A 70,774-nucleotide genomic window follows, 5' to 3' on the forward strand; every position below is an offset into this window, starting at 1 on the left:
CTTGACATGTAAATAAGGACTTGGAGTTCCTTGATGATGTAACAGTACCGTATTGGTTAATAGTGCTGTACACATGAATAATAATTGTACTGGCAAATGTACTGTATGCATGAATAGACACATATTCATGACTATGAATAGTACCGTATACATGAATAGTGATGTGTACATAAATATTAACAATTTTGAATAAACCGTCACTATATACAAAATAGGACCTGCAATTCCTTAAACTCATGGATGAGCAATTAAATGAAATGCCAGAAGTTCCTCTAAACATGGACAATTATGTAAGGGCCTAAAGTTCCGAAATATATGCACGAAATTATAAAAGTGTCAACACCATGAGAATATGTGATTTTGGCCTGAAGTTCAAAATCTAAGAGTATTGAATGTCCATATGCGATTTTGGCCTGAAGTTCAAAATCCAACAATATTGAGAACCTGAAGTTCCAACAGTTAAATTGACAACCCTTGAGATATTATTACAAATTGTGGTACACCACATATTTCTTTGGCATAAGAAAATGATGAATTTAATAAAGTTCGACTCTGTTATAATCGACATCTCAAGGAAGAAATATATTTTGTGAATTTCGGTTGTTAAGAATACACCGTGAAATGGATAATATCAGGATAAACCTCAAAGGATGAATTGAGGCTCCCCATATATTTTGTTATATTATATGATCTGGGCTGGAAGCCCATGGATCCAAATCTATGAGAGATCCCAAACTTGAAGTTTTGGGTATATAGTAGTTAATGCTCTTCACTACTTTATTGTAATATTATCGTGACTTTTACTCAATTTATATTTCATGCCCATTTGAAAAGGGCAAATAAATTATGAGGTCGTGTTTAGCCCCAGCCAAAAGTTCCGGACTCACATGCATTAAAACATGCAATTTGAGAAATTTGATGTAGTTACTTGAACCTATAAGGCACAAGGTTCCAAACAGTTATTTTGAAAAGAGGTGAAAACCACAAGTGAAAGTTTAAGAATTTGTGCAATTATTATAACAAGAAAGAAGGCATACAACATATAGATTTTGCAGGCTTTGTAAAATCTATAAAATTCCACTATGTTCTGGAAACTTCCGAAGGAAGAGAACAGCGCCTCCTAAGCTTAGCCATGAGACTCTCGTGGTCTCCCAAAATCATTTCATTGGAAATTTGCAGCATGTCTTGTTTGCGTATCAAAAGAGTATGAATTCACCAATTTCGACAAGGAATTATTTTCTTCCTTAAGCTTTTCAACCTCTTGCTGAGACTGATGAAGCATTCTCTGAAGAGAAGAAAATGTGGCATCGGTTCCAGGATCCCAATATTTTATTGAATCCCCATGTTCTCTTTTTCTTTCCCACGTTCCAAACTTCACTCAGCCTCCATTAATGTCTGTCGGTACTTTCGGCGTTTTCAAGTATTATTTTCATCAAAGCCGATCTGGCTTTGCCGATTTCACGGAGCTAGTTTTTCAAAAGCACCTCGAGAACCTCGCGAATTTTTGTAGTTAATTTGAAATTCACCGGTTCTACCTACTCCTTTTATTTGTGTATAAATATGTTACTAACGAAATTTTCTTTGTAGAAGACATCTAGTTTTCTCCATACCTAGAAATGCGATATCCACTTATTTTTCTTATCAATAAGCACTCGATGTGCTTGAGAAGTGAGACTATCTGTGATCATCCATTCAAGAAGTGAGACTATCCCTGATCACGTTTCTACTACATCAGGGAACTGTAATGACGACCAAATGCTCTGATCTCCTGAAGTTCTTCTAGACTAGGAGAAATGAGAGTTTGTTGCCTGCTCTCATCAGCTTCCTCCCTTGATTGCTTTCCTTACCTTGCAATCAATATCACAATTTTTGTATCTTTTATTTCTTTTTATAACTCTCTGTTCATAAGGAATTTTCTTTCTTTAGAACGAACATCTGAAGAAAGAATCCATGTAGTGATCCTAACACTGAGGGTTATTTTTTGACAGAGAGAAGAATTGTGATTTTTGCTCTTGCATATTATAACTAAATCATCAAGCATTACATTGCATTTGCTGAGCCGATACGAGCTTGGAAGATATTTGAGCAAAGTTTCTCCCACCTAAGGATGTAAGCGATACTTATGTTATTTCATACTTGTACTCTTATTTTGATATTTTGTACAACATCCTTAAAGGTAACCAAATTGGGAGATAAGGCCGTTCCAGAAGAATGCCATGCAAATGACCATTCCAAAGGAATGACTTGCATTATAGATTATTCCAGAAGAACGACTTGTATTATGACCATTCCAGAAGAATGGCTTGTATCATTCTGATATGTATTCATGTAAAATTTCACAGATTGCAAGTTGAATACATTAACAATACACTGCATAGATTAAAGTCCCATAAGAACAGAATATGGGTATAGCAGTGATCAACATAATGCACACCTGTTACGTAGCAAATTATATGGATTGAAGTCCCGGAAGGACAATCCTTTAATATGTCAATATTAATACGGTGCAAGCCTAATGCGTAGCAAATTATATGGTTTAAAGTCCTAGAAGGACAATTAAATTGACATGTATGTATTAATATGTGGCATGCCTGCAGCATGACTAATATATGGATTCTAAATGTTCCAACTCCCCTAATGGAGATTATCCACGCCCTATTTTAAAATAACGCTCCATTGGATGTTATGATCCACATTCTCACATAATTCATCTTATGAGAGATGTCTGTATGGAAAGAGACAATAAAAGCCCCATGAAGTGGCTTGGGTACCCAAAAGCAAAGAAATGCTTATAATAATGCATGCGCATGCACATGAGAATGGTGGGATCATGAATTGATGAATGAAAATTTTTAGTTTTGGAGTAGCTACTCAAATCATCAATGAGATGTGTTGATTGGAACCACGTTCTATTATTAAATGTGGACAATATCATTGGCCAAAATGGAAAGAGGCAATTCCATTACAGATGAGAATGAACGTGAAAGAACAAACCCATAGTACGAACCCCAAAGGATGTTAATACTGAAAGTTGTACTTGGGTGTTCAGAATAAAAAGGGAATATACCCACTTTATATGACACAGTGTTTCTGGCAGAAATAAGGAAAGTTGAGTTTTCTCCATATTTATAGATTCAATTGTGCTACCTTATTGCACATTTACAGAGACTAACATGTTATCTTTAAGGGTTATTAAATGCACGGAGCATATCACCAGAAGTGATTCCCTAAAGATGTATAAATAGCTGAGTTAAAGCTATATAATGTGTCATAAAGTGTAATCGCTTAAACAAAATCCCTGAAAGGATTGCAATTATATGAAGCAAGTCCTTGAATGACATGTGCCTGAAACACAAAACCTGTACTCAATAATAAGAACTCATAAATTGCCTCAGTGAGTACATTGACTATAATATGTTTGCAACACATTGAAACTCCTGAAGAGTTCAAGAAATATTCGTCTCGACCTGAAGATTGAGTGTTATGGGAACGAGATTTTTGCTTATACTAAGAAAGTATTGAAGCATTTTTATGTGGGTTAACCGTTTGGCACTTAAATATTTTTTCGGAAGTATACTGGACTGGATATTATATTTTCTAGATAGAGCTCAGCTCCATCACCACCACTTTGGGATGATGTGAGGCATATTTGATGCTATCTCCGCATAACCCCATATACGGGCATATTCTTTTCAAGTAAACTTATAAATAGCCCAAATTTTGTTGGATACGCGGACTCTGAAAATTTCTATGGTGACTTACTGGAAAGAGTTAGTCGCGAAGATTTCAGGGGAGATATTCTTCAGGGGGAGCATCCAACAATATTACAAGATTGACTCATATAAGCAGTGTCAACTATGATATTCAGAAATTTGATCAACAATATGGCCTAAGGATATTTTGCCAAGCATCAGGGGGAGCATGCTATCAATAAAGACCTTCACACATTGTACTCTTTTCCTTTGTCCAGGTTTTTATCCCACTGGATTTTTCTTGGCAAGGTTTTAACGAGGCAGTGTCGCACGCGTGTCAATATACACAAAATTTTATGTTACACATGGTTATGTACTCTTTTTCCCTTCGACCAGTTTTTGTCCCACTAGGTTTTACTGGCAAGGTTTTTAACGATGCATATTCCATATATGGTGGTCTCCAAGGGGGAGTGTTGTAAAGTCTTGAGTGGAGCCCACACATTTGGAAATAATGAAGAACATCATGATGAAACTTGTCTGCCATCATTCCTTGAGAGCGAACTATACATCCATGGGAGGCAATAATCTTTGCCTATAAGATAAGGCATCCTCTTCATTGTAATAGTCTCAATGAAAAATATTAGATTTCTATGCTTTCTCTATACCTCAATTCTCCCTACAATCGTTTAGTTTTTTAATAGTGCTATAATTATTAGGCTTTTTAAAGTCTTGTATGGTATATTTGGTTCATTTGAAAAGTCCAAATGGGTTTTTTCCTAAGGTTTGAGTATTGTAGGGCGTTTCTATATTTTGCGCCATACTTATGGGCTTATATGTGAAATCCCAATATATTATACTAAAAGTAATGTTAAAATGAAGGATATAATCATAAAATGAAGAATCTTATACATAAAGTAATACCAGAAAATACCATTGGTTAATGCAAACATTAAGAATTGAAATTATTAATTAAATGAGGATAATATGGTACACATTTATATTTAAAAAAATTAAAATAAAAAGAAAAATCAGATACTGGATCCTATTTTTATGGAACATAACTACCCACTATCTTTTTTAATTCTAAAATAAAATAATTTTATAAAAAAAAAGCCTCTCGCAAGCGCGAAAGCGCGTGCGGAGAGGTTAGTAAAATAGAATACAAGTTATCAACCCCTTTAATTTTGATTATATAAAAAAAATATGAAGTTGTTTCCCAAAATAAATTTATTGGGGGGCCGATTAACTCAAAACGAGTTTCTCCAAATAGTAGATAGAGATGGCATAATTAAACTCATCCCGAAGCAAGAAAATGTGTTTTGAGTGTCCTACTAGGCAACCTAGACCTAAAATTCGCAAATTACCCTCGACACTTTTGATTCTTACTTAACCCCAAACATGTACACTGAGAGTTTCCTAGACGTTCTAAAGAGGCTTGAGAACAAGTTTGAGACATCAAATACATTCAAGCATGTACCATGACGATCTATTATTGCATACAAGTATATTAACTTACACATCAATAGCCTAATTTTCATCCAAATTCGATATCGGCTTCACAAATCAATCAATAGCCTAAAATTTAAGTTACACATCGTGTCAAGGGCAACATACAATGACATGGGGCATTTCAACCAAAACTCAACTTTTTGTAAAGTTTGCTTAACATAGGTCAAAAAAGTCAGCTTCCTCATATCGTGGTTCTACGAGTCTCCTGTATATTATCAACAAGCTCTAGTAAGTCTTAAAACACTTTCACAAGGGTGCCTCTTTAAAAGGGCGACGATCTAAAGGTCGGAATTCCACGGATCGCAAATTTGGGTGGCAGGTAAGTCATGTTCAATGGTCAAACGACCAAAACTCGGAAAACTGATATAAAGTTGAGCTCATGAGGACAAAAGGAGTACCACCTAGGGGTGTGCCCCATGTAACACCTAGGGGTGGTTGGGTGTGTACATTAAATTCTAAAAACTCAAGAACAACATAATCAAAGGATATGAACTTGTAGAACACAAAAAGAGGAGCAAATTTAATATCCGGGTCGACCCTAAAAGTGACTGATATTGATCGGAATTGGTGAAAAACCCATAAGAAAACTTAACTTTTGGCATTGATCTTTGTGTACAGTGAGTTTCAAAGAGCGAATCTTGCACCAAAAGAAAGAGGACATTGAGACGAATTCATGAGAGCAAGAGATGGGAATGAAGTGGTGGTAGAGGTGGTAGAGGTGTCAAACGGATCGGGTCGGTTTGAGCACGGCACGAGAACGAACCATTTAAGTGAGGCCTGGCACGACACGGCCCGTATCTTTAGGTCGTGCTGAGACGAGATAATTAGGTTCAATGGGTCAGGTCGGTCCAAGATTCGTCAGGGGCCGTGCAGGCTCGAAATCCAACGGACCGGTCCTTTTAAAGCTCATTTATTAAATTATATTTGTTTTAGAGAAAAATAATACATAATATTATTACATTTATATCTTAAATTCAAGTCTATTTCTTTTCTCTAATAATATGTATTAAAAGTTAATGTTTTCCTTATATGTAAAATAATGATTTTCTATTTTTTTTTCAAGTTTCAATTTTTAAAATCCAAATAATAATCTAGTCATTTTTTATTTAAATGTACTTCAAATAAAGTTAGTGAACTTTTTTTTCAACAAATAATAAATATTGTTAAATGAAGTTGTAAAGAAAATTAGAAAAAAAAAAAGAAGAAGAAGAAGAAGCAATACATAGGTTTAATTTGGCGTGGGCGCATCTCGGCCTATTTAATGACCCAGCACGAGTTCCGCTCGGGTGGGAATTGATGATTTTCATAAATAGACAAGCCCGGGACGACCCTTTTGACATCTCATAGTTAGTGGTGGCAATTTCCGACACGACCCGATACATGACTTGAAACTCGCACGGAAAATTAGCTGGTCAACTAGCACGATTAAATTTTTAGGTCAACCTGCCACTGACCCGTTTATAAACATGTGGGTTTTGGGTCAACCCGTCAAGCCGCTAAAATATCTATATAATCCTTTTATTAAATGAGTCAACTTATACCTATGTAACTTGCCAACCCGCTAAAATATCTATGTAACCCGCCAACTCGCCAACCCATTTCTTTGTTTCTTCTTCATTTTCTTCATTTTTATTTTTATTTTTTTAGTTTCTTTTTCTCAATCTTCATATATAGAGAAAGGCAAAATGCAATCACTATTTTATGTATATAAAAATTGCAATTGCTTGATTAAATTATCTGAGTTCAGGATTTTTTTTTTTTTTTGTTTGTTTATTATTTATTTTTTTTGCTATCACTTAGCGGGTCAACTTGACACAACTCAAAATCTATACGGGAAATTAGTGAGTTAAACCCAACACGACACAGTCCATTGCCAGTGCTAGCCCTACTCAAATTAGAGGGGGGCTGATTTTTGTGGTGTGGGGGGTGGTGGTGTGGGGGTTAGTTGTCTGTAGGGTGGTTGGGGGAACAACTTTTCATCAACAAGAAGTTGAGCCATTTAAAGATAATAACTTTGTGATAATAACTTTTTCTTTGCCTTCTTATGGATGTTGCTAGTTGGGAATTCATCAGAACAAAGCACTTTTTTCATAATAAAAATTTAAGTGACAGCAAAATTGATAAAATTTCTCAAGTTTATATGATGTGGCACATTGCTTCAATTCTTGGTTTTTTTTTTTTTTTTTCAGGTGAAAATTAGAATACAAAGAGTGAGAGAACATGAGATAAAAAATGAAAATTAGAATACAACTGTTTTATCTTATGATCCTTGAATTTCAAATCTATTTATTAAAATTGTTCCAATTCTCAAGTATATTTAAAATTTTCTCATATAGTCGATGAAGTCCTAACAACTAATGAGATTAGGAGCAACACATCTGAACGCATGAATTAGCTAAGCAGTGAACCAAGAAAACATTCAATCCTTGTGAAAGGAAGTTAAGAAATTAGATTGTTTCTACACTGAACAAAAAATACTAATAGTATGACCAACAACGGCGCGGCATATGTCACCCTCTTTCACTTCCATTCCATGGAACTGTTTCCTGTGAACTTTCGGATGAGAAATCTACCTACGACCTGAGAGAAAAATGGATTCGGCGAACATGCAAATGCAAAGTTCATTGGTGTTTTGTGCTAAGATAGCCTATTCCTACAACATAAGGAACTACTAAGGTTTTTCCCATAAGATATCCCTGCAATATTTGGCAAAAGAAAGCATAGGTTCAGAATGGCACTCAAAATTTGATGATCCCTGCAATTATTGTTTGTAGCTTCATCTTAGTATGTGCTATCCATATGCCATGAGGAACTATATGCATGTCACAGAGCAAACATCTATATTAAGAAGACAACTCAAAAATTATCAATCTATTCTCATTATTTACACACTTTAAAAATATATATATTTCAATTTGAATCAGGGTAGGGTAATTACATTGCCCCACTTCAATCTATTTACTTTCATGCCACATACCACACATTTTTCTAACTTCCATAACCTCCATTGCATTCCTGGTCAGAGGAAGCTGCATCATATTTCACATGCATAGCATGTGGATGCTGTATAAATTTAAAGATAACATTATGCAAAAATCTGAGCATTGTGCATTCCTTGTTCACAGTTTTAGTTGTCAAAACCGAGAAATGCATACCTAATGAAACATGTGAGTTTACTCAGCTTCAAGGGCAGCAATTTCATATCTGACTTCTTCCAAATGCTCATTTATAGCGGTCACAGCATCCTGCACCCCTCTAATGGCTTCCTTGAGATCATTATCATACTGGGCATCTGCTTCTGCCTCTTCAGTTCCAGCAGCTTCTGTTATCTCATGGAGATGCACACACTCATGCTCCATTGGTTTCTTAAATCTGCAGTTTTCATGACTCACCAGACGCTCCGAGGGTCTACCAGCCTTCTTCAGCACCTGAATTGTAGCCGTCTTCAAATCAAACAAAGGTATACTTAATGTCAGCAGAAAATGGAATAAAATCTGGTAGCAAAAATAACTACACACATTTCTTAGAGTATGTGAATAAAGAAAAAATAGCATAACCCAATTATAATTTTTTTTTTTTAAGAAGACTTTAAATAAAATAAAAAAAAACCAAAGCTTCCAAGAGCATAGCATACCCCATTAATCAGAACCCATGATCCTTTACAAAAATATATGCATATTAATGTTTGTGTAGGTTGGTATGGGTTCTTTCTCTAGCTATTCTACAAGCATTATTTAGTACAACACAAAAAAAAAAACAAAAAAACAAAAAAACAAACAAAAACCCAAAAACAAAAACAAAAATCTTGGCAACGTATACATGAATTTGGTCCTCCGTTCCATGATCCATTCATAACCAGATTAAATAACCAAACTAAATTACATAAAAATGGAAAGTATATATGATGAAATAAATACCAAATTCAATTTTTGCTTCTCCTTGGTTTGGACAGCTCTGAGGAGATGGGCCAAATCAACTCGGCCATAATCGGGATCGTTGAGAAAGAGCGATTCAATACGAAGCACGTGCTTTGAGCACTCGTTGAATTCCAGCGTCACCTCACTGCAAACTTGTTGGTAGGCCAACTCCCCATGTGCCCCTGAACACGACACCATATACTCCCCAAACCCTCTTTTCAACTTCGCGTATGCTTCCGCCCTCCGCTGCTGAATTCCGAGGAACTCGCGCAGCAAATCGATGGTTTTCGACGAGCACTTTCCTGCCTTCTCCCTTTCTTGTTCTTCTTCTTCCATTGGGTCTCTTAGTGAGACCTTCTTCTCAAATTCTTCCATGCTCAGATTTTGCTTCTCGCCCTACCTTCTACTTCCTCCTCTTTTCTTCTTCAAGGGCCGAGCGGCGGAAATAAAATTTAGATTTTTAGGGAACTGATATCCGCCGTTGAGATTTAATAATATATTATTTACTGGCAGGAAAAAAAAAAGGAAAAAGAAAAAGGTTTAATAATATATTAAGAGTAAATTGTCGCACACCCCCTGAACTAGGATCCAATCGAACTTAACCTCTCGAACTAAAAAGTCAGCCAATTTAACACATAAATCAATTAAATCGGCCAATTTAACTCTTGCCGTTAAGTTTTTCGAAATTTCATCTATTTTTCCGTTAGTAATAAGGGTAAATTTATAATTTTGAATAAAATAATAGTCAAATACATATAATTTAAATAATATATATATAACGTTATTTATAATTGTAAAAATGAAAAATAATTTCTTAATAAAAAAAACACCCACCCTCTTCCCCATAAGCCCACCACCCCAACTGCCACAACCCACTTTTTCCTCTCCATCCACCCACCTATCCTAGGCCCATCCCTTCTGCCACAACCCATCTCAGCCACCCAATATCCCCCACCTCTGTTGTTGCCTTCGCTGACCACCTCAGCCCAACAACTCAACAACATAATCGACGCCTTCATCAGAGCCGGCGACTTCAGGAACTGGGTCCTCGCCTTTTTCCAATCTCCAGTTCTTCAATCCTTGCATGCCGACACCTCTACCGCACCCTAACCCAAAAACCCCACCCACCTCAACCGCTCCCTTCCGCGACACACCCTCTATTCTTCTCCCTTGTCAATCTACAATTTCAAGCTTGAGATGACGGACCTACCCAAACTCGATTCTAGTTGGGACAACGCTAGAATATTTGAGGGCTTGGACCTTGGTAACAGCATGGGATTCCAAGATTTATTTAATGGAGTCGCATCCTTGGACCTGGTCGGTGGTCCCATCATAGAGTCGCATATATTTGAGGGCTTGGACCTTGGTAACAGCATGGGATTCCAAGCTTTATTTGAAGGCTTGGACCTTGGTAACAGCACGGTGTTAGTGACCTAACTGGGCCAGAGCACGGTGTTAGTGGTCGAGCTAGGCCGGAGCGCGATCCCCATATATTTTTCCACCTTAACCCAATGAGGCTTATGGGCCCATTGGCCTATGAGCTTGGGCTTGGAGTGCATGAGGTTGATATTAGCGTAATTTACATGGTGTTCACTCAAAGGACTCCTGATCTTTGAGAAGTTAGGATGTTTTGATATCACCGAGATGCCTATCTAAATGGAGTCCTACTCCGAGAAGGACTAGCTTGTTCTAGAGTCCTAGTTCGAGAAGGCCTAGGTTGTTTTGGAGTTCCACTCCGAGAGGGACTAGGTCGTATGGGGTGATATAAAAGGCTGAGGCCACCCTACGTCAAATGTATGCAATTCTAAGTACTAGAACTCATTGTGCAATTTTGCTCTCAAACAGTTGACTGACTTAAGCATCGGAGGTTCCTTAGCCGACATCACACTGGTGTCACCCACAGAAGCTCTCTTGGTTTGCAGGTTCTGAAAGACAACTTGGTTAGTCACGCTGACCTAGTCCGGAAGAATTATCCGACCTCGATCTCGAAGAGGTCATCTTCTGTTGAACCCATTTTAGGTATCAATAGTTTGGCACCGTTCGTGGGAATCGACTTCCAGCCCTGACTAATTTGTCACCCCTGCTACGCCGAGGAAAGGAAGGAAGAAATCCAATCGCCTAACTAACATTGAAACCTACCTAAAAGAGATGAGGAAAGACATTAACGAACTCCACGATCAGAACAAGGAGGTCATGTAGGAAGCTGAGAAGACCCATACAAGAAGAGAATGAAGGCTAGAAGAGTCGTGTTAGGAATATGGAGATCGTCAACACAGTGGTCTAGTGGACCCCAATGCCGAGGCGAACTTCAACTTGAGGGACATGACGATGAAGAGGGTGAGAGCCATCCCTGATCTCCTAATGGAAAGAATAGTAGGAAGTTGCAAACTTTTAAGCCTAGCCTTCACGACTTATTCTTTGGTTTCTCTCGCATTCCAGCCGAAAGCTAGAATAAGTACAGTAGTGAAGCTTAAGATTAGATGACTAATTAGATTACTAGTTTGTTTAACTCATGCTCTACGACTAAATCTCATATATGAAAAAATATAATTCAACAGAAAGCTGCCTTTACTTGACTTCAAGTACCATAAGAGAAGGAAGAATATATGGAAGTTAGAGAGTAGCTGCCTAGATACAAACTAAAAAGTCTGGATTTGGCTAAAATATCTTGACCTTAGAGATTTTCTTGAGGAAAAGAAAGCTCAATATGTACGACCTCGTAATAGTGATCATGAGGTCAATCATGATCGAGAATTCGATCAGTCCAAAGTCTGCCCTAATGGAGACAAGCATACTGAAGAAAGTAGAATTTTGAAAGCCATGAAGCGGATGCAAGATGAGATGGATTAGAAGCTAGAAGTCCACCTAACAGCCCTCGAGCGTGAGCGAGGTCTAGGACCTCTCGACGTGGCCATGACAACTGGCACCCTACTATTCACTTTAGACATCCTTGAATTCAAGCTCCCAAAGGATTTCAAACAGCCAAGGATGCGACTCTATGATAGGACCACTGACCAGGTGGACTTTTTGAAAAACTTATGTTACTTGGTGTATGTGAAAAATGCCGGAGATGCCATGAAATGTTGACCTTTTCCTCTACTCTTAGAAGGATCAGCTAAGGATTGGTTCAAGTACTTAAAGCCTAACTCCATCAGCTCATTTGACCTGCTCAAACAGAGCTACGTGAACCAATTTCTATTTGCCTCAAAGAAGAGGCACCTACCTAAGTACCTCATCAGCATCATGTAAGGCCCTAAGAAGAAGTTGCGAGACTACATCAACTGTTTCAATCGAGAAGTAATTAGCATCCCTAATTGATCCAAAGATACGGCCTATACTGCCCTTCTAGCTGGGTTCCGAAGAGGACCTTTTCTGCTCCATGTCAACAAGTTTCCACCTAAGAGTTATGAGGACCTAGTGTCTAAGGCGTATCATCATGCCATCACTGAGAAGATGACATATGACACACCAGAAGGGAAAGATTCATCGCAGCCTAGTGTAGGAGATAAACGGAGAAAAGGTAGAAATGATGTATGTGATAAGCCACACGACAAGAAAAGAATATTTGAAAATTCTAGGCGAGGTGGGAGAGACCGAGATCAAACACAAAATCCATTTCGACCGCAGTTTAATAACTACACCTCGTTGAATAGTAATCGAGAGGAGGTCTTTTTCCACATCCAAACTGAGTTGCTAAACCTCGAACTTTGATGTTTTCCAAAGGGTGAAAGGATCTAAATCGATATTGTAGATATGACTGCGAGAACGGTCATACGACGGATCAATGTTACGAACTCCATTATGTGATTGAAGCACTAATTAGGCAAGATCGTTTAAACCGATTTGTAGGTGAAAAGAAGCAAGCAGGGCAACATGACAACACACCAGACAAGCAACCATATGCTTTGAAAGACATCAATGTTATCTCATGTGGAGCAACCTTAGCTGGGGACTCCAACAAAGCACGAAAAGAATATACACGATGTACCCAAGTTAGACTCAAGGTACTTTTGATTGGTCTAAGCTACCGTACTCCAAAGTCACCCAAGCTCAGGTACTCGGTGATCACCTTTAACGAAGAGGTGGAAAGAGGTGTAGTTCACCCACATGATAACCAGTTTATTATCCAACCTGAGATCGCAAATTGTTGCGTGAAACGGGTCTTCATTGACACAGGAAGTTCGGTCAGTATCATTTTTACATTGGCTTTCGGACAGATAGAGATATCACAAGAAGAAATCAAGCTAGTGGTTACTCCTTTGCTCAGATTCATTAAGGACAACATCAACTCCATTGGAAGCGTCACACTACTTCTGTCACTTGGAACGTCACCCTAACGAACAACGGTGTACACAACCTTTCTAATAGTTGAATGCCTTTTTGCTTATAATGTTATTTTAGGTCGACCAGCCCTATGCTTTCTCTGAGCCTCATTACCACCCACATGCTCTTGATGAAGTTCCCAACCAAAGTTGGTGTGGGATATGTGAAGGGTGATTTATAAAAAATAAAAAAAAACTACGGAGTGTTATGCTATGGCATCCAAGTAAAAAGGGAAGGAAAATATGGAGATGTACGCCATCAAATGAGATGGGATAGACCGTGCGGTCGAGCTCGACACACAAGAAAGTGCAAGTAAAAAACAAGCAATGCCAAGATGGGACTTAGAGAAAGTGCAAATCGATGATAATCACCCAGATCGGATCGTCAAGATTGGCGCCCAATTACCACCTCAGATTCGTGATGGCCTGACAAACTTCCTACGTGAGAATTGTGAGGTCTTTGCGTAGTCATATGAAGACATGCGGGGAATAGATCTTGAGATCATATCGCACCGTCTAAGTATAAATCCCGCCTTCAAGCCAGTATGCTAGAAACATCGAGCTTACAATGTTGAACGGTACGATGCCATGAAATAAGAAGTGGACAAGCTCACGAAGATTGGTTTCATTCGTGAGGTCAACTATCCAAGTTGGTTGGCCAACATGGTCATGGTAAGAAAGACACTTGTAAAATGGTGAATGTGCATTGACTTCACTAGCTTGAAGAAGACGTGTCCTAAAGATAGCTTCATGTTACCCCTATTGATCATCTCATCGATTCAACCACGGGCCACGAACTCTTCAATTTCATAGATGCATACTCAAGGTACAACAAGATTTTGAGGTACCTACCAGATCAAAAGCACACCTCGTTCATCACAAACTGAGGTCTTCATTGTTACAAGGTCATGCCATTAAGGCTCAAGAACGCAAGTGCGACATACCAGCGACTTGTCATTTTAGATGTTTGCCGACCATATTAAGAAGAATATGAAGGTCTATGTCGGTGACATGCTAGTCAAGAGTGTCATGGTTGATCATCACATTCAAGACCTAGTTGAAACTTTCAAGGTATTAAAGAGTTATAAGATGAGGCTTAATCCAGCCAAATACTCCTTCGGGGTCAGTTCGGGAAAATTCCTAGGGTTCATGGTCAACTAGCATGGCATCAAGGCGAAGCCAATAAAGATCCAAGCTCTACTTAACATGAAGTTGCCTAGGACCTTGAAAAAAGTGCAAAGCCTAACAGGCCGTATGGCAGCACTAAATCGATTCATATCCCAAGCTACAGACCATTGTCAACTATTCTTCCAAGCAATAAAGGGGAAGATGAAACTCATTGATTGGACCCCTGAGTGTGAGCGTGCTTTTCAAGAGTTGAAAGAGTACATGGGAAAACCCCCTCTTTTGTCCAAGCCTGAATATGGCGAAGATATGTTGTTGTACATATCTGTGTCTTCCACGATGTTAAGCTCGGTGCTCATCAGAGAGGTAAGCAAGGTTCAACACCTTATGTATTATGTAAGCTGAGCTCTCCAAGATGCCGAAATGAGATACCCTGATATCCAGAAGTTGTCCCTCGCCCTTGTTATTTCAGCTCAAAAGTTGAGACCTTACGTCCAGTCTTATACCATCATTGTGCTAAGCAACCACCCATTGAGGCAAGTTTTGCAAAAACCCAAGACCTCAAGTCGGCTCATCAAATGGTCAATTGAACTTGGTGAATTTTGATAGCATATACCGCTCATGAGAAGCAATCAAGGCTCAAGTTGCCTCTTATTTTCTTTCTGGGTTCACCGATGTAGAGCCACCACCATTGCCGATTGATTAGCCTAAGGCGAGCACGGAGAAGAAGATATGACCTTACCTTCCATTTTGGATTCTACATGTTGATGGTGCATCAAATCAACAAGGAAGTGGGGTGGGATTAGTATTAACCTCACTTGAAGACCATGACCCATTATGCCTTACGGTTTGGGTTCAAGGCCTCGAATAATGAAGCTAAGTATGAAGCACTCCTTGCAGGACTACGCCTAGCCTCCAAGCTCGGGGTTAAACAACTATGCATTTTCAGGGACTCCCAATTGGTGGTAAACCATGTCACTGAAGAATTCCAAGTTTGAGATGGAAGCATGAGTGCCTACCTAGCCAAGGTCATTAAGTTGTTGGATGATTTTATTGATTATGAAATCATTCAAATTCTCCGGATTAATAATATGAAGGCTGACGCCCTTGCTCAATTGGTGTATTCTTTTAATATTTGACCTTAGAAGATCTATCCTGGTGGAATTCTTAGAGAAACCTAGCATAGAGGAAGATTCCATGGAAGTTTTCCCTATTGGTTCCTAGCCAACTTGGATAGATCTAATACGTGATTATCTAACTTATGGAGTCCTACCTGAAGACAAAGTAGAAGCTCAGCATGTACGGTGTAGGTCAACCGGATATTTGATCATCAACAAGAAGTTGTATAAAATAGGTTTTTCTTGACCATACCGATGATGCCTGGCACCAAATGAAGCTAATTACATGCTTCGTAAATGTTGGAAAAAAAAAAATTCAAACGTGGGATTGGATAAGTCCCACAACTTCGAGTGGGTTTGATACTCACGTGCATTGAAACAACAAAAATTGGCTTTGTTTATGTGCCACGTCCAGCAAGCCTTAAATTGAAGGCAGAGATAAAGCACAACTTGGTAAACCATGTATAGGAAAAGGGTTCAAAAAAGAAGGGAGTTTGACCAACTAATGCCAACTTTCAAAAGAGGTTGGCGGCTTCTGTTTTTGTGGAGTTGATTATTCAATATTTGAATGAAGCATCCTACACTAAAGAGATCTCTCACATATGGCCCATAAAAAGCACAGTATCAAAGACGAAAAAGGAGAGGAGAAAGAAGAAAAAATTGAGTTGCTGCTGAAAAAATAGCTAGAGCATAGAGAGAAAAGAAATTGTCATCTCCGTTAATTTACGTGTGGTGGCAACCCTTGTGTCAGATTCTTGGATGATAAATCCATGTTGGGTGGCAACCCTTGAATCAATTTCTTGGATGATTAATCACATATATGGATAGCAAATCCGTGGGGTGATTCCAGTTCAATAAATCTTTGCCGAGCAAAAGGAAATCCATGGGAAAATAAAAAAAATTGATGTTTTGGGAGTTAATTCCAAAATGTGCAGAAAAACAGAAACGTGCTATATCCTTGGTTGATGAAATCACACCAATTCCTTCTCTGTAGCTGCAAATAAAAAATGGGAAGTCAGTTCTCTACCACAAGTTGCAGTAAAGGAGTTGATGACAAAAACGAAAACATAGGAGTTTAATCTCACGACAAATGCAAAATGTGTTTATACCTCTTGAAACTCGCTGACCAACTCTCTCCCTCTTTGTTAAAAAAATGCACCATTTCTTCCCTGTTTGTGCAAATTACACAGACCATTCTCTTCTCAATTTGAGTATGCTGCATCAAAAGCAAAGAAAAAAAAAAGAAATTAGTCATTGCAAATAACAAAGAAGAGAATATGGTGTTGGGAAGATTGATTTGGATTGTATTTGCATACAGACGGAACAAGAAGAATAGGATAAGTCAGCAAATAAAAAAAGAGAAAGAAAGTTTAAAGGAGGAGGTTACATTGCACAGTCACTCTTGCTTGAATTCCTCATATTGTGTTTGTGTGCATATAGATAAAGAAAGGAAAAGTAGCCTATATACAGCTCCGTTTGGAAGATGGCTTTGTGTTATGTTTGTTTGTATACAGACAACAACAAAAAAGAAAAAAAAAAGAAAAAAAAAAAAGGGAAGTCAACAAAAAGAAAGAAAAAGAATAGGCATGCGCCTCTTTGGGTCCCTGGACTTGTTTTCAATTAAAGTTGTTGTCTACTTTGACTGAAAGAAAAAAAAAAGATGCTATTCTATGAAACTATTGGTTGTATGGCCTGACAAAAAGAAAGGTCATGCATACCTTTTGTTGTGAAGACAAAGATTGAGCAAAGGAAAATTGGTATGGGGACTCGTTCTAAATAAAGGAGGGATTCTTGGCGGTGGAGTAATTCCTTAACGCATCCCTTAGAAAACCAAAACGTAGACAGTTTTGAGAGATAAGAAAGCCTCACTTGTGTGAGAGAGAAAATCCTCTTGAGATAGTTTAGTCACCGGTGTTTGGTGAGATGATTTTTGTATTCCCATTATTTTTTTTAGTGGAAGATAGAGTGTTAATTTTACCCATTTTATTTACACAAGCCTGGGACAAGTCAGATCCTGGGAGTGCCATATTTATTTATTGGCTCTTTGATTTTTCGACATCTTTCCCAACAAGTGGTGTTAGAGCTTTAGCTCAAAAAATTATATTCTTGTGTAATTTAAGATGGAGGAGTCATCGTCATCATCATCAGCAACAATGTTAAAATTGACCGCATCCAATTACTCCATTTGGAAGCCAAGAATGAAGGACATCCTTTACGACAAGGATTTGTATGAGCCCCTTCAATTGTTGGGACAAAAACCAGAAGGGAAGTCAGACGATTCGTGAAGCATTCTAAATAGAAAAGTTGTCGGACAAATCCGACAATGGGGATCAAAGTGTGTTCCACCATGTGGCACAAGAGATGGATGCATACAAATTGTGGACAAAATTGTCCTCCATGTATGAGCGAAAGACCGCTCAAAATAAAGCATCGGTTATCCGACGGTTGGTAAACCTTAAATACAGAGATGGTCGAAGTGTTACCGAGCATCTCAGTGACTTCCAAGGTTTGATCAACCTGTTAACGAAAATGAAGATGGTGCTTGATGATGAGTTACAAGCACTAGTGTTACTCAGCTCTTTGCCTGATAGCTAGGATACACTAGTAGTATCCTTAAGCAATTTAGTTCCTGAAGGTGTTCTTACATTGGACATAGTTAAAGATAGCATGTTCAATGAAGCAGCAAGGAGGAAAGAACAAGGTGTAATAGCCGAGTCAGAAGCCCTCGTCTCAGAGTATCGTGGAAGAACTAACAATAGAAAATTCCACAGGCGAGACAAGTCAAAGGGCAGGTCAAGAGATGGCTTGAGAGAAAGGTCCAAGACAATAAAAGACCTAGAATGTTACCATTGTGGCCGGATAAGCCACATGAAGAGAGAGTGCTGGTTGTTTAAACGAGAGCAAGATAGAGGTAACGAAAAGAGTGATACCAGGCACACGACTGCAACTACCTCTGGTGGAAATGAGGTAATTATTCTATGTGGTGACGGTTTCATTAATTTTTCCTCTCAAGATACATGCTGAATAGTAGATTCTGGTGCATCATTTCATGTCACCTCACGGAGGGACTTCTTTACATCTTATACCAATGGAGATTTTGGTAAAGTGCAGATGGGAAATGACAAATTTTCCAAGATCATGGGAAGAGGAGATATTTCCCTTGAAACCAACACAAGTTGTCACTTAGTCCTCAAGGATGCGACACATGTTCTAGAGAAAATCCTCTTGAGAGAAAAACCAAGAGAGAGTTTAGCCACCGATGTTTGGTGAGATTATTTTTGTATTCTCATTATTTTTCTTAGTGGAAGATAGAGTGTTAATTTTACTGCCCATTTTATTTTCACAAGGCTGGGAGAAGTCAGATCCTAGGAGTGCCATATTTATTTATTGGCTCTTTGATTTTTCGCCATCTTTCCCAACAAGTGGTATCAGAGCTTCGGCTCAAAAAATTATATTCTTGTGTGGCCCAGCCAACCCATCACAGAATAGGCAGCAATCCATGCAAAGGCCGAATACTTTAACCCCAAGCGTCACCTAGCCAACCCGTCAAGAGCACTTCTACCGATCCCCTACTTGCTTCAGCACCTACCCCAGTGAAACCTCACCATTATGCTCTAGCCCCCGATAATCAGGGTATCCATTACCCCAAGAGGAAGGATGGCTACCAGCATACCTTCAGCAATGGGAAGCGCAGCCGACATGGTAACCACCATAAGTCCGACGGCAACAAACCTTTAAGGATAAATGGTTGTGCCCCGCTCTCCTTCTAGCCTAAGCCCAGATTCAAAGCATTCACCACCCTCAACACCACTTACGAAAACATCCTGGTCAATGAGGCACCTATTATACCCAAACCTCCCCCTTGGAGACCGACCGGCAAGCCCATGTCGAACACAGGCGTCTTCTGCCTTTTTCACCAGTTTACTGGCCACGACACAAAATCCTGCATCGCCCTGCACAACATCACTGAAGGTTTCATCCGTGAGGGAAAACTGGACAAGAATTTTTACAACCTTCCGCCTCCCCCGAACCCTCACTAATGACAGATCAACATGATTTCCACCATCAGTGGCGGTCTTACATTGGCTAGGACCTCTAATAACTCCATCAAGCACTATGTCCGCTCTTCTTACGCACACCAGGTCTTCAGTACTGAGCAGGGATGCCTGCCAAAGACGCCCAAGTCAAGCTGGGTCCTCATTTACCTTCAACAATGAGGAGGATGAGCGTGGTGTCAGCCTCCCCCATGATGACCTACTAATCATTTGGGCTGACATCTCTAACTTTGACGTCGGGCGCTTCCTGGTTGACACTGGCAGTTCGGTCAATGTCATGTTCGCCAACGCTTTCAATGAACTCCAAGTCGCTATTCACTTGCTTGACCGAAGCATCACACCTCTCGTGAGCTTTTCTAGTGATGTCGTCCAGCCGATTAGAAGCATCCACCTCCCTTCTCTATCGGTTCAGCACCCCTACGAGCAACAGTCATTGTTGGATGCCCTGCCTTGGCACAAATGAGGATTTTCATCTCCACGCACATGCTATTACTGAAATTCCCTACCATTCATGGCACGGGCACGGTACGCGGCAACCAACTTGGGGCCCCAAGTTTCTACGCTTCGACAGTCAAATCTACCAATCCAAGCCAATGGCGTGAGGCCCTCTCAGTGACTAAAGCCTAACCCCCTCCTCAAGCCGGCACTAAAAGACCTGAGGACCATAGGGAGGAATTTGTCAACTAGTAGGCTAAACCTATGGAGGACCTTGAACTTGTTTGCCTTCATGATGACCTCCCAGATCGACAGGTCCAGATCGGCAATGCCCCTCTCACCCTACCTTTGTTCCACCCTCATAGCCTTCCTTCGTCTAAACTCCAAGGTCTTTGCCTGGTCCTACAATGATATGCCTTGCATATCACCCGATATCATTTCTCATCGGCTCAGCATTGACCCTACTGTTCGACTCGTTCCGCAGAAGCATCGTTCCTATGACCTAGAGATATATGAGGTCATCAAGGCGGAGGTGGACAAGCTGAACAGGGTGGACTATCCCACCTGGCTTGCCAATGTGGTGATGGTCCGCAAACCAAAGAAAGGCCAACGCATGTGTGTAGACTATACCAACCTTAATCGGGCTTTTGTGAACTATTGAACCGTCATTTTCAAGTGCCATCTTGTGGGACACTTGTAAGGCATTTTATGATTATGTATGATGAGATGAAACAAAAGTTGAAAGGAGAACTAGCATCACATAGAGTGTGCCTCACAACGACACTTGGACAATTGTTCAAAACATAAATTATATGTTGATCACGGCACACTTTATAGATGGTGAATGGAATTTGCACAAAAGAGTTTTGAACTTTTGTGTCATTGCTAGTCACAAGGGAAACTCAATTGGTAAACTCCTTGAGACTTGTTTGCGTCATTGGGATTTGAAGAAGATACTCGCAATCACAATTAATAATGCTTCTTTCCACACGAAGGCAATAGATTACTTGAAGTCGAAGATGGGTCATTGGAAGAATGGTAGTCCTGTGTTGGAAGGAAAGTATACGCATGTGAGGTGTTGTGCTCATATTGCCAATTTGATTGTTCAAGATGGCTTGAAAAAACTAGAGAAAAGCATATTGTCAATAAGGAATGCGGTTAGGTATGTAAGATCCTCTCCACAAAGATTAGAGGAATTTAAAACTTTTGTTTTGAAGGAGCGAATAGAATGCAAATGGCTTATGGTGTTGGATATTCCAACTAGGTGGAATTCAACATATATGATGTTGGATGCTGCTTTGAGGTTTGAAAAAGTCTTTGTGAGAATGGGAGAAGATGATAATGCCCCATCTTCATTTTGGTTTGGTGAAGATGAACTGGATAGGGAAGATGGGGTTGGTTGCATCTAGGCCTAAAAAAAGGGTAGGGCCACCAACTAAGGAAGATTAGAGCAATGCTCTTACTTTTGTCAATTTTTCAAAGGTCTTTTATAATATGACATTGAAGATGAGTATTTCTTTGTATCTCGCTTCCCATACCACATTTTATAATTTGATTACAATGGAGGGTGAAATTGGTGACTTGTTCTTTGGAGATCAATTACCAAGTCAAACTCACACCTCCACTATTTTGAAAGATATCGCATGTAGCATGAAGATGAAATTTGAGAAGTATTGGGGTGACCTTGATAAAGTAAACCAACTTTTGATAGTAGCACATGTTCTTGATCCTCGGTACAATTTCGGAAACTTGGAGTTTGTATTAAAAATGAGGTTTGAAAACCTGTAAGAAGCTAATATGAAGAAGAATGAAATGAAAGAGCTTTTAATGAAGCTTTATGAGGAGTATATTATCTCAACACCTCATACTACTCAAGGTACTAGTGCTAATGGTGAGACTAGTTCTACTACTAGTACCACTACGACAAGTTCTAACCAAAAAGGAGGAGAAAAGCACCTTTGGGAAATGGAGGAAAGTTAGATAAAAGAATCTCAAGCAAGTAACACCATGATATTGGAGTATGAAATTGATAGGTACTTAACCGACCCAATTGAAAAAGTGATTCCCAACTTCGATATTTTGAAGTGGTGGAATTTGAATGGAGTTAAATATCCGGGTTTGTCACTTATTGCAAAGGATGTGCTTGATATTCCCTCATCAACAGTGATTTCAGAATCATGCTTTAGCACAGGTGGTTAATTCATTTTGTGCTTCTTTAACTCCTAAGATTGTGGAGGCCTTATTTTGTTCTCAAAATTAGTTAAGATCCGATGACATCTCCTCTATACAATATGAGCCAACCATTCAAGAGATGGAGTTTTATGAATCCATTGAGTCAGTATTTGTTTCTAGTTTTATGTGATTTAATGATGTATACTATAGGGTAAATTACTCAGATGATCCCCAAACTTATACCTGATTTACATTTTGGTCCCTTAATTAAATTATTCATTCAAATGGTCCATCAACTCTATATTAATTGCTCCATTGGTCCTACCGTTATATTATGTTAATGTTGCCATCAAATGTAAGGGTATAACCGTCCATAACCGTCTTATGTTCTCCAAATAGGTGATAAAGTGGTGATACGTAGATGATAAAGTGGTGATACATAGGTGATAAAGGGGTGATACATAGGTCTTATTTACCCCCACAAATGTAACATGTGCTGCTCACATGACTAAATTTAACAGAAAATGTAACGGTAGGACCAAAGCGCCGATTAATAAAGAGTTGGTGGACCATTTGAATGAATAATTTAGTTTAGGGACCAAAATATAAATCGGATACAAATTTGAGGACCATTTGAGTAATTTACCCTACTATAAATATATTTTGCATTCTTGCCTAATGTTTCAATGTGTTTATGTTTCTATTTGTAGATCTTACAAGTTTACCCGCACCTACCAACTCAAGTCCTGCTACTTTCCAATGATCACTTAATATGTGAAGCTTCCATTGGTTGTGCCATGTTTTAATTTTTGGCTTATGTTTAGAATTTCTAATTTGGTTTGTAATTTAATTATCAATTTTTTACATTGGTATGTAATTCTTAATATTGTATGTTTTGGTTGTATGTTTGGATGGGATGGCACATGACAACATTCATGTTTTGTGTGTAGAAGTTAAAATGCATGTGCATATATCATGTATATGTTGTTTGCTTTGTTGGATTGTATTGAATGTGAAAGATATGATTTAATTAAAGTTTAGGCTCGATTGAAATGTGAAACTAGATTGAATTAGTTTGCATGGCATGTTGAAATTATTAAAGTTTAGGCCCAATTGTTATACAAATGTGAAACAATGCCTTATATTGGAAAGAAAAATAATAATAATAATTTAAAAAATAAATTTTTTTATTTTTAAAAAACCGATCCAAACTGGAAGACCATAAAATCGCACATGGAATAGGCAGCTCGACTTGGTGCTATTTTCCTCCTATTTTTCTCAAAAACTGGACAAAACTGAATTGGTTGAACAATACTGATTTCGGTTCCAATGTGAGGTCCAAATCAGATCGCACCCACCCCTACATACTACCAAGGTGTCATAGGGGTTTGAACTTGAGACCATGGAGCTAGACCCCTTTGGCTAGGTTAACATTTTAATTCAAGTACTAGTTGAAACATCAACAATATATAATAATGAGTTAATTATATAAAAGTACACAAACTTTAGGAGTCCTTTCAAATAGTACCCAACCTTAAAATTTTTGCACGTAGATACCTAAACTCTCGAAAAACCTACAAATAAATCACACCATTAGTTAGATTGTTAGTCAAACTGTTAAATGCCCCATCCAACAATTCTTATTGCGATGATCATTTTTGGCCGATCAAGGTGGTTTTTGGGTAATTATCACTAGAATTTCAAAACACAACTATTTTAAATAGCCAAACAAGTAAAATAATAGTTTATATTAAAATGCAAATATCTATGCAAAACAAAAATTCTATATAAAAATAAATATTAACAAAAACATTTTAACATGCTCATGAAAGGCCAAAACACCATGCCAAAGTGTAAGACATGTGAAACCTGAAGGATGCAAGGCAAGAAGTGGCAAGATCAGGGAGCAATCACACGTCACTCGGGGAGAGAAAAGTGAAGTACCTATTATGTGTGGCCACTTGAGTTTCTAGCAAGAGACCTTTGAGCAAGATATCATAAGTTTGAGCCCAGGAACAAAAATGTGAGGGCCTAGGCCCAAAGCAGACACTATCTTGCTAGTGAAGCAATGTCGATCGTGAGGGCCTGGGAAAGAAAAGGCTACAATGTGGGGTTATGGTTGAGGGACTTGAGTGAATGGTTCAATCTAACCATTCAACTTCAACATTTTCGACTTACACATGGTTGAGTTGAACCCCTCACTTATACCCCCTCATTGTAGCAGGTCCTTACCTAGGAATGAAACCAAAGACAAAAGGCTCATATCTCATAAGGCAAAGCAAATTACATGTTCCAAAGTTTGTGGAGCAAAATAAGACATGATCCAAAGGTTAGGAAACATTAATAAAATTTACCATTAAAATTTTTGTAATATATATTTTAACGTAAATGATGAAAAGAAAAATTCACATGTCCTACTAATATGAAGAAGATATATAATATATTTATTAAAGAAAAAATAGTTATTAGCGAAAAAATAACCCAATTGACAACCATCGGAGAAATTATAGAGTAGTATGGTATCACCACATCAGCTAGTGATACTTCCACTTAAAATATGCTATGTGTCAGTTTAGGAAGAAAATAATTATTATTTTTTATAGCTGAACTTTATTTATATCTATTGAAATAAAATTAGAAAAATAAAAAACTTAACAAAAAGGAAAAGAAAATATCCCAGCAACCCAACCCAACGTCTCCCCCGTGCCATAGCCAACACCACCTCTGTCTTCTTCTTTCTCTGGCTGCCATCAACAGTCATCAGTCACAACAACTAAGCCAAATCCCCATAGCCCAATACATCGTTGCAACGAAGAAACTTCATCATCATTATCAATGAATTAAATAATCATCTAATCTTAATATCTTATGGGGCTTATTAGATCCACAACCAAGAGCCAGCATAATACCCAACACAATCAACCATTTCAATATCCATATCTGATGTGGACACCCACCTCCCATTACAACCTTCTTAACATCGGATGGAAATCTGTAATTTTGAAGTCAACATTCATCAACGAGAAAATATAGCTGGGCCTTGGAGTAGCCACTGAACGGTTAAGAAGCATCTGGCTATGATTTAGTAGTTGAAGGGCAACACACACACACACACACACACACACACACACATAGAGAGAGAGAGAGAGAGAGAGAGAGAGAGAGAAGGCGACCACACACACACACACAGAGATAGAAGGCGACCAGGGCAGGCGATGTGGAGGTAGGTGACTATTGGGGTCATCGATTACTCATCTCATTTTATTTTCTTAATTTTGTTTTAAAGGGTGAAAATTAGGTTCCAATTCTAGCTATAAAATAAAGTGTGAGTTGTTTAAAAATATGTCATATGGCATATTTTAAATGAAAGTATCACTAGCCGACATGGTGATATAATTTCTCCAAGCATTGGCTTCACTCTTCTTCTTCCAATCCACTATCTCTTTGTTGTCTTGAAGCATACATTCAAAATGTATAAATGTTGAAATGGTGCATCTCAAGTGAAGAAACTACTCCAGTGGTGGTCTCCTCCCCCAGTACTGCCCCTGTCGGATCTCCCATAACCGACTGCTAAACAGTTTCCTGTGCCGGACCAGGAATAGGATAGTTCTCCTGCTCAAGAGGAGCATCTTGTCCATGAAGTCGGGACGACTGGTGAGTCCCCCTATGAGTACCACCACGCTTAGGGCCCATGATTCTGTTACAAGAAACATGAATTCATCAATACAGGAGTGCACACAAGGTGCGAAGTCTACAGGAATTTAACCTAATGCTCTGATACCAAGTTGACAGGACCCGACCCAAATTCCACTTTGGAATCTTCGTTGAACCCTATGCGTATCCGACACCTATCAGATGTCAGGTACACTTGACCAAATTGCTCTTTAAACTAAAACTAAAAAAAATTATGTTAAGGTTTGACTTCTGCCGAAAAATCGGCAGAGTCTCCCCTGTAATTTACTCGTTTTCCAAAATTTACACATGTACAAAATGCTATCCACAATTGTTCAATATGCACATTGTTAGAACACACACAATTCAACATCCAATCTGTGTGACCTCAGGCGTTATAGAAATCCTAGGGCAATATCAGAGCCTACTAATTAGTTTAATTTACAAAAGTAGTACAGTTACAGTAGAATATTCTACATAATGGAAGTAGAGGGGTGGTGGGTGATGAATACCCCGTGGTGGTGCTCCGGTACTCGATTACTGCCTGGGAGCTCAAAACATTAAAAATGTGAGTGGACGAAAGAAATGTTTGCAAAATATAATATCAACATACTAACCCTAGTGTTAAAACCATTTGAAAATTCATTTAATACATGTTCTATATTCATACAAAAATCAAGCATGCATATTTATATTTATATAACTATTCATACATTCTAACAATTCATCAAAACTGTTTGAAAGCATTGAAAAATATTAATTAATCTCCACCTAGCACTACAAGGAAAAACCCTTTTGGCGACCACCACTTTTCGTCTTTAAAAGGTCAAATTTCGTCGCCAAAACAATTTGGCGACCAAATTGTTTCGTTGCTAAGGTCGTCGTCTTAGCCTCGTGGCTAAAAGTACCAGGCGACCAAAGCTAATTTTTATCGCCAAATTCTTTAAGAGACCAAATAGTTTCGTAGCCTAATAGACTTCAGTTGGTCACCTATGAAGGTAGCCTTCCGCGAAAAGACCAAAAATTGGCTCGTACTTAAAAGGCATTGGGCGACCAAATTTTGGTTGGTCGCAGAGAATTTGGTCGCGAAAAAGGTTTTTCCTTGTACTATAGGTGTACCCTTCATAAATCCGTCAATTCCATGATTTTTCTATTTATTTCCCACATTATACTGTCAATTCCAAGTGTCATATAAGCGACACCTCCTCACAAAACTTGGATACACAAAGTTAACCCCAGCTGCATTCCTCGCAGAACTTAGGAGACACTTAGTCAACCTGGGTCGCATTCCTCGCTCCTCAAGGTCCCGGTATCCCTAAGACTCGTGGGGCAACTGTCAAACGTGCGCTGACTCAACCGAAGGCAACTAGAATGTTTGTGGACATCATTATCCAAAGGCAACAGTTTATTCGAATGCAACATTTTGGGTACCCAAGGTAGTTTAAAAACTTTTCTTGGAAAATTATAATACAATTTCTCACTAAATCCTTAAATCCTTAAATCCTATTGCCATTTCCTTTTCTACTTTCCAATCCATTCACATTTAATCATAAACAAAATTTTATAAAAGCATTTGAATTCAAACTGTATGGTTGGAAAGAAAAAAACCATAAATAATTAATTTATAATCAATTAATAAAGCTTTTATTGCATAAAATTTATTTATAAAAAGACATCCACTCACTGTGCGTTCGAGCTTGCTTGACCCTTAGAGGGTCCTTCCTACAGGTTTGGTGTAGCCCGAATACCTATTTAAGCGATTAAAAATATTTAATTAATAAAACAGCTCAACCACAAATATTTAATCAAAACTCTGAACCCGAAAGTTCTGATGGATTCAACAAAAATTACTAAACAAGACTTGCAAGTTTGGTCAAGATCTAGCTGTCGGATCGCTCACGATCGCACGATCAGACGATCACCGTTTATATAATCTTTGAATTATTGAATTGAAGAATCCGGGACTCAAATTCTCGATCCGTGAGTTCCTACACAATCCTAGAGGTTCCTAGATCAACATATTTGGAAATGGAGTTGATCCAATGGTCCGAACATATCGAACTTGGATATCGCCTAATATGTAAAAATCTGTTCGACCATCAAATGATAACCAAATTCGAATCCAAGCATACCGTCGTGCTCGTAACGACATGAGGATCATTTTAGGATCAAATGGAAAACCCAAACTTGGTCCCCGTGACGCCACACACTCTAACAGCGCTTGGGTGGCTTGAGAAAATTTCGACGACAGGAAAATTCTCAAAACGCCAAACAATACATATACCTACATGATCAGGACAACTAGTGGAGCAACTTTTGTTCTTGGGCCACGGCCAAAAAGTGGTCGGAACTTGCCAGAAATTCAAGCCGAAAATCGGTCAAAACTTTAGATCGTAAATCGAACTTCAAAACTTCAAAATCGATCCTAACCAACCCAACCATTAGCTAAGTCACATTGAAAGGATGAGGAAGCATACTTGGATCGACAAATTTGGTGGCCGGAATCGTCGAAAATGACGACAGAAAGTTTTGAGGAAATCGGAACTTTATCGAGCTATCGCCAACGAAGTAGTGGCTGGGCTTGTCGGAGAAGGGGAGGAACATGTAGAGGAAGTCGAGCCGGTTCTAATGGGAGTGGTCCTCGTGATCGAAGGTGGCTTAAACAGAGGAGAGAGGTGAGGTTGAGAGAGAGAGAGAGAGAGAGAGAGAGAGAGAGAGAGAAGAAAATCTGTTTGTTTTTTAAAAATCTAACTTTGCAATATTTATGGTTGTGTCATTGCAATTCCAATGGTCGTAACTTCTTTGTTATAACTCCGATTTGAGTCTACTACGTGTCTACGAACTGGTATCGACACGCTCTATGCAACTATACTACTCAAATCCCCAAATTCTTTCCGTAACAAAAAGTCAACTTTAAACCCATTAAAATACTCTCGGGTTAAAATTGTCTTTTACTTGAATAATTTAATGCTTAAATATTAATTTAGGAACAAGATATCACAACCAAAATTATATATAAAAATAACATTGTAATACGCGTATGAAAGCTTGGGCCCAAGACTGGAACCGAAGGCAGAAGGCCCATGTATCATAACTTGAAGCAAATTACATGTTTCAAAAGTTTATGGACCAAAATTTGGCCCAAAAAAGAGAGTTGATGGAGCAATATAAGACATGATCCCAAGGTCAGGAAACATTAATAAAATTTACCATTTAAATTTTTGTAGGTTATTTTTTAACGTAAATGATCAAAAGACAAATTTGCGTGTCCCATGAATATGAAGAAGATATATGATATGTTTATTAACAACAACAAAAAAATGGTTGATCAAATTTGGGGCTCTTTAAAAATATATATATATTGAAAACTAGCGTATAATGCTTCGGCTTAGTTTGGTAGAGGCTCATGGGCATACCTTCGGACCTTTATAATCATGAAAAGGGGAGATAGATTGACCCGGGTGGTTATGGGGTAATTATCACCTTAATTTCAAAAATAATAAAAATAAATTTTATTTTTTTAACAAAAATTCATTTTAGCTCACCAACCCTCTCCTTGTAGTTTAGATTATCGCTTGTATTAAATTATATATATATATATATAAAGGATTCATTTTACTTCCGATTTGTGCATTGTTTAAAACAAAACGCTGGGCTCAAGCTGTATATAAAAAGTAGAGGTGGGCACGATCTGAACTAGATTAGTTTTACACCAAAGTCGAACCAATTACAATAGAACAATTTGGTTTAGTTCTGGACAAAAACTATGAACAAAATTAAACCAAACTAATTTCTGATGGTTTTGTATGGCCAGCTTTGGCCTAAGCCCAATCCTTTTTACTTTTACGTTTTTTTTTTTTCAACTTTGTAGTCCAGTTACAAACAAACCATCCTAAAATTCAACATGACATAAAATTTTAAAGTTCAATAATTAATATAGATACAATTCAAAGATCAATAACTTTAAAACACTATAAAAACTTCAAATTAAGCATCTCTAGATAGTTTTTTTTAGGACCTTTCTTATTGAGAGAGTCAATAATATATTAAACTCACACACACTATACGGATGCAAGGAATTGAACCTAGGACCTTGCTTGGGGAAGTAATTGCTACAAACCACTACATTAGTGGGTCCTCTACCTTAGATAGTTATTATACGATGAAAGAACTACACATTTAAAATAAAAAATATTAATGTACAAGTAGATAGTTTGATTCAGTTAAGCCAGTTTCAAAAAGCTCAAACCCACAACCAAACCATTACAGTTTGATTCGGTTTTTAACCGTTTGACTTTTTTTCACTCATAAAAATCCTCCTACTACCTTGAAGTAGTAGTGTCAATATTGTAAAAAAGGGACCAAACTGTCACTCACTCCAAACTAGATGGATGCAAATGTAATTAACCCTATCCTTAACTTTACACATAATGCCCAGAGACAACGCCAATAGATTTAAGGCGAAGCAGCTGTGTTGGCGTCGTGAGCTCCAGTAGGACACAGTAGAGTGAGTCTGGTTTTGAAGGGTCCAAAGGAAAATGGCAATAACACTGAACAATGGGTTCAAAATGCCAGCAGTCGGTCTTGGTGTTTGGCGCATGGAAGGAAAAGAAATCAGAGACCTCATTATCAATGCCATCAACATTGGTTACCGCCATTTTGATTGCGCTGGTATTTCATTTTCTCCTCAATCGTCAATCTTGATGATTTCTCTGATATGTTTTTTTGCTTATTTCATGTACAAGTTTACTCTTTGCTGTTCATATGGGTGGAGGAAGGGGAGTGGGGGTTTAATTTATTTTGTCATCTGAGTTTGTCAAAAATGGCTTAATTGGAGCATTTGAAGAGGGTTTTATAAATTATAGGTTCCATGGGTGATAGGTTTTATAAATTATAGCAAAATTGAAACCATAAATTTATTTAGTTGCAAGCACACAGCACAACAATGTGACAATTTGAACCCAAAATATCGTCTCTTCTCCAGGGTGATTGCCAGTTACCAATTTGTGTCTGAAATGTATCACACCTCTTCTACTGGCATTTTGACACCATTGAATGCCATGAGTACGAAATAGCTTATTATCTGGTTTTTGGTTTGGTTTGGTTTGGTTTTTTTTTCCTGTTTATGACAACATTTGGATCTAGGTTCTACTCATTTGCCCGACCTCAGGGCCCTTGAGCTTGAGGTTGGTTAAAAAGGAAATTGTTTTGCATTCTAACCTTGTTTTGCATTCAACCGATCTATAGTATCCTCAAGTCCACTAGATTCCAAAGTTGACTTTGCACTTAAAAATGTGATGCATGTAGTTACTAGCTTAATCGCTCTCATCCCACTATATTTTTCTTTTTCCTGTCTGGCCCTCTATGGTGGTAACTTAGTTGTAGGTAGTAGCACAAATTACCCATTGGGCTGTAACATACGTGAACAAGTTATTGTTGCTTTCAGCTGATTACAAAAATGAAGCAGAAGTAGGGGAGGCACTTGCAGAAGCATTTTCGACTGGGCTTGTTAAGCGAGAGGATCTCTTCATCACCACCAAGGCCAGTTTAATTTTCAATCAAGAGTTTTCTTTTTCTGCTCAAGTAGTGCATATTATGCATTCTAGATTATGACGAATTTTTTTCTCTCTCCCCATTTCTTCATCCTTTTTGCAGCTTTGGAATTCAGATCATGGACATGTCGTAGAGGCCTGTAAAGACAGTCTGAAGAAGCTTCGGTTGGATTATCTGGATCTATACCTTGTTCACTTTCCTGTTGCCACCAAGCATACTGGTGATTAATTCCTGCTTTTCTCATTATTCATACAATACTCTATATTCTGTTATGTAATCTAAACTCTACTACTTTATGTCCCTATAATGTTGGCTGTATAATTTTAAAATCTGTTTGACAATAGGAGTGTGTGATTAAAAACTATAGAGTACAAAAGAAAATGGTTAACTTGCTATCGATGTCTATCCTACAACATTGATGGTGCTGTCGCGTGTCTAGGAAGGGGGCAAGGTCACCATGCAAGCTAATTGTTACAGGACACATCTCTCTGTAAAGTTTAATATTCTCCTTCCGTAAACATCAACATTTGCCATATCTTGATATCGCTATGAATAAAGCCAAGTGAGGTTTATACACCATGTAGAGTCATATATATTCCTAATTCGATACTTAATTACAAAGTAAACCAAAAATTTACAGTTCATAAACAGCATTACACAAACACATAAAAAACAAAAAAATAGACGATATGCCTTCATATATTTTCATACTCTCGTTTGAACATTAACACATGCCATATCTTCATATATGAGTAAAAAAGTTAAAGGAGTTACACCTTTGGGTTGAGTCATACGCTCATGTTTAATGTAGGAACGAAAGAGTTAAGTTCATAAGTATCTATTATCAACCTCTACAAAAGCCACAATTTACAATGTGTTAGAACAGTCATCAGCCATCTAATAGATCCACATCTAGATAGTGTCACTGAGGAGAGTTCTCACCTATGCCTCATCAAGGATACTGAGAAAAATAATATTAACTGTGGCATAATCATGACCGTTTACATGTGTGGCTTTATGCTATTCTATCCTCATTAACTAGCAAAACAGTAAATCCCGTGTATGATTAAGAAGAAATTTTATACCATACGGTAAAAATAAAAAAAATAAAAAATAAAAAAAGGGAAAGCGACTTCATGGGGTTAAAGAACATTTGCTTAATGATCTAATCAAACTTATTACAGGCCAAATGAGCTCAATAAGAAATAGAAAGCAATTATATTCCAAACTCATGAAACCAAATCAAACTTAAGGTTCATTTGACACCTAAACAAAGATCCCAAAATTGAAGACTGACGGAGGGAAAACAATACATTTGCAGAACACTTTCTCACAGGTTGAACAAGCTAGATGAGAACATTAAAATAAATAAAAAAGTTTCAAATGCATCAATGACGTTCCAGTAAGTGGGTTGAGAGCGACTGTGAGTCGGGAGATTGGGGCTTGGAGAGATAAAAAGGGGGCTCTGCAACATACTGGACATCCAATTCCAGTGTACCAGACACAACCTTAGTTCTTTTATCATGTATGCTGGTTAACTAATTACTCACAATTACTGTTATTGAGTACGAATGGTACCTTTAGATAATTAAAAATGATGAAAAATATAATCATCCTTCTATGAATTTGTTTATGAACTGTTTTCTTGTAGTCTTCAAATATATTGACCCTTATGTGGAATTCATATGTCAATTTATTTGCATGTACGCAGGAGTTGGTGCAACTGCAAGTGCTTTGGATGAGGATGGGGTGCTAGAAATAGACACTACCATATCTTTGGAAACTACCTGGCATGCTATGGAAGAATTGGTTTCTATGGGTTTAGTTCGTAGCATTGGGATTAGGTGATTATAATAATTTAGCACATTTCAGTGACTACTTGAATCAATAGTAATGATATTATGACTTTGTATTACCTTTTCCTACTGTTCCATGTGCAATATTATGGTTCTATACATACTATTTTGTAAGTTAGTTCATTTTGTGAATATTTGGGAGACCAAATTGGAAAAATATAAGTGAATGTGCTGAAGGAAATTGAAACCTTGCAGTAATGTGTGCATGCATGTGTATATGAAAATGGTAATAAATTTCTACAAAAACAGCTTCAGTTGGAGGAGTTATTTTAGTCTTGTTCAGTAAATTTTGTGTCATTTCCTTGTGGCTGTTTGTGCACATTTTGGAATACCGTTAGGTTTGATTTTGTGAGCTATCACATTATTGTATTATTTTTCTGCTACGATCATATTAGTCAGGAAGTATGAGTAACAAGTTTGTGTGCTTCTGAACATGTATAGAATGATATGGGTAAGCTCCCTTAAGTACCCGGTCATGTCACTTTGTTATTGCTCCATCACCCTGTTTGAAACTTGGAAGTTAGAACTGTAATTGTTGCTACTTGGAATTTTGATCTTTTTGATAAACATATAAATTGAACTTTCTATATGTCCTTCATCTAGCTTAGTCTAATATATGCCACCAGCCCTAGTAAAACATTCATATTCTATGTTTTGGCATTTTAATTTCATTCATTTGTGAATTCTCTATGAATTGGGATCTGATGGAACAATTACCTGCAGTAACTATGACATCTTTCTAACGAGAGATTGCTTAGCCTATTCCAAAGTGAAGCCTGCTGTGAATCAGATTGAAACTCACCCATATTTCCAACGTGATTCTCTTGTCAAATTCTGTCAGAAGCATGGCATCTGTGTCACTGCCCACACTCCTCTTGGAGGTGCTGCGGCCAACAGTGAATTGTTTGGGTCAGTTTCATGTCTGGATGATCCAGTTCTTAAGGTAAGCTAGTTCCATTTCTGTCACTTGAATCGCTAGATTTATTTTCAAATTATTGGGAATATAAATCTCATCATTTTGTGTGCTAATTTTTGTAAAAAAATCTGGCTTCTCAATCACATTCCTCTGTCAGAATCTGGCTGAGAAATACAAAAAGACTGTAGCCCAGGTTGTCCTTTGCTGGGGCATCCAACGCAACACAGTTGTCATCCCAAAGACATCAAAACTTGAGAGATTGAACGAGAATTTCCAAGTTTTTGACTTTGAGCTTACGAAAGAGGAAATGGACCTGATTAAAAAGGTAGACAGGAAACACCGGACAAATCAGCCTGCCAAGTTTTGGGGCATTGATCTGTATGCATAGATTTGCTCGTAATTCTACCCATGAGAGCAAGGCCTTGTGTTGGCAAAGAATGATGGAGTGCAGGAGTCATGTGTCTTTGACTTGTAAACCTCAAACTGATCCAAGTCATTCTTGAAAGCTCGATAGATGTGTTTGATAAAACGATCACGCACGAACTACATTCATTCTCTCAATGAACCTACTCTTTTTAATGTGATTGTCTTCCCTTGCATGCCCTCTGTTTGCTTTTGGATTTTTGAGTCCAAATTTTAAGCTCAACGTTTGTCCTGAACTAACTGAAGGAAGGTCTTTAAAAAAATTGAAATGGTATCTGGATGAGGATCTGCCTCATGAATGCAAGAAGAAGAGCGATGATTTATTGTTGAGTTTTTATCTTAATTTTATTCAAGATCAGCAGATGTTTTCCAATTGATAAAATATTTTCAACAATAGCTAAAAGTTAATATGCTCAGCCAGAAAGTAGAAGCACTACTGAAATAATACAAGTCATGAATTTGTTTTGGAAGAAATAGATGTGCAGTTGGAGTTGGATTTGAAAATTGAATTGCATAAGTATTTGTGCAGGAAACTTTCAGTCTCTGTTAGGCAACTTTTGTGCAGCAAATGAACACTAGTATACATGATCGTTAGCATCTGCAAAGCTATTTTTGTGAGTATATAATAGGCAATGTCACTCCAATCCAACCTATGCTCACCAAATGAAGTTATAACTACAAATAGATCATCACCTGACAATAGAGTAGGTGTAAACTCAATCTACAAGATAGTTTTACTACTCTCTCTCTCTCTCTCTCTCTCTCTCTCTCTCTAAAAGATATATTGAGAGAGGGGAATCAAACCTAAGACCTCAGGTGCAAGAGTAAATGATTTTAAATACTTGAGTTATAGACCCTTGCCTTTATTTTGTTTATTATTTGGGAACATTTATCCAATCCCTTCCCACTTGAGCTAAAGCCAAAGGATCACTTTTCCATTGTAATTGGAGATTCTAAACTTGCCTTTTAACTGTTTCATACTAAATGAATTTGTTTTAGAGTGCTCATGTAACTTGCATGTGGCAGGTTTAATGTTAGAGGGGCGCTGCATACAACAGTAGTACACAAGACTTTTTCCCAAAAAATAAGAAAAACACCCCACAACAATAGAAATGTCACTAGACAAATATTTCCGCAGTAAATAATTTTTATCACAACGTTATATTGCTTACAAAGAGTGATTGCGAACAAGGAATAAAGAACAGGGCACAAAATAAACTGATCTAAGAGTATATAAAAATCACACTGCCTGATTAGCAGTGGAGAACAGTTACAGATGCTGTGAGTTTCTGGTAAGGCAAGAACTCTTTAATTTGTGAATAAGGTCTAATAAAACTGGATACTTGACAGGTTTGAGTTTATGTTTCAACTTCCCCCAATACATTTTTCGAAATCGAGGTTTCCCTCCTCTCTTTACTATCATTCAGTTTGCTGCTCACTTCCGTTGGCGTCAGTTCTGTTTCAAGATCCTTTGAGTCTTTGCTGCTGACTTCCATTGGCCCTAGTTTTGCTTCAAAATCCTTCGAGTGTTTGCTGATCACTTCATTTGGCCCTATTTTTGCTTCAACATCCTGTTGGGGCTTGCTGCTAACTTCCTTTGGCCCTAGTTTAGCATCAAGATCCATAGGGGTTTCGCTATTCACTTCCTTTGGCCCTAGTTTTGCTTCAAGATCTTCTGCAGGTTTGCCGCTCACTTCATTTGGCCCAAATTTTGCTTCAAGATCCTCTGAGAGTTTGCTGCTCGTTTCGTCTGGCCCTACTTTTGTTTCAAGCCCTTCTAGGGGTTTGCTGCCTACTTCTTTTGGCCCTAGTTTTGTTTCAACATCCTCTGGGGATTTGCTGCTCACTTCCTTTGGCCCAAGTTTTGCTTCAAGATCCTCTGAGAGTTTGCTGCTCGTTTTGTCTGGCACTACTTTTGTTTCAAGACCCTCTATGGGTTTGCTGCCTACTTCCTTTGGCCCTGGTTTTGTTTCAACATCCTCTGGGGATTTGCTGCTCACTTCCTTTGGCCTAAGTTTTGCTTCAAGATCCTCTGGGGACTTGCTGCTCACTTCCCTTGGGCCAAGTTTTGCTTGAAGATCCTCTGAGCGTTTGCTGCTTGCTTCCCTTGGCCCTAGATTTATTTCAAGATCCTCTGTGGATTTGTTGCTGCTTACTTCTTTTGGCACTAGTTTTGTTTCAACATCCTCAAGTGGTTTGCTATTCACTTCCTTTGGTCCAAGTTTTGCTTCAAGATCTTCAGGGGGTTTGCTGCTCACTTCCTTTGGCCTTAGTTCTACTTCATGATCTTCTGGGGATTTTCCGCTCACTTCATTAGGCTCAAGTTTTCCTACAAGATCCTCCTGGGGTTTGCTGCTCACTTCTTTTCTCCCTAGTTTTTCTTCAACATCCTCGGGGGTTTTGTTGCTCACTTCCTTAGGCCCTAATTTTTCTTCAAGATCCTCTGGAGGTTTGCTGCTCAAATCTATCGACTCTAGTTCTGCTTCAAGATCCTCTGGGTGCTTGCTGCTCACTTCCATTGGTCCTAGTTTTGCTCCAAGATCCTCTGGGTGCTTGCTGCTGCTCACTTCCATTGGCCCAATTTTTGCTTCAACATCCTCATGGGTTTTGTTGCTCACTTCCTTAGGCCCTAATTTTGTTTCAAAATCCTCTGGCTGCTTGCTGCTCACTTCCATTGGCCCGAGTTTGGCTTCAATTTCCTTGACTGCATAAGTTAATGATCTCACATCTCGAGCATCTGCTAATTGACTGGATGATGATGCCTGTCATGTAACATGAAATGTACTTGTCTTAGTTACCAGAGGGACAAAGTATTTGGTATCATTCTAGACAAATACACAGGATCATAAATACATTGCTAATAAGAACTATAAAAAAAATTGCAGAGAAGCACTCAATTCCAGCATGCATATTCCCAAAAGGTAATCACACTCTTGTCCAAAAGCAATCAAGGAAAATAGTTTTCCTGTTACATTTCTCAATATCCTGAAGCATTAAAAGCTTTTATAAAATCTACATATGGGTGTACACTACCACAAGTTGTACCGCATGTAAAATATCTTTTGGAAACACCCATATGTAAGAATTTTTTTCACAAAAACAAATTGAAAAGCTTTTGTTCAACTAGATTCTACATGGTTAAAAGAGAATTGCAATTACTGGATTGAAGAGTATAACTGAGTCTTAAAATGGCTAATCATAGCAGAGCACTCCCTCGAGCTGTTCTAATGAAGAAAGATGGAAGTATACAGATCCATAAAGATATTGGCAATCGGAATATTTAGTACTTAGCATGCCACTGTACAAGCAGATTTATTTTTCTTATTCAATGCTTTTAAGTATTTATATATAAGTTTGCTTATAAGAAATTGCAGATTATTGTGGTAATTTGAGTTTAAAATTATTAACATAAATGCAAGGAAAATACCATGAAACTCACTTTTTTTAGTCGCTCCAGCTGTTTTTCCAGATCCTCTGCCGATGCTTCCTTGTGAATACTTTGAAGAACAAAAAGCAAGTGAGAATGGAGATCATCCGAATTATGTTGCTCAACTTTACAGTGCGGAATAGGAGATTGACAACCCACTGCATAGAAAGGACAACTAACGAGCTTCATTGGACAGACAGTAATACAATGTCTGTCCATGTCGCGTCTCATGATGGTATTGGAGCAGTTTTGTTCACATGGAATAATCTTGACGGGGCAAATTGAGTCATGTTTCTCCTTGTGACTTGCACAAAATACGGTACTACACCCTTGATTTGTGCAAGTCATAGACCTAAAACTGCAGTTTGAAATATGCTCTGCAAGCTCCACTGGAGAGTTAAATTTCATATTGCAGTGGTGTTCATTCTTAAAGTCCACATTCTTAAGCAAAGACTGAGCTATTGTTTCTCTTCTATCAAGCAACCAAAACCCATTTATTTCCATCTCTTGCACGAAATCATCTATCTTATCTTCTCTTTTTTCACTTAGCAACCATCCTGAAACCCGACTAAACAAATTTCTCTTGGAACTTGCAAAGTCATCAACAAAATCAGAAATGATATCATAAGGATGATCAGATACTTGTGCATCTGCGCCATCTTCTAAGATAACTGATTCAGCAACAAAATTTTCACTTCTCTGAGTGATATACTCCACCATCTCCTTTCTCACATCAGCAGCCACTGAAGCAGGGGTCCAGAAGATATCACCAGATGTATTGTCAACACAAGCTGTAGCTAATCCAGGGATGAAAACTTGAGCTATCTTGTGAACTAATTCTGTATCGTAAAGATCACAATGGAATGCAGGACCTCCATCTTTCCCATCTTCTATCCTTTCTGGTTCAAGTTCCACATTACTTGCAGGTAGATCATCAATGGTTGACAATTCCTGCAAACAATTTCAGCCTTCAATACACCACTTACTCACCCAGTAAGTTTCTATTTTCCAAGAGAAATTTAATGAAAGTTTTGTAGTCCACATGTTCATCCTTGAATCTAAAAAGAAACAAACAAGTATGTATTTTATTGTTGCATCTGTTTGTGACTTTCAAAGACTAATACATTTTTTGGTCAGAAAAGACTAGCAAGGTATATTACCTAATGGGTTGATGCCTGCTGAGTTTCCCAGATGTTATCATTACTTGTATTCTAAACATAACATTCGTAAAAGGGTTCATCACGGGAATTAACAATACCTAGTATTCTGACTATCACATGTTCATTCTAAAGTCCTTCTGAAATCAAGATCTACATGGTTCATCTACAAGGCTTATTTACTCCTCACAGTACATGCATGAGATCATAATTCCCAGGTAAACATAATGGGAAAAATGAAAAAGCTGCCACAACATCTTAAATTCCTCCTTTACTACTCTACCTCTACATTGTCATTGATCAATATAGCAAAACTGATTTAAGCCCATGAATTCAAAACAATTTGCTTTTTTCAAAGACTCTTTTTCTAAAGAAACTCAGGATATTTCTTACCTGCATCATTTTTGTAATGTAGGGGGTAAGAGATGTCTTCAGAAAGCTTCTTCACTTGTCCATAACTAGAATTCTGCAATCAGCAATACCCGGAAGAATGAAAACTCAACAGAATTTAAGAGAAAGATAAAAACAATGTATCAAAATCCAAAAACGAAAATTACCCTTATAAGAAATAAGTCTAAATTTGGCCCAATTTGCCATATCTTTTTTCAACCCTTCTTGTTTTGTAACCTGTTGTAACCGTTCTGAGAGAAAGGTGGAAAAACCAAGGCACCGATGCACCTGAGGACCTGAGAGCAACTATTCATTTACAACCGTAGGATTATGCTTGGCCAGATCTAACGGCTTAAAATATGTGATAGATCCCCCGTTTTCAACTTCTTGACCCGTTTTGAGTGGACAATCTGTTTGTTTTCTTTTGCTCTACACGTTCACTTCATTTCTGACATTTCTCCCTCAGCTTCTCTTCTCTCTTCCAACTGGTTTAATCTACCGGGACTGTGTCTTACTCGTCTTCCCTTCTCTCTCTCTCTCTCTCTCTCTCTCAGAAAGCTTCTTCTAAAGGTCACTTCACTTGTATATGCAGTGCAGATCCATAATTCTGCAATACCCAACACCAATACCAATGTCCAGAAGAATGAAAGCTCAACAGGATTTAAGACAATGAATCAAAATTCAAAAACGAAAATTACCCTTTTAAGAAATAAGTCTAAATTTGGCCCAATTTGCCATATTCTTCTTGCAAGCCCTTTTTTGACCAGACACGTCGTTAGTGGGACTGGGACCCAAGTAGTCTCTCTGTATTGACCTTTATGTTGTGTAAAGCAAGCATTGGTTTTCGTGTTTGACGCGAAACGAAAGAGACAAAATTTTCTGAGTTTTGGTTCTCGGACAATGCTACAGTGTGATAAATTTTTTTTTTTTGGGTTTACATTTGAATTTTTGAGTTCTTTTTTTTTTTATTTACAAAAAAAGTTAAAAATATAGATTAAATTGTAGCAATGGTCTATAAATTATACCAACTTGCATTTTCATCCTCGAATTCTACTTATAGTTGTTGTTGTTCTCAAATTATGTTACATGTTGCATTAATGTTCTTTTCCGTTAATTTCATCAAAATTTTTGTAAGTTCATGAGTAAACTACGAAATTATTTTTAGCCGAGGTAGTAGATTTTGAGGTTGACTCAAGCTACATTGAATCATATATTTCCACTCATTTCTAGTCACCTTCATTATCGTATAATTTTCATTTATTTCTTGTTTTTGAACTTTTCTTCGGGGTTTTTCTCGAGTCTCAAGGAAAAATTAATAGGTGTCAGGCATGCTCAGAGCTTCTCTCGGATTTCAAGGAAAAATTTAAGGATTGGTTTTGACATTCACGTAGTGGTATAATAAGTCCTTTACGAAAGACGCTAAAACAAATACAATACCTCCTATCTCTTGGTAGCAATTGACTACTTTATTAAATGGATAAAAGCTGAAGCGTTCACACACATATGAGAAGACAAAGTAATAAGTTTTAGAGATAAAGATATTTGGCTACTTATTTTCATTGTGACTTCCATAGAAAAAAATTTCCATCCCTAGTTTTCCAGGCTTAAGAATAAAGATATTTTTGGAGTTTTGTGCATGATCAAATATGGGTTTTGGAGAAAGAAAATAATGGCACAAATGGCATATTTATTTACATAGGAGGGAACTAGCACTATTTTGATTCATGACTTCTTGTGTCTACTAATATATGGTATTGAAATTATTTTTAGTTTTGACTTTGCTTGAGCTTATTTACTTACGTAACTAAAAAGTATACAGATGTCAATTTAATATCTGAAAATACAGAAAATAGATTGGTTTAGGAAGAAGTAGTTGATTCCGTACTCATTTTTTCTTAGCTATTCCTTACTTGCTCCATTCATAACTTTCCTCATTCCAACTAAATAAACACACCACAATGGTGTAAATGGTAATGTACAAATAGGTTTTCCTAGAAAATGAAAAAAAATAAAATAGAAGAAGTAATTATACCAAAGTATTGATTTGTCCAAAAATAGAAAAGACATTTTCTCCCACACCCAACATGGCTCATGTAAAGCCTTTTCTGACTTGTGGGGAAGCTTCCTCCTTCAGTTTAATTGAGTAACTTGACTTACAATTAGCAACATCAAATTACATCATACTAATCAATCCCACGGCACGAATTCTTCATATGATCATCAAATGGCCAGAAACTGCCTGCAAGCGGCTGAGCTAACGACCAGCGGCCGCCCAGTCCTACTCCCGACGGAGATCGAATGCTCACTCCTCTCCGCCGTAGACCTCGAATGCGAAGACCTCCCCAACTTCCCTCACCTCAAATCGGGTCTCCTCATTCTCACCACCCACCGCCTCTTATGGCTTCCCGAGTCCACCGCCGCCTCTTCATCCTCCGCCATCCCTCTCGCGGCCATCACCCACATCTTCTCGGCCAAAAAGTCAATCAAGTCCATGTTCGCCTCACCCCGGCTCCGATTCCAACTCTCGGTCTCGCCCGACGGCCGGGTTTCGGATTCGGGTTCGGGTTCAAGGTCCGTGGTGGTGACGGTCGTAATCAGGGGCAAGGGCGATTTGGACGCCTTTTTGAACAAGTTGTGGGACAGCTGGCGGGGAAGGGCCTGGGAGATTGTGCATGAGCAGGCCGGCTCGGATGTTGCTTCGGGTTCAGGGTCGAGCTCTGGGATGTATACGAGGGAAGGGGCGGTGAGGATGGTTGGAGTGTCAGGGATTCTAAGGAAGGAGCAGGAGATGTGGGAGAGTACTGATAAGAGCTTGCAGGACGCTTTCCAGGACTTGAATGCTCTCATGGTAATGCTGCCTGTTTGGTTACTAAGATAATTGTTGAATTCCATGAATTTAAGTTTTGTATCAACTGGGAAAGTAGAATCTGGCTGTTCACTGAATGGGGGAAAATTCTGAAATCAAAGTATAGGGTAAATGTGCCTTTTTGTGTATGTCTGCATCTCAAGTATTTGATTTTTGGGAAAGTAATTAGCAATGCTGTGCTGGGTTGATGAGAATATGTGTTGTGTTGAAGGACTTTTATTGAGAATTTTTGGTCTTAGGCTTTTCGTTTTTGGGTTTGTGATCATATGTGTTTTGCTTAGTTGCCCAAAAAATTGTTGAATGCACAGCTGAAGGCTGTAATATGCGGCTTAGCTAGTGAACACTGGATTTTTATTTTTTATTTTTTCTAAATTTTAAAAATAATTGCATTTGAGTCCTAAAAGTAGGCTATTCTTATTTTTTATTATATATTTTCGACTCGTGGGTGCATTCAGTGTAGATACTTTTGAACCAGTGTTATGTTCTCTGTTTGTGAATGGCTTTAAGTTGTAGAGCAATATTAAATTTACAGAGTAAGGCTAAAGAGATGGTGATGCTAGCAGAGAAAATGAGGCAGAAACTTTTATCTGGCTCGACTTCTCAGCCCAGTGCGGAAAATGATGAAGAATTGGGTTCCAAACAAGAAATGCAAGATTGGTTGCTGAGTGTTGGTATTATATCGCCTGTTACCAAGGAGTCTGCTGGTGCTATGTATCACCAACAATTGTCCCGTCAGGTTATCTTCTTTCTATATTCTTTGTGAATGAAACCACTTTGTTTAGTTTCTCTCTTTAGCATTTGATGATCAAGTGAACTGTAAAGTCAGATTGTGTCACTGGAATATCAGTCTGTGTCATTGAAGTGAAAGTTAGCGCCATCCTTAGCCCCCGAGCTATTCCTTGTTAAAAAGCAACAAAATGTAAACAATATTTCTAGTTTCTTGACCAATCTTGTTTTAAAATAAATTTTAAAAAAAATTCTTGACCAAGCAATTTGAAGTTATGCTAGGAAATTTCTATTGTGCAATTCTGATTTATCTTGTTAAACTATATTGTCTTAACTTGTCTGATATATACGTTTATTCTTATTGGATGTTCACATTATTGATTTATGTTATATCTTTCGTCTTAGAGGAGAAAACTCATTTTCTGTTGTTTTTGGTAAATAGTTAGCAGATTTTGTCAGAATTCCACTTGAGAGATCTGGAGGAATGATGAATCTTATAGACATATACTGTCTCTTCAATCGTGCTCGAGGCACAGGTTTTGTGTGATGATATCAGAGCTCTTGTTTTAATTTAATTTTGTTTGCATGACTTTGTTAAGTTCTGAGTTCTTGTCAGGATGTTTAAAGGGTCAAACATGGGTTGTTATCTCTCTTTATGCAGAATTGATCTCGCCAGAAGATTTGCTGCAAGCATGTTCTCTCTGGGAGAAGTTTGACGTGTATGTAGGAATTTCTTAAATTTGTTTATTTGAAAGTGTGGATGCACCTTTTATGATAATGCAAAATATAAATGCTAGTCTTCATCACTTGTAATAAGTGAAAAATAAATACCCGTCTATATCAGTAGTATTGTAACATGAGCTTGTTATTACCATAATATAATCTCGTTCTGTTTGCAGCCCTGTAATGCTTCGAAAGTTTGATAGTGGAGTCATGGTCATCCAGAATAAGTCTCATAGTGATGAAGAGGTGATCTTATTATCTCTCTATAAGCTGTTTCATGTTGATAAGATTCTACAGTTGTGTGGATTGAAACATATTTCATTCCTGGTGGAAATGATTTCGATTCCCAAGTCTTCAGAATGATTCCTGGACAGGAATGAGATTCCTTATTTTATGCCGGGCCTATATTATATGGCTCCCGTGTTTCTCTTGATTACTATGTTGTAAACACTGGAATAGGAGGAAGGAGAATGATTTTCATTCTTGGTCATTCAAGCTATGCGATGAATACAAATATTTTTGTTTTGCATTTGTGGTAATGATGAAAACAAATTTTGGCCAAGTAAGAGGCTAAAATTTACACTTTGTCTGCATCTTTGATTATGACATCATGGTCGTTCTACATCAGAAGCCATTTCAAGTTGCTTGACACAACTTACTCTGTTGTCAAATTAGGTTTTTGCTAGAATCAAGACCCTTGTAACAAAGCCCGATGCTCTTCGAACTGGGATAAGTGCCAGTGATGCTGCAATCACATTAGGTATTGCACCAGGCATGGCCAAGGAGCATCTTCTTACTGCTGAAAGCAAGGGTACACTGTTGCACAACTTTGTTTGACAATATTCTAATAATGTTTTCTACATAGAAGTATATGTTTCCTATCAAAAGGAATTTCTAATATTTTTTAAATTTTGATTAATATTGGATATTGTTGGCAGGTTTGCTATGCAGAGATATAAGCCCCGATGGCTTTCGCTTTTATGTTAACCTGTTTCCTGAAATCGATCCAAATGACATGTTCTCGTAAGTGAAATCTGTGTTGATCTTCCAAGGCTGTTTTTTCTCCTTACTTTATGTTTGCCAAATGTGAAATCTATTAACGAAGCTGCTTGTCAAATGTACTTCAATTTAATTTCATTTACAATCTAAACATCTTCAAAATGATTTTCATTAGATCAACCTCTCCAATAATTCTTATTCTGTGGTGGAATTGGTTTCTTTTGCTATGGTTTCTCATTAATTGATTCTTATTGTCTTGTAATAAATAGTCTGTGTCTTACCCTGTGGGTCAGTATTTTGTTTACTCAAATCATTATTTAGATTTAGTAACTGGTAATAATTTTCACATTCTCACCGTTTCCAGCAGTGGTTCATTTGGAAATGTGAAACTATCACTCCTTTGTTGGGTGGTTGTAAATTTCCAGGACAATGTGTTTATACTCATGTACCCACAGGTATAGGGTAGGAGCTACGAGATTGAACACTGACTGATGACTGTGACTGCATAATGATGCTTGGATGTAGATATCTTATGTTTTTTGGTGTCTTTGGTGTATAGTCGATAAACCTTGGAATAAAGTTGTGTTTACATTGTTTAGTTGAGTATGGTGACAATTAAGCTAGTGATGGCTGTAGGACATATAGTCAAGATTTCCGGTTTTCAGAAATGTTGATACTTGTTGTAGAATTGGCCAGCTGGAACTATTGGTTCTTAACTGACTTTGAATTGTGCGCATAGCCTAGACATTGGGTTCAAGACATAACATCACAAAAGAAGGATGAAATTGAACCTCATGAAATTAGGATAGTGCACACAATGCATGCGTCTGTGCATGAATATAATGGTCACTGTTCAATTTATGAGTGTACACAGTCCAATCAATTCACAAAATTGAAATGGCTGTCTGAAAGTCTATACAAAAGGAATGCATCCCTATTCCTTTTCTCTATGTGCAGGACCCTCTGTAATTTTCTTAGGTTTATCCATTTTCTCACAATTCAAATTACTTTGTTGAGTTTCCTTCTCATGTAATTCCTTTTCTCTGAAAATTCCTAAATGTTTATCCATTTTCCCACCTAATTTGTTATAGGCAACCTAAAAACAGTCACTCTGGCATCACATCTTATGCTTTTCTGTTTAAACAGATATTAATGAAGATGATAAGGTGGTGATAGGATCACTCCCATTTTCATTATATATAACAGATGCAAAACTTTTTGTATTTATTTCTAATAAGTATTTTGTTTTCTCGACAGAGTGAAAGATTATGGAATCTATAGCACTTGGTTAAGGGCGGCCTGTGCGTCTGGATGAGAGAGATGATTTATGCAGTAACCCCTTTCTACCTTTTTCATGCGGCAGAAAGCAGAAGCAAGATGGACATTAATAGGTGAATGCTGCTGAAATCAGAAGGAACTAAGATTGACACCAAATTGATGAATGCGAAGTATTTTCAGGCGAGTTTGTACCTGTTTATTGCTTAATTCCCCTGCGACTCTTCGAATTTTCTATATTGTGGTGGTTGCACGGACGTAAAGTTCCAGAACCATGCATCAAAGACATACTTACCTCCGTTGTGACAAAGGATTATTTGCAAAGTGCTTCTTCAGAGCCAGTGAAACTTTGTAATTGAACATAAAAGCAGGGAAGATCGGGTGAGGCGAGATGGAGGCCTATGTACTTTTAAATTTTCTTTACATCGCCCCCTTTTTCCCTCTTCCCAATGGCTTAATGGACATGGAAATAATCATGCCGTTTGTAACAAAACATTTAATTGATGATGCCATTATTTAGGTTTAATTGATGATGCCATTATTTAGGTCATGTTTTCTACGATGATGAATGAAACAAATAGGGTAAATTACTCAAGTGGTCCTTAAACTTATACCTGATTTACATTATGGTCCCTCAATTAAATTATTCATTCAAATGGCCCATTAACTCTATAATATTCACTTCAATGGTCCTACCGTCTAATTTTCTGTTAGATTTAATCTAATTTTAGGGCAAATAATGACCAATTTGCGCTCATATTTAATAGAAATATTGACGTAATGTAACGGTAGGACCAATGGAACGAATAATATAGAGTTGATGAACCATTTGAACGAATAATTTAATTGAGGGACCAAAATGTAAATTGAGTATAAGTTTGCGGACCATTTGAGTAATTTATCCAAACAAATAAGATGCAAAGCCAAGGAGATAGAAGATTATTTAATACTAAATTATTGTGAACTCTCAAATGGGAAGTCTAATCTGTTCATACTTGCTAGCAATCTTTTTTTTTTTTTTTTTTCCTTTTTTCCACCCCTGGAAACAGAGTTTTGCTTGCAATATTTATTTTTCGATTTTTATTAGGTTTGTTAGGAATTATTTTATAGGCTTAAATGTTGAAATGGTCCCTGCGTTTTACCTTATCGGCCAATGTAGTCCTTGTGTTATTAATTTAGCCAATTTAGTCCCTGTATTTGTATCTGTTAACAAATTTGATCCTTTCCGTCAAAATTATGTTAAAACCTAAAAAAAAAACATTTAAAATTAATTTAAAAATTTGTAATTAATTATAAAGATTTAAACTCAAATAATAATAATAATGCTAAAATGATTAAAACCCACACACCTCAACCTCCAATGGTCTCGATTCCTGTAGGGAAAAAAAAAAAGGCTCTTAGTAGAATGATGCCTACTCTTTTCTTGCTGCAAATTTTCTTCTATTTTATGTTTAAGATTTTCTCATACTCTACCCTTCATCTCTCTCTCCTCTCCGATCCATTGGTCTGAATGTCATTGACTTTTGCTGCAGCCAAGATGATCAATTGGAGGTAGAGCCGTCAAGCTTACGGTGACCAGCTATGATGATCTTCAAGATTTGTCAGAGAGAGAGAGAGAGGTTGTAGTTTAGGTGGGGTTGGAATGGTGGTGAGGGTGGCTATGGTTTTGGGGTTGGAGTGGTGCTGGTGAGGGTGGCTGGGTTTGGGAGGTGGTTGAGGCGTGTGCGCAAAATTGGGAAAGATGAAAATTAAAAGAAATATATTCCATTTTTAGTTTGAATTTAAAATTTTATAATCAATTACAGCTTTTTTTATAATTAATTTTATATTTTTAAAGGAATGGACCACATTGACTAACATATACAAACACAATGACCAAATTGACCAAATTGATTACACATGGACTAAATTGACCTATGAGATAAAACACAGGGACCATTTTAACATTTAAGCCTATTTTATAAGTGTAGTTTAGTGAATGAATGACCCTGAACTGGTTTCTCCTATGAGGGGATTAATGATATCTCAAGTTAGCTATACTAACTTCATATTTAATTTTACCTCGTCTAGTTCAGGTGTGCTCACTTTTTGTTTCCGGTGGTCCCAGCAATTATCCCTGAACGTGGAGTAAAGAGTGATATTTTCTTCTGAATGTGGAAGTTGGATCATCTCTTCGGTTTTCACTTTTTTATTTTTGTCCTTTTTACGACAATACCCATCTCAACTTTAAATATTAATTTTCCAGCAGCAATTGATTTTTTTTGTTTGAGGGGCCTATCCAATTTTTTTTGGGTTAAACTTGTGACCCCAACTGCTCTTGGCTTGGCTTTATAATAGTAGAGATGTTCCATTGCCAAAAGATAATTATGCACTCTTGCATTTTTTGTGTGTTACATTGGAGTTCAAACAGGTTCGAACTGGGGTGCCATGGTGGGAGGGGAAGCCACCACCACTGTGGTGGCTTCCTATTAGCACATATTTGGTGGTGGCTTCCCATTAGCACATATTTTCTTTTCGATTATATTGGAAAGAATTGTTAACCTAAATAATTACAACGGTAACATATGCAGTAATTCTAGAAAAACAAAGATGTCTTTCGGTACAATATGTAGTTGGAGGCTGTGTACAGTTAGTGTTGATAATGCGTTGGATATGTAATTTTGTCTATTAAAAAAATTCAGATTTTATAAAGATTTATTATTCCATCATTGCATAATTCACTGAGGAATGAAACAATTCATGGTTGTTCCACTTGAAGAGGGGAACATGTGAACAATGTTTAGATGTCGAAGTGGAACATCAATAAAAAGGGAAGATGTACCGTGCCCACTAAAATATGGAAAGATGAGAAGCTACAATGTTTTTCCATGTTAGGTTGGGATATATAGGCATGTGTGCTATTACCATGTCCGATAAACTTGTGAATGTTGAGGCTTTTTCTAGTACTCACTACGGTTGGATGAACAAAACTTACCTCCTTAAATAAAACAAATATTTGTGAAAACGTGAAGGAAAATCAAAATTCTTTTTTATTTAGCTTTTCATTGGGAATTTCCTCTTTAACATCAATTTTCTTATTGTTTACTAATCAACAATTCAATATAAAAGACTGAAGATATGGGGATTGAGATAGGGATCACCATTTGGCTTGAGGCCCATGGGCTGAAGTGGGTCGGCCCGACTTGGTCCATTGTTTAAGCTCGATTGGCTCAATCTACTTTAAGATTAGGTTGGGTTTGGGTCAAGATTGGGCAAGCCCAGTTAAGCACGTCTAGGACCGGTTCGTGCTCATAAATATAAAAAATAATAAAGTTAACAATAAAGTTAACCCACTATCACATTTTCCACTAATGAGAGCAACTTCAAGGCACACTATTGGGCACGATACGAGATGACACAAGATGAAGGACTTCCCAGTGTCAATCCCGGAAAGGATAATTGGGATGGTACGGGACGAGACAATATGGATGTTTCTCAAGGCACGTTTGAGCCATACCATAACCAAACAAGACCTGCCATTTTTCCCATATGATACATTGCCTTTTAGAAATCAAGCCTCATACAATCAAGATCTACGAAATTATTTACAAATCAAGAATCAAGCCCCATACAATCAATTCAAGACATGCCAAATGAATTACAAATCAAGAATCAAGACTCAAACTCAAAGTAACTCAACAAACCTCAATGGTTGCAGATTTAATTACAACAGAAAAGAAACCAAAAAAAAAAGAACATAATGGAAATCTCAACCAAAGTTTACAACACAAAGAAAAATTTTACATTAACAAAACAGGTTATAGAGAACAAAAAAAGAGCAGGCTACTTGGCATGTCCATTTCCCTTTGTATCTGAAGCTACTGTGTTTGTACTAGTGGCAGCTTCAGTACTTGCATATTCTATAGAAAATAAATCCACACAATCATTAAAAATGCTTAGAAAAAAGCCTAATCAAATTAAAAATAAATGCAACATTATAAAGTAATAACATACCTAATTCAACACTTATAAAACTCATATTCTTCAGGAGTAGGTTCATCTTCTAAAGTGGTGGAAATGTCATCTCCCTTCAAACAATTTTGCATACATATCAATGTCTCCACTGATCTAGGAGTTAATGAACTCCTAAATGAATCAATTACTCTTCCCCGAGTGCTAAAACAGAATATCCCTTGCAGTTGCTGCCAACAAAGTGTACTTAGGACCATTGAGCTTCCACCACAACAAGATGTCAAAAAAGGACTCTTTGGTTGTTAATTCCAAAGGATTTTACAAGTAGGTATCCAATTCATGTGCCACTATATCCTCCTCAATCTCTTCCACCACTTTTATCTAATCATCCATTATATCATCAACATCTTGTGAATCTTAATTCAGATTATGTGGAGCAGAATTTACATTCTCACTTCTCATGTGAATTCTACCGTCCAATCTAGGTGCATACTCTTCACACATAGACATCAACACCTCCTTTATCTCCTTGGTTTTGTTTTCCACTTCTGCCTCATCAAACTTCTCTTTCCTAAACAGATGTGTCACATGCCTAAGCTTGAATCTGGGGTCCAAAATAATAGCAACAACTAGTAGCACATATCTTCAAATTTGACAAAATACTTGTTGTATTTTTCTCTCATTTTGGATGCCGTATCAACCAACACTCTCTCTGTTTTTGAATCAGTGGCCATCTCAGGTGACACAAACAACTTATCAATCTTTTTTTCTATTGCTAAAATGGAATGGAAAGCTTTATTGGTAGTGGGGTGCAAAGAGGCACTTACCTTTAGTGTGACCTCATAAAAAGAACTTCACATAAATAGTAGCATTGTCCCAATCTTCTTCACTTGATTGTCCAACCCTAATATGGTTACTATTACTCACAACTACACCATCCTCATCAACTTCATGTTCTCGTTCCTTGAACTAAGCCAAGAAAGGGTTGTCATCATCCTCTCCCATTCTTACAAAAGCTTTTTTATATATTTGAAGGCTGCATCCAATATTATAAATGTTCAATTCTACCTTGTGGGGACATCCATGCAAACCATACCTTTGATGGACAGTCCCTTTGAGTCCACACAAGTTTTTAAAAACTCCAACCTTTGAGGAGAAGACCTAACATACCTAACAGCATTGGCCAAAATAGACTTAGAAAGCCTCTTCAAACCACTACCTACTATTAGGCTTGTGATGTGAGCACAACTCGCACATGTAGGTAATTCCCTTGCAAAACATGTTTTGCTTTATCCATTCTATTCAACTTTGACCTAACCTACTTTATAGCATCTTTATTGGTAGATGCATTATCCATCATTAGCCATCACCTTTTCTATCCCCTACTGAAGTAAAAAATTTTTAATGAGCTTCCCTATGGTTGCTCTTTAGTGATTGGAAATCACACAAAAGTTCAAAATTCACTTGTGCATTTTCCACTCACAATTAATGAAATGGGCATTTAACACCAGTGGTGGATCCACATAGGGGCAAGGGGGCCAATTGAGCCCCGCAAGCCCGGAATCCTCCATAGGAGCTGAAGAACTTGACCCCTACAAATGCCCAGAATGTGTTTGATGAAATGCCCCAAAGAGGGAGCTGCCATAGCCAAGAGCTGCGCAGCGCACACACAAGGCCAACACTATCTCTTTTTTTTTAAGTTCTTGACGTCAAAACAACGTCGTTCCACTTAAGTAGTTTTTTTTTTGTTCCTGAAGTAAAAACGACGTCGTTCCATTTAAGTGAGTGTTTTAAAAAATTTTAGAACTGACCAAAACGACGTTGTTTTGGCTCAGATGAAAAAAAAAAAAAAACCCACAGCAGCACAGCAGATCGATAAAACAGATTGGGGAATGGGTTTTTCACTCATTCCTCTCATTCAAACCCTAAATCCCCAACCCCAACCCCTAATTCTACTCAACTTTCACTCAATCTGAAGGCCTCTCCACGTGAATCATCCTCCGGCACTGGCGTTCTCCTCATCAAGTGGCAGCAGCAAACCCCAAATTCAATTAGCTTTGAAATTTGCTCTCTTGAAAGTATGTCATCCTATTTAGTAATCTTTTTATGCTTTGATGAGATTGATTAATATGTTGATTAGTTTGAATGAATCAGAGTGTTTAATTAATTATATGTTAGTTTGTATGATTTAATTAGTTTGTATGTTTTAATATGATGGATTTTATCTCTCAAATTGAAATTATGTTATCCTAATTTCTAATCTTTTATTATGCTTTAATTGATTAATAAAGATTATTGTACATTTTTGTTGTTGTGGATTGTATTTGTTAGAAGTTTTTTATTATTTTGGTTAGTTAGAAAAAAATCTTGAAATTTAGATTGTTAATTAGTTTGTATGTTTTTTTGCATATAAAGTTATGGAACGATACTTTAAGAGAAAGTTCTTGTCAACCACTTCTAGTTCGGATAATGTGGGTAGTTCAGACTCAAGAGATGTGGGTATTTCAAGAGATGTGGGTATTTTGAAAAAAAGTGAGTTGCAAGATCTTATGAATAATTTTCCTGCAGACCCTGGACTTCAACCTCAAATTTTAGATTATGATCTTAACATTCGAGACAAAGTTCAAAGAGCATATCTACAAAAAGGTCCCTGTCAACCTAAGAATCACACATTTCCACAAATCGATCTTTCAGGGTATGATCGACGTTTTAATGTCAAGTGGTTTGATGAGTTTGACTGGTTGGAGTACAGTATAAGTAAAGATGTTGCATTTTGCTTTTATTGTTATCTCTTCAAATCCAATTTCAAAATTGGTCATGGGTGTAGTGATGCCTTCACAGAGATGGGTTTCAGAAATTGGAAGAAGAAAGAAAGACTCAAGAATCATATTGGAGGTGTTGGAAGTGTTCATAATCAATCTAGACAATATTATATAGATCTTATGAATCAGAAGCAACAAATCCAAACAGTTTTGGGCAAGCAATCAGACCAAGCTCGTATTGATTATCGTATTTGCTTGACAGCTTCTCTTGATTGCATGAGATTTTTGTTGAAGCAAGGTCTTCCTTTTCGTGGCCATGATGAGAGTGACACTTCAAACAACATGGGGAATTATTTGGAGCTCTTACAATTTCTTGCTGATCATGATGAGAAAGTTAAGGCCGTTGTGTTAGAAAATGCTCCAGGGAATCTCAAGCTAATAGCTCCAACAATTCAAAAAGATTTGGTGAATGCTTGTGCCACTGAAACTATTAAGAAAATCATTAAGAATATGGATGGTGCATTCTTTTCTTTATTAGTTGATGAATCGCATGATGTGTCAGTTAAAGAATAGATGGCAGTGGTGTTTCGTTATGTGGACAAAAGTGGGGATGTAATTGAAAGATTTGTGGGCATTCAACATGTTAGCGACACTACATCAAATTCACTAAAGGAGGCTATTGACACTTTGTTTGCAAAAGAGGAATTGAGCATTTCTATGCTAAGAGGACAAGGATATGATGGAGCTAGTAATATGAAGGGTGAGTTCAATGGTCTTAAAACACAGATTTTAAGAGAAAATCCTTGTGCCTATTATATTCATTGTTTTGCACATCAACTTCAATTAGCTCTTGTGGCCGTGGCAAAGGGAAATGCTGATATTGCCACTTTCTTCACATCTTGCAATAGCTTGGTTAATATTGTTGGAGCATCGTGCAAGCGTCGTGACATTCTTAGAGATCAACTACAAAAGGATGTTACGGAAGCTCTAGAAAAAGATACTTTTCCAACAGGGCGAGGCTTAAATCAAGAAACTTGTCTCAAGCGTCCCGGGTGATACACGTTGGAACTCACATTATGGTACATTACTTAGTATCATTTCCATGTTTAAATCTGTGGTGAAAGTGCTCAAATTTATTATTGAGGATGGCTCCACTGATAATCTAGGTGAAGCAAATAGGTCATTGAGAGAAATACAATCTTTTGAGTTTGTATTTCACCTATTTTTCATGAGATCTATATTGGGAGCCACAAATGACTTGTCACAAGCATTACAAAGGAAAGACCAAGATATTAGAATGCAATGACTTTAGACAAAGTTTGCAAGGACCAACTACAACACATGAGAGAGAATGCATTTGAAGCCTTGCTTGATCAAGTATCTTCCTTTTGTGGCAAACATGATATTGAGGTTCCAAACATGGATGATGCATATGTAGCTCAATGGAGATCACATCGGAGAGCTCCTAGAATAACACATCTCCATCATTATCGTGTGGATATCTTTATTCAAATCATTGAGTGGCAACTTGAGGAATTAAATCATCGTTTCAGTGAGGTAAATACTGAGTTACTTCTTTGTTTGGCATGTTTGAGCCCGGATTGTTCATTCATAGCTTTTGACAAACGAAAGCTACTTCATTTTGCTGAATTTTATCCTCAAGATTTTACTCCCTGAGACCTCTTGGCACTTAAAGATCAACTTGGGATTTATATTCATCATATGCGTACGAGGAGCGATTTTTCTCAATTGAAGGGCATTGGTAGCCTTGCAAGAAAAATGGTGGAGAAAGGCTTGCATAGAACATTTAATTATGTTTATTTGCTTATCACATTAGCTTTAACTTTACCGGTTGCAACAACTTTTGTGGAGAGAGCATTTTCTGCTATGAATATTGTGAAAGGTCCACTTCGCAATCGAATGGGAGATTAATGGTTGAGTGATAGCTTACTTGTTTACATTGAGAAAGATGTGTTTATTTGTATTGATAATGACTCTATAATGCAACGTTTTCAGAGTATGAAAACTCGTCGTGGACAATTGTAATGTGGTTTTTTCTATTAATTAAGAATTGTAATATTATCGTTTCAATTTTTTGGGTCTATTTTGTATAGAACTTTTTTGCCTTTTAGACGTTGACCCTGCAAGGAAAATTCCTGGATCCGCCACTGGTTAGCATCATATAGTTACAGTTTTGGACACTTGTTCAAGTGTCAGTAGTGAGGCTAACTCTAGTTTCCCTCAAATCTTTCTTCAACTTCAACTTATGCTCATCATACATTTTCATAAATTGTCTCACTATTGTTATACTGCTAGGAACATTAAACAAAGGGCAACTAACACTACCAAATTTCCTAGAGGCTATAGAGAAATGTCTTGTTTCTATAAGCTTGAGAGTGATGAGAGAGAGGTTGTAGAGTAAGAGGAAGTGAAAAGGTTGAGAGGGACTTTTTAGAACACGCATTTTAGATTTTGAGAAAGGGTGTGGCTTCTTATTTTTATAAGCTTGAGAGAGACAGTAGAGAAAGAGGAAGTGGAAAGACTGTAGAGAACGAGTAACAAACAAACAAAAATTTGCGAAAAGGGGGTTTTTGGTCCCGCATAAAATATTTATTAAAAAAATATTTCAAAACATGCAAGGCATATTGTAGTAGTTAATCAAACTCACAACGCATCTATGTATGTTGTAGAATAAATCTTTAACAACATGCAATACCTACACGTTGCAAATAATTTTTTTATTCACCGTTTTAACAACGCGCAATTATATCATGTTGTAAAAAAGAATGATTCACAACACGCATTAAACGCATGTTGTTAAACATGATGATTCACACATTAAATGCACATTAACCTCATATTGTTATATGTAATTTTTCTTGTAATGGGAGGTGATAATGGTTCGAAATCAATGGCTTTAGTTTTGGGCTATGTTTTCCAATTCCAACCACAATGGCTGCACCCAACTTTGGTGTTTTCTTGTCCCACAATATCACTTACAATATTTCCATGTTCTCATCATTCATAAGAAGAAGAAGGATGTTTTCAAGCAACCATTGGTCAATTAGTGACATAATAATATATGTAACATATATTAAAGTAGATGTTGCTTGCTCCATCACATTTTGAGCCACACTATTACACTAATGAAAACTTTTCATGAGTTTATATTTACATTTTATGGAAGTTCAATCCTATAATATTTGAGTTTATGACATGTGTATTGGGTACAATCAATGATCTACGTATCATTTGGATTAGTTTAAATTCAAATAATATATGAGAAGCTCTATTTTGTGACTTATTATTTGAGTATAAAACACAAATAAATCATCATTTGATTTGATTCAATAAGACCAGTTAGCTAATGCACTATGCGTGTCTTAGGATATTCATCTCATGTTCGTACATCAAAATATTGCATTTAACTCAACCATAGCTCAATGGTAAGAACATTTGCTTATATGGATGAGTGACCTCAGATTCAAACTCCAAAGACACTTCCCCTAAGCACTTCTAAACTTTGGCATTTTTTTATATATAATAAAACTCGTAGATATTGATAGTACGGAAAAAGAAATAGTTGGTGGTCTCAAAATCTCATGTATGTTCTAATGAATAGGGATCATAATTTGGCCTATGGCCCATGGGCTGAAGTGGGTTGCCTGAGGCCTGATGGCATTGCGTTTTGGGGCTTGAATCAATTATGTGCTAGGAGTAGAAAGAAAATAAAAACAACTAGATAAAGAAAACAGCAACAAAAATTATTTTTTAATTTTTTTATTTATTGAAAAGAAGTAAAGACTTTAGAAAAATTGGGTTGCCTCCCAATAAGCGCTTTATTTGAAATCTGTAGCTAAACTTTACAGAAGCTTGATGGTCAAATCACTAGTTCCTTCAGAGTCAAAGACTTATTTGTAATGTCAAAGGGTGTCTCTATGTAGGGTTTCAGTCTGTGACCCTTTACCTTGAATGCGTTTCCCTTAGCCTTATTAGTTATTTCAACTGCCCCATGAGAAAAAACTTGAGTCACCGGGTAGGGTCCAGTCCAGCGAGATTTTAATTTCCCTGGAAATAACTTAAGCCTTGAACTGAATAACATAACCTTTTGCCTTGGCTGAAATTCCTTCCGTAAAATTTGACTGTCATGAAATGCTTTAGGTCTTTCCTTATAGATCCGGGAACTGTCATAAAAACTGTCTTGAACCATACTGTCTACCACATCAATGCACATACATTCTTGCTGTTCAGCAGGACATTTCGCTGCCTCAAACAAATTAAACACCACAGATTGGTCCTGAACCAGTAAAGTCAATGTTCCAGCTTCCACATCAATTAAAGTCCTAATTGTTGCCATAAACGGCCTCCCCAAAATAATAGGTGTTTGAAAGTCTTCGTCCATGTCTAAAACCACAAAATCTGCCGGTAGATAAAAATTATCAACCTTAATAATTAGATCTTCAATAACACCTCTTGAATAAGTGATTGAACGATCAGCCAGTTGAAGTATAATTGATGTAGGCTTTAAATCTCCTTGTCCTAATCCCTGGAAAATAGAAAAAGGCATCAAATTAATACTTGCACCCAAATCAATTTTAAAATTAGAATTTTCAATAGTGCAAGAAATATTAAAACTCCCTGGATCATTTTTCTTAGGTGGCAGCTTGTGTAGCAAAACTGCGATGCACTGTTTTGTCAAAAAGACTTTGTCCAAATCTGCAAGGTTCTTTTTGCTGCTGCAAACTTCTTTCAAAAATTTGACATATGATGGAATTTTCTTGATCGCATCCAGCAATAGAATGTTGATTTGAACTTTGGATAGTGTCTGCATAAAGTCCTTGAGTTGCTGATCCCTCGCTTTAGGAATTACACGGTTAGGATAGGGCAGTGGAGGGTAAAACCTGTTTTGGGACAGTTTCGGGATATGCCAGATTATGTTTTTCTGCAGTTTTGGCAGGTTATGCTGCTGCAAAATTTTCTGCATTATTCTCCATTGCTTGCTGCTCCTTTCCAACCGGACAACATTGCAATCTTCACGTCCTTTTGGATTAGGCAATGTTTGACTAGGAAATTTGCCTTTTTCTCTGTCTGAAATCTGTGCAGCTAGTTGTCCAAAGTTTTAATTGATACTCCAACATTTTGAAATCTTTGATTGTTGCCCTCGATGAATGATTGAGTTGTTGCTGCCAATTTAGCAAGCTGATAATCCAAAGTTGGTTTGAATGGAGCAAATGGTCTTTGTGCATGCTGTAATGGTTTTGCATTATTTTGATTGTCACCCTATTTGAAATTAGGGTGATCCCTCCATCTTGGATTGTACTGAGTGGCATATCCATCATTCCTAGGTCTTTGATAGCTGTTCATCATATTAACATGCTGCTCATCAAGCTCTGGGTAGGATTCTTTATGCGGGTAGCCTATTATGTCATGTGTAGCCATGCTGCAAATACTACAAACTGTTGTTGCAGGTGGCTGCTGCTGTGTAGAACTTGCTATTTGTTGAAAAATAATGTCAAATTTCGCATCAATTTTCTTCTCCATTTTTTCCATTTGTGTAGACATGTTGGGAGAACCTACTGATGACTCAAAAATGCCCCTTTTATGTGAATGTTCTGCTGCCCATTGATGAGATTCTGTAGCCATCATATCAAATAGTTCAAATGCCTCCCTTGCATATTTATTTGACAATGATCCTCTAGCTGATGCATTAACATGGCTCTTAGATGTCGGATTAAGTCCGTCAAAGAAAATATTCATCTGTGTATCTGAATCAATATTAACATGTGGACACTTTATGCACATCTCTATATATCTCTCCCATGCTTCATGAAACTCTTCATTAGGCTTCTGTGTGAATGTCAAAATCTCCCTCTTGTAATTCAATGTCTTGGATGTTGGATAATATTTGTTTAGGAAATTTGTGTGTAATTGCTGTCAAGTAGTAATGCTATTAGCTGGTAGAGTGAATAACCAAGTTTCTGCCATGTGACAAAATAAAAAATTCACACAGACATCTTAGTACGCAAGGGAGGCGTTCGCTGGTGTAGTGTAGTCCCTAAGACGTCGTAGTAGTCGTTGTGGTGGTGGTGGTGGGTTATCTCCATCATGGTAACTAGATCACCCATAGCTAGGCTTGGTAAAGAACGTTGCATTTGATGCTTCCATACCATACACTCAAGCTCTAGATCGATGGGAATTAGCTCCAATTCGAGAGAACGCCTCCCATGAGTACAATTTTTAGAAAATAGGTTTTTGTACTTGCAACAAAGGCAAATAGTTATTTAAATAAGAAAAGAATAATACAATTAGGGTAGGAAATCAACAAAGCCCAAATGAAATTGGAAAGGAAATGAAAAATTGAAGCCTAGGTTAGATTGGGAAGATGATTCCCAATTGAAGAAGTAGAAGGAGAACGTGAATGAGTCTCCTTTCTTTTTACTGAGATTCCCATAACTCAAATTGAATAGGAGATTTGGATTGGGCATGATGATCCCTAATTGGTATAGGGAGAACGTGAATGAACGGTTGGTGAAACCATTTCTCCAATTTGAGCTTGAGTGAAGTTGTCGTTGTCCAATTGGAACCGATGAGTGGATGTGTGAAAGATTTGGTTTGGAGCAGCTATGATGTTACCAATTCGAAAAAGAAGTTCTCCAAGTAGTGGGTTTGGAATTCTCCAATTGGAAGAAGGATTTCTCCTTTTGCTTTTTCGACTTGCTATTTTCCGATTTGCTATTGCGTGTTTCTTTATAGTTCTATTTTTCTTTTTCTTTTTGAATCTTGTATTACCTTAAACCAAAAAAACTTGTTATGCCCTTGCAATTGCACAAGAATGATTACAAATCCAAACGTTAAACTAATTCAGGAAGCTGCTTTTGTTGTGTTTTGAAAATAATGAGCTGTAGAGTAAAACAGTTCTTTGTTTTGTAAACATTATTTTCAAATTGTTGTTAGTATAAAAACAATGTCAACACAGTTTGGTAAATTTTAATATAAAACTGTTGTAATTGTAGATAATGACTAAAACATACATGATATTGATAGTGTTATATGCTAACTATGTTATGGTGGTGGTGGTGATGATGATGGTAATAGAGCTGGTGGTGGTGAAGATGGTTTTGGTGGTATAAGTGGACGTGAAGTTAGTGGTTATGGTGGAGGTGTTGTTGGTGGGGTGGTGTTGCAGGTGAAGGTGTTGGTGGTGGCAAAGCTAGTAGAGGAGGAGGTGGTGGCGGTGGTGATGGAGGAGGTGATGGTGGGGGTGCTAGACAATGGCATTTTTAAAATTAATGATGGTATTATGGGAATTAAAAAATTCATCAAAGGTTATTCTCAGCTTCTTGTGAAAGCATCTTTCAAATGCAACTTAAAGGTCGTTTCTACCGGTACTATCAGGAGGTCATTGCTTTTAAAACAATCAACCTATTTTATTTTTACCAAACACGTTAAACTTTTAACTTTAAAGTGAAGTCGATTTTTGGCAACAAGAACCAAAAAACCAAAAAAAAAAAAAAAAATCCTAAACATGGCTGAAATCCTGTGCTGCAAACCACTATTACGTCAACTACACCACCACGACCACTCTCACATCCTGAAATCATCTCATCTTCTTCTTTCCAGTCCACATATGAGGTTGGTGTTTTTTTTTTTTTTTTTCATTTTCTGAATTTCAATTTTTGTTGTTCATTTAATATTTCTAATATTTATTCTTGTTCTAGATGTTATTGATTGTTGCTTATTTTTTAACGCTCTTCAATATTGGTTGGATGGGAAAATTGAGTGCTGAGCTTTTGTATTTTCTTTGCAAACTTGTCTGTTCATTTGTGTCTTTATTGCAATTTTTGTGATGGCTCGAAGTTCAAATAATTTTATTCTTGTTGATTCCTAAAATCCAGTCATGGTGCCAACACAAACCACTTGCCCTCATTAATATGGGATCATTTTACCAAACTTCCAATTTTTAAACCTAGTGTGTTGAAGGAAAATGGTGATCTTCCTAATATAATTTCACCACCACTAATTAAATAATGGGGTTTTATTATTTTAGGTTTCGACCCATTCGAGACGCAAGTCTCTTAATTACAATCCCTTGCTTCAAGGGAAAACCCTTTGATTCCATCATAAAGAAACAGAACGTGTGTGTTTGATTTTGCAGCTGCTCCCAAGTCCAACCTCAGGATGCCTACGTATCCTTTGTGGGAATCAAGCCACTCGTAGTTCAAAGATTCATGATGAATAAATGACTCATCACAAAACGAAGAATTTGAATGGGTTTGATTGAGGAGTTTGAGTGAATTTAGCTGAATAAACCAGGGATTCGATATGGAAATATGTTTGGGATGGTTGCATCTAGAATGAATCTCTAGATTGCCTACGTACCATTTTAAAGGGATCAAACCAACGTAGTTCGAAAGGATTCGATATGGAAATATGTTTGGGATAGTTGCATCTAGATTGAATCTCTAGATTGCCTACGTACCCTTTTAAAGGGATCAAACCAACGTAGTTCGAAGAATTTAGAAATTAGTGGGTAAGTGTGGCCCAATAATTTAGAATTTGTATTTTTTGAGATAATTTGGGGATTTTCATATGTAGATGACCTATGGGGAAATTTTGAAATTAATGGGTAAGTGTGGCCCATTAATTGAGAATTTGTGTTTGAGATATTTGAATTTAATCTCATTGGAATTTTCATTGGTAGATGACCCATGGGAAAATTTTGGATGGTTTTGTACCACTTTTTCTTTTTGTCAAAGTCCCAGAAAATTAATGAGCAATTTTGATTAACCCACTAATTTTCTAAAGTTGACATTTGCACTTGGACCCAAATATGGCTACAAGGATTTTTTTTTTAATTAATCCATTAACCATATGATAGGGAATTTGGGCCTTAGGAAATTTAATGGGTAATTATTTGGGTTACCCATTAATTATATGGGCTTCTGAGAATCAATGGATAATTATTCTCTGACAGCCCATGATCCTATTTTGGGCTTTTGATGTTTGTTGATAGTTAGCCCATGAGCATGGAGCCCCAAAAAAAAACTTTGGTCCAGCAGGCGATTAGCTATCCAACTCTTTGCAGAGTTTGTTTCCAAGTAAAATCAGACCTTGCAATCCCATCTTTATCTGGAATACTTGTGATCAGTCCGAATTAAAAGCAAACACTGTTACTGTTCAGTCTTTAAAGAAAATAGTATACAGCCTTTGCAAACAAAAAGAGAAAGCCAGAAGAAAGAAAAAAAAGAAACTGCCGCAGCACCAAAGAGGTTTCAGATTTTTTTTGTCTTTTTCCTCATTTTTTTTCTCTGCAACAGCAAGTCTCTTGTATCCACCTTCTTCTTTTTTCATGTTTTGACTTTTCTTCTTCTTCTTGGTTGCTGCTTCTTTTTTTTTTTTTAAGACGTCTATCCAGCTTTGAATCCCTTCATTCAGCAACAAGGTTTGTGTCTATCACTTGCTGATTGGGGGGATCTTGTTCAATAAAATGTTAAATCTATTGTGCCTTCCAACATGTTGAATAGACAAGAATAGAAAAGAAATGCTGATACAAAGTTCCTTGAACAGGAATGCTCCCACACATTTTGTAAGGTTGGATCAAGACATCCTGTCACCTCTTGCGGGGAAGAAGCAGTTATACACATATGAAACTTTGGACTTCTGGGAACAGATCAAAACTCCTGGGTAAGATTTGCCTCTGAGTTGTTGTCTTGCTGTAACCTTGTCCCCATAGATCTAGACCACAGAAAAATCTTTTGTGCTGTCTTCAACCCCTTTTTTTTTTGTGTCCATTGCATGCAGATTCAAACAGAGTGGCTACGCCACTTCCTTCTTTGTTTATTTTGATTTCTTTGTTGAATTTTTCTTCCTCTCCTTTATGATGGTTGTCCTATTCTTTTCTTCATGACTAACATCCTTTTCATTTTTTTTGATGTAGTTTGCTCAGAGAGAAAAATAAAGGTCTTCTCAAGCAGAGATGGAGAGGAGTGGTGATAGATCCCAGGAGGTAATTCACGCTCTCTCTTTTTTGTACATTTTTTGAATTAACCCTCCAAACACCATTTCCATTTCAAAGGATTTACTTTTGCTCGGCAGAGCTTTGTTAAACAGGAATCCTCTCATGGATTTGTTGTTCATGATTTAAGGGTTGCCACCCATTATGGATTTATCATCCAAGAGTTTTATTTGAGGGTTGCCACCCAATATGGATTCATCATCCAACAAAAATGATTTGAGGGTTGCCACCCAACAAGAATTAGTTGACAGGATCCATCTACCTGTGAAAATGTCTCCTCTTGTATTTGTGCTCCTGCAATTTTCCTTCTGCAACAGTTTTCTTCTTCTGTCGTGTTCTCCTCCCTCTCTGTCCTCTTTTTTTTTTTTCTTTGTTTCTCTTTAATGCAGAATATTTATACTCAAAACTGAATAACCAGCTCCCCCAAAAATAGGAGCCACTAAACTCTCTTAAACGTTTTCATTGGTTTAGACCCCCACCTTTTTCCAAACTTCCCCCCACCTTTTTCCAAACTTCCCCCCACGTTCCAATATTTTGTGATTTTTTTTATTCCAACATAGTGAACTTAAGGTTGTTTGCAATTATTGCTAACATGATTATGCATGTGATACCAAAATATGTGGCACCTCTACCCAGGGTCAGTCAACCTTGAGATTTTGAAGGCCTAGGGCAATACCGAAAATAGATCCTATGTATTTATACATCCACACAATAAAAATCATTTAATTTTTATTGCATGTGTATGTATAAAGTATTTAAAAAAAATAAGGAAACTTTTATAAATAAATAATTTGAAAAATTTAGATATCAAATATATATAATTTATTTTCTGTATATAAAAAAGGATTGCAAAAAAAATTCAAAACCTGAAGTACTAAAGAAGAGCCATTCACTTTGACAAAAAAAGAAAGCAACATTTACAATAGTAGGATTTGAACCCGAGTTTGATTAGAATTAAAACATTGTCTAAACCACAGGTGTTGAAGTCAACTTCATGAATTATGCTGCATTTGTTTGTATAAGTATTAAAAACAAATCTAACCTCATATAAAAAATAAAATTGGGGCCCTCCCTTGAGCTAGGGCCCAAGGCGGTCACACTTCCCGCACTAGCTCAAGGCCGTCACTGCCTCTACCTTGAAAAGCCACTAGAGAATCAATGTGAAAGTATGCTAAAGTGTAAAAAAACAAAAAAGTTCTTGCTTTAGAAAGGTCACTAGGAGGTTGGACTAATGGCAATAATCTCATGGTTGTAAGCTTTAGCAAAGAAGCTTGAAGAAAAACATTGGTTGTGATGATATTCTTTGATGAACTTCTTTTTAAAATTGTGGAGGGTTTAGAAAATTTTGTAGCTTGGCATGTCCTAAGTTTGTTCTTCCTTCACGTAGAACCATTGTTAGAGATGTGTATCCACTTTATGTGGAAGAAAAGAAAATGTTGAAAAGTGTGCTTGCTTCTAATAAACTAAGAGTGTGTCTTACTAAGAACACATGTACATATCCTCGAAACACAAGTTACATGGTAATTATTGCACACTTCTTTGGAAAATATTGGACATACCATAAAAGAATTCTAAATTTTTATATTATTGTTAATCACAAATGGTAAAGTATAGGGAAACTTATTGAACCTTGTTTGCTTGACTGGGGCATTGAGAAAGTTTGTACTATAATTGTTTATAATGCTAGTGCGGATATATGTCATGAAAAGGTAAATAAATGGAATCAATGTGTCTTTAATGGTGAGTTTATGAACTTGAGGCGTTGTGCACACAATGAATTTTATTGTGATCGAGGGGTTGAAGGATATGCATGCATACATTATAAGCATTCCGAATGTTGTGAGGTATGTTCGGTCCAACCCCTCAAGATTTGATAATTTTAAAGCTACTATAGTGAGGGAGAAACTTGATTCAAAAGCTCTTGTTTTTTAGATGTTCCAACTAGGTGGAACTCTACTTATATGATGCTTGGTGCAACTATTATATTCCAAAAGGTTTTCAAGAGGTTAGAGGAGGAGGATGGGCAATATGTCAGTTACTTCTTGGATGTTATAGTGAAGAGAGAGAGAGAGAGAGAGAGAGAGAGAGAGAGAGAGAGAGAGAGAGAGAGAGAAGGGTTGGTTGGGAAAATGCTAAGGTTTTCCTTAGATGTTTAAAATCTTTTTATGATATTACTTACATGTTTAATGGTTCATTGTGTGTGACTTCCAACATAACTTTTTACGAAATATGTGGCTTGCAATCTGAGTTGAAAACTTTGAGTACGAGTGACGATCCTCTTTTGCATAGCATGACTAAAAGCATGAAGACAAAATATGATAAATATTGAGGTTCAATGGAGTTTATTAACAATATTTTGATTAATGTTGTTGTTCTTGATTCTAGATATAAGTTGGAGTATGTTTCTTTCTACTTCAGTGATGTGTATAATGTTGGTGTAAATAACGAGAAAGTGAGTGAGATCAAAAGTCTCTTGTTTTGTTTGTATGTTTTTTATTGTACATTGCTGCTAGTGTTGATGATTGGCTCAAAAATAGTCAAAAGCAAAACTGCTTTCGGCTTGATTGGCTCAAAAATAGTCAAAAGCAAAATTGCTTTCGGTGCTTTCGGCTAGCAGACAAATTGGAGACAAATTAATGGCTAGCATTGATAGCTTACTTTTACCTTTTGACTTGTGTGTTTTGCTTTTGCCGTTGGGTGGTTGAAGAGCAAATGTTTGGCTTATAAAAGGGAACATGCATTTGGAAAAAATAAAAGAGCGGAAAGCACCGAGAGTTGATGAGAGAAGAAAGAAGTTGGGAGAGAGAAAAATAATAGTTTGGGCAACTAAGTTTTTGTTGCTACTGTTGGTTATTTTTCCTCTCTAAATTGTACTCAATTTGTATCCCCTTTATATTCTTGAGTGTGTGAGCTTGGGTATATTTGGGGCTTGGGTTTTCTGAGTGGTTAAACACTATTGTATTCTCTCATTGATTATAGTGGAATACTCCGTCGTCTCCAAACTGGATGTAGGCAATTGCCGAACCAGTATAAATCTTGGTGTTGTTCTTGTTGATTATTTTGTTCAATTTTTCTCCTGCCTGTTGTTATTTATTTTTCACTCGCAGTTGGTTGACGCTTCCGCACAACAAGTGGTATCAGAGCTCCAGTTTTTCGACTGGGGTTTCGTGGGAGTGAAAAATCTGTCGGTGCTACAGTGACGGGTGAATAGTGCACGTGAATAGTGTCGGTGCTACAGTGCCCCCGTGAATAGTGCTGTGCTACAGTAGCAGTGAATAGTGCCGGGCAGATTTGATGGCTGGAGAAAAAGTTGAAATTTTAAAGGAGAAGGAATCGACATCGTCTTCGTCGGCACCTACATCCAATAGACATCCAATTGCCAGTACAAGGTTAGAGGTTGATAAATTTAATGGCTCCAATAATTTTGGTATGTGGCAATGTGAAGTTATGGATGTGTTGTATCAACAAGAGTTGGATATGGTTCTGGAGGATAAACCAGAAGATATTGATGACAAGCAATGGACTAGAATTAATCTCCATGCTTGTGCCACTATTCGATCGTTCCTTGATAAGGAGTTGAAATACCCGTATATGAAGGAAACTTCTGCTAAGAAGTTATGGATGAAATTTGAGGAGAAGTATATGACCAAGAGCGCAGAAAATCGGCTCTTCTTGAAGAAACGACTCTTCCGATTTCAATATCGTTCAGGTATTTCTATGCATGAACACCTCAATGATTATAATAAAATACTTGCTGATTTAGCAAACCTTGATGTGATAATTCCTGACGAGGATAAGGCACTATGTTTGTTAAATTCATTGCCTGATGATTATGATCATTTGACAACTACTTTGTTGTATGGAAAATCCGAGGTGAAACTGGATGAGGTGTCTGCGGCATTGGTGAATCATGAGTGTCGTAAAAAGGAACAGAAGACTCAAAATTCACAAACCGAGGCACTCGTTGCAAGGGGTCGAACAGAGGAAAGAAAATCTGGGAAGCGGGGAAAATCTCGTTCAAAGTCACGAGGGAAGTTTCCTGCTAAAGATGAATGTGCCTTTTGTCGCCAAAAGGGTCATTGGAAGAAAGACTGCCCCAAATTGAAGAACAAGGAGAAGGAGAAAGCGGGTTCTGAAGCAAATGTTGCAAAATCTGGAGATGAAGATTTCGAGTTTGCTTTGGCTAGTTCATCTGCTGATGGTCACTCAACTGAGTGGATTTTGGATTCAGGTTGCACCTATCATATGTGTCCCATTCGGGAATGGTTTTCTAGCTTCGAGGAGCTGGATGGTGGAGTTGTTTTGATGGGCAATAATAATGCCTGCAAAACACAAGGGATAGGCAAAATCTGTTTGAAGATGCATGATGGAACAGTCAGAGAATTGAGTGATGTTCGGTATGTTCCGGATATGAAGAAGAATCTCATCTCATTGGGCGCTTTGGAATCCAAGGGTCTCAAGATCACCATGGAGGGTGGAGTTCTTAAAGCTGTGCATGGGGCACTGGTGGTGATGAAAGGTACAAGACGAAATAACTTGTATTTCTTGCAGGGTAGTACAGTTATTGGTGGAGCAGCTGTCACCGAAGCTGCTGACGCAGATAGCACAGACACCACAAGGTTATGGCATATGCGTCTTGGGCATGCTGGTGAAAAAGCGTTGCAAGGATTGGTGAAGCAAGGCTTATTGAAAGGTGCAAAGGCATGCAAATTGGAATTCTGTGAACACTGTGTGCTGGGTAAGCAAACTAGAGTGAAATTTGGCACTGCTATTCACCACACTAAAGGCATTCTAGATTATGTTCACACTGATGTTTGGGGACCTTCCAAGAATGCATCTTGGGGAGGTAGCCATTATTTTGTCTCCTTTGTTGATGACTTCTCTAGAAGAATATGGGTGTACACCATGAAGCGTAAAGATGAAGTCTTGAAGATATTCCTGAAGTGGAAAAAGATGATTGAAACGCAAAGCGGTCGAAAGATCAAGACTCTCAGATCAGACAATGGTGGTGAATATAAGTCTGATCCTTTCTTGAAAGTTTGTCAAGATGAGGGTATTGTGAGGCACTTCACGGTTAGGGAGACACCGCAACAGAATGGGGTGGCAGAGCGCATGAACCGTACTTTGCTTGAGAAAGTTCGGTGTATGTTGTCTAATGCTGGTTTAGGCAAGGCGTTTTGGGCTGAGGCGATTACTTATGCAAGCCATCTCATTAATCGGTTGCCTGCTGCTGCGAATGAGGGCAAAACGCCCATGGAGGTATGGTCTGGTAAACCTTGTACTGATTACAAGTATTTACACATATTTGGTTGTCCTGCTTACTATCATGTCAGGGAAAGCAAGTTAGATCCAAGAGCAAAGAAGGCTCTATTTATGGGATTTAGCACTGGCGTGAAGGGATACCGACTTTGGTGTCCAGATGAGAAGAAAATTGTTGTAAGCAGAGATGTGACTTTTGATGAGGCTGCTATGGTAAATCAGAACAAGCATGAAGGTGAAATTGAAGCAACTAAGACCATGAGTAGTTCAAAGCAGGTGGAGTTACTGAAAACTCCAGTTGTTCCAGTAAGGTCTGATACTACAGACACTAGTCCTACAGTTGATTCTGATGAAGAGGACGAGGATGATGAAGAGGAGGCACCTACCCAAGAGCCTCCACAGCAACAAGATTCTATTGCAATCAGAAGATCGAGAAGGGAGATTCGAAAGCCTGCTCGATTTACTGATATTGTGGCATATGCACTTCCCGTTATTGAAGATGATATTCCATCCGCCTACAAAGAAGCTGTCAGAAGTTCAGAGAGCGGGGAGTGGAAGAAATCTATGGATGAGGAGATGAAGTCTCTTCATAAAAATGAGACTTGGGAGCTGGTTCAGTTACCAAAGGGGAAGAAAGCAATTGGTTGCAAATGGGTTTATGCCAAGAAGATGGAATCTTTGGGAAAGGACAATGTGAGATTCAAAGCCAGATTAGTAGCTAAAGGATATGCTCAGAAGGAAGGCATTGACTACAATGAGGTATTTTCTCCTGTAGTAAAACATTCCTCTATTCGTATTTTGTTGGCTTTGGTTGCACAGTTTGACCTTGAGTTGGCTCAACTTGATGTCAAGACTGCATTCTTACATGGTGATTTGGAGGAAGAAATTTATATGTCTCAGCAAGAAGGTTTTAAGGTTGCTGGAAAAGAAAATTGGGTTTGCAAATTGCAAAAATCATTGTACGGCTTGAAGCAGTCTCCAAGACAATGGTATAAGCGATTTGATCGGTTTATGATCGGGAAGAAGTACACAAGAAGTCATTATGACCATTGTGTATACTTTCGCAAGCTACAAGATGGAACCTTCATCTATCTGCTTTTATATGTTGATGATATGCTTATAGCATGTAAAAGCAAAGTGGAGATTGAAAGGTTGAAGACTCAACTGAGTAATGAATTTGAGATGAAGGACTTAGGAGAAGCTCGGAAGATACTGGGTATGGAAATTGAAAGAGATAGAGCGAAGGGCAAGATTAGTCTGTGTCAAAAGCAATATTTGAAGAAGGTACTACAGCGTTTCGGGATGAATGAAAATTCAAAACCGGTTAGTACACCTCTTGCCCCTCATTTCAAACTTAGTGCTTCTATGTCTCCTAAACCTGGTGAAGAGAGTCATTACATGGCTCAAATTCCATATGCAAGTGCTGTTGGTAGTTTGATGTATGCTATGGTGTGTACAAGGCCTGATATTTCACAAGCTGTTAGTATTGTCAATAGATATATGCATAATCCAGGAAAAGGGCATTGGCAAGCTGTGAAATGGATTCTACGGTATATTCTGGGTACTGTGGATGTTGGTTTATTGTTTCAGCATGATAAAGTTACTGGTCAATGTGTTGTTGGATATGTGGATTCTGATTACGCAGGTGATTTGGACAAGCGTAGGTCCACTACATGTTTTGTATTCACTATTGCTGGAGGTCCAGTGAGTTGGAGGTCGATTCTTCAATCTACAGTTGCTTTGTCGACTACTGAGGCAGAATACATGGCAGTAACAGAAGCTATAAAGGAAGCCATCTGGCTTCAAGGGTTGCTTGGTGACTTCGGGGTCCAACAAGACCATGTGGATGTTCATTGTGACAGTCAGAGTGCTATTTATTTAGCAAAGAATCAAGTTCATCATGCACGTACAAAACACATTGACGTGAGGTTCCATTTTGTTCGTGAGATTATTGACGAGGGAAATATTCTTCTTCAGAAGATTGGGTACGCTGAGAATCCTGCGGATATGTTGACAAAGCCAGTTTCGTTGCTCAAGTTTAAGCATTGCTTAGACTTAATTGGCATTTGTAAAGTTTGTTGATTGCCCCATGGGGGATTGGGAGACGACCATTGAGAGTGTTGCTTCGAGGTTTTGAGCCAAGGTGGAGATTGTTGATGATTGGCTCAAAAATAGTCAAAAGCAAAACTGCTTTCGGCTTGATTTGCTCAAAAATAGTCAAAAGCAAAACTGCTTTCGGTGCTTTCGGCTAGCAGACAAATTGGAGACAAATTAATGGCTAGCATTGATAGCTTACTTTTACCTTTTGACTTGTGTGTTTTGCTTTTGCCGTTGGGTGATTGAAGAGCAAATGTTTGGCTTATAAAAGGGAACATGCATTTGGGAAAAATGAAAGAGCGGAAAGCACCGAGAGTTGATGGGAGAAGAAAGAAGTTGGGAGAGAGAAAAATAATAGTTTG

At 37.6% G+C, this 70,774-nt stretch overlaps 6 protein-coding genes and 1 non-coding gene across 9 annotated transcripts; 4 read left to right on the top strand and 3 right to left on the bottom strand.

Moving 5' to 3' along the window:
* Positions 1 to 7,564: 7,564 nt before the first annotated feature.
* Positions 7,565 to 9,571, bottom strand: LOC117618715. Of its 3 annotated transcripts, none has more exons than XM_034348422.1 (3): positions 9,119 to 9,571; positions 8,357 to 8,644; positions 7,565 to 7,781 (listed from the first exon to the last, which is right to left on the bottom strand). In XM_034348422.1, exons 1-2 carry the CDS (start codon positions 9,491 to 9,493, stop codon positions 8,375 to 8,377), a joined length of 645 nt encoding a protein of 214 aa, XP_034204313.1. In that variant the 5' UTR covers positions 9,494 to 9,571; the 3' UTR covers positions 7,565 to 7,781; positions 8,357 to 8,374. The 3 variants fall into 3 exon arrangements, with proteins under 3 accessions (XP_034204313.1, XP_034204312.1, XP_034204311.1); XM_034348421.1 differs by having other exon boundaries at positions 7,565 to 7,897; XM_034348420.1 differs by lacking the exon at positions 7,565 to 7,781 and having other exon boundaries at positions 8,025 to 8,644.
* Positions 9,572 to 30,442: 20,871 nt separating this feature from the next.
* On the top strand, positions 30,443 to 34,988 carry LOC117619524 (NADP-dependent D-sorbitol-6-phosphate dehydrogenase-like). The gene is made up of 6 exons (XM_034349503.1): positions 30,443 to 30,688; positions 31,464 to 31,558; positions 31,673 to 31,790; positions 33,282 to 33,414; positions 34,150 to 34,369; positions 34,500 to 34,988. The coding sequence occupies exons 1-6, from the start codon at positions 30,556 to 30,558 to the stop codon at positions 34,728 to 34,730; spliced, it is 930 nt and encodes a 309-aa protein (XP_034205394.1). The 5' UTR covers positions 30,443 to 30,555; the 3' UTR covers positions 34,731 to 34,988.
* An 890-nt stretch (positions 34,989 to 35,878) lies between these two features.
* On the bottom strand, positions 35,879 to 40,399 carry LOC117619582. Its single transcript, XM_034349574.1, has 4 exons — positions 39,907 to 40,399; positions 39,743 to 39,815; positions 38,205 to 39,143; positions 35,879 to 37,527 (listed from the first exon to the last, which is right to left on the bottom strand). The coding sequence occupies exons 2-4, from the start codon at positions 39,749 to 39,751 to the stop codon at positions 36,124 to 36,126; spliced, it is 2,352 nt and encodes a 783-aa protein (XP_034205465.1). The 5' UTR covers positions 39,752 to 39,815; positions 39,907 to 40,399; the 3' UTR covers positions 35,879 to 36,123.
* A 1,426-nt stretch (positions 40,400 to 41,825) lies between these two features.
* LOC117619612 (vacuolar protein sorting-associated protein 36) lies at positions 41,826 to 46,873 on the top strand. The gene is made up of 8 exons (XM_034349604.1): positions 41,826 to 42,587; positions 43,138 to 43,341; positions 43,774 to 43,867; positions 43,993 to 44,050; positions 44,231 to 44,300; positions 44,730 to 44,865; positions 44,993 to 45,077; positions 46,311 to 46,873. Exons 1-8 carry the CDS (start codon positions 41,964 to 41,966, stop codon positions 46,366 to 46,368), a joined length of 1,329 nt encoding a protein of 442 aa, XP_034205495.1. The 5' UTR covers positions 41,826 to 41,963; the 3' UTR covers positions 46,369 to 46,873.
* A 5,823-nt stretch (positions 46,874 to 52,696) lies between these two features.
* Positions 52,697 to 53,614, top strand: LOC117618021 (zinc finger MYM-type protein 1-like). Its single transcript, XM_034347652.1, has one exon. It carries the CDS (start codon positions 52,697 to 52,699, stop codon positions 53,612 to 53,614), a length of 918 nt encoding a protein of 305 aa, XP_034203543.1.
* Positions 53,615 to 56,921: 3,307 nt separating this feature from the next.
* On the bottom strand, positions 56,922 to 58,025 carry LOC117618022. Its single transcript, XM_034347653.1, has one exon. The coding sequence runs from the start codon at positions 58,023 to 58,025 to the stop codon at positions 56,922 to 56,924; it is 1,104 nt and encodes a 367-aa protein (XP_034203544.1).
* A 789-nt stretch (positions 58,026 to 58,814) lies between these two features.
* Positions 58,815 to 58,921, top strand: LOC117620438. The gene has a single exon (XR_004584775.1). It is a non-coding gene; the product is annotated as a small nucleolar RNA R71 (small nucleolar RNA).
* The last annotated feature ends 11,853 nt before the right edge of the window (positions 58,922 to 70,774 follow it).

The sequence above is a fragment of the Prunus dulcis genome, chromosome 2, assembly GCF_902201215.1.
Source record: "Prunus dulcis chromosome 2, ALMONDv2, whole genome shotgun sequence".
NCBI lineage: Eukaryota > Viridiplantae > Streptophyta > Magnoliopsida > Rosales > Rosaceae > Prunus > Prunus dulcis.

Bases quoted from the DNA above. Each gene is read 5' to 3' on its own strand.
- LOC117619524 (XM_034349503.1), top strand. From the start codon at position 30,556: ATGGCAATAACACTGAACAATGGGTTCAAAATGCCAGCAGTCGGTCTT. The intron at 30,689-31,463 runs GTATTTCATTTT...TGTTGCTTTCAG, and splicing joins CCGCCATTTTGATTGCGCTG to CTGATTACAAAAATGAAGCA. The intron at 34,370-34,499 runs GTAAGCTAGTTC...TTCCTCTGTCAG, and splicing joins TGGATGATCCAGTTCTTAAG to AATCTGGCTGAGAAATACAA.
- LOC117618022 (XM_034347653.1), bottom strand. From the start codon at position 58,025: ATGCAGAAAATTTTGCAGCAGCATAACCTGCCAAAACTGCAGAAAAAC.
- LOC117618021 (XM_034347652.1), top strand. From the start codon at position 52,697: ATGGAACGATACTTTAAGAGAAAGTTCTTGTCAACCACTTCTAGTTCG.
- LOC117619582 (XM_034349574.1), bottom strand. The intron at 37,528-38,204 runs GTGAGTTTCATG...GTTACATGACAG, and splicing joins AGCTGGAGCGACTAAAAAAA to GCATCATCATCCAGTCAATT.
- LOC117618715 (XM_034348422.1), bottom strand. From the start codon at position 9,493: ATGGAAGAATTTGAGAAGAAGGTCTCACTAAGAGACCCAATGGAAGAA. The intron at 8,645-9,118 runs GTATTTATTTCA...TTTGATTTGAAG, and splicing joins AGAAGCAAAAATTGAATTTG to ACGGCTACAATTCAGGTGCT.
- LOC117619612 (XM_034349604.1), top strand. From the start codon at position 41,964: ATGGCCAGAAACTGCCTGCAAGCGGCTGAGCTAACGACCAGCGGCCGC. The intron at 42,588-43,137 runs GTAATGCTGCCT...TTAAATTTACAG, and splicing joins AGGACTTGAATGCTCTCATG to AGTAAGGCTAAAGAGATGGT. The intron at 43,868-43,992 runs GTTTTGTGTGAT...CTCTTTATGCAG, and splicing joins CAATCGTGCTCGAGGCACAG to AATTGATCTCGCCAGAAGAT.